The sequence below is a fragment of the Engystomops pustulosus genome, chromosome 8 (assembly GCF_040894005.1).
Source record: "Engystomops pustulosus chromosome 8, aEngPut4.maternal, whole genome shotgun sequence".
Taxonomy (NCBI): Eukaryota; Metazoa; Chordata; class Amphibia; order Anura; family Leptodactylidae; genus Engystomops; species Engystomops pustulosus.
Genome location: NC_092418.1, coordinates 21,652,661 through 21,724,279, shown reverse-complemented (window position 1 = coordinate 21,724,279; position 71,619 = coordinate 21,652,661). Strand labels below are relative to the sequence as shown.

The 71,619-nt window shown below is 44.8% G+C and overlaps 3 protein-coding genes across 5 annotated transcripts; 2 read left to right on the top strand and 1 right to left on the bottom strand.

Annotated features, from left to right (window-relative positions):
• The first annotated feature begins 23,724 nt into the window (after window positions 1–23,724).
• On the top strand, window positions 23,725–36,592 carry CCNF (cyclin F). Of its 2 annotated transcripts, none has more exons than XM_072120209.1 (17): window positions 23,725–23,982; window positions 26,891–27,045; window positions 27,127–27,233; window positions 27,349–27,416; window positions 27,941–28,155; window positions 28,737–28,790; window positions 28,911–29,015; window positions 29,135–29,212; window positions 29,295–29,443; window positions 30,210–30,374; window positions 30,471–30,594; window positions 31,647–31,827; window positions 32,559–32,646; window positions 32,850–32,949; window positions 34,074–34,204; window positions 34,897–35,069; window positions 36,160–36,592. In XM_072120209.1, the coding sequence occupies exons 1-17, from the start codon at window positions 23,970–23,972 to the stop codon at window positions 36,525–36,527; spliced, it is 2,274 nt and encodes a 757-aa protein (XP_071976310.1). In that variant the 5' UTR covers window positions 23,725–23,969; the 3' UTR covers window positions 36,528–36,592. The 2 variants fall into 2 exon arrangements, with proteins under 2 accessions (XP_071976310.1, XP_071976309.1); XM_072120208.1 differs by having other exon boundaries at window positions 34,071–34,204.
• Window positions 36,593–40,581: 3,989 nt separating this feature from the next.
• On the top strand, window positions 40,582–62,303 carry ABCA3 (ATP binding cassette subfamily A member 3). 2 transcript variants are annotated; one of them, XM_072120207.1, is made up of 31 exons: window positions 40,582–40,862; window positions 46,967–47,054; window positions 47,208–47,463; window positions 48,517–48,644; window positions 48,966–49,131; window positions 49,360–49,619; window positions 49,738–49,854; window positions 50,794–50,914; window positions 51,004–51,177; window positions 51,506–51,687; window positions 52,053–52,199; window positions 52,485–52,614; window positions 52,980–53,134; window positions 53,220–53,375; window positions 53,459–53,669; window positions 54,896–55,046; window positions 55,194–55,292; window positions 55,392–55,575; window positions 56,194–56,500; window positions 56,769–57,042; window positions 57,222–57,426; window positions 57,553–57,772; window positions 57,934–58,095; window positions 58,435–58,592; window positions 58,675–58,809; window positions 59,185–59,379; window positions 59,480–59,667; window positions 59,745–59,915; window positions 60,001–60,185; window positions 60,366–60,439; window positions 60,885–62,303. In XM_072120207.1, exons 2-31 carry the CDS (start codon window positions 46,998–47,000, stop codon window positions 61,014–61,016), a joined length of 5,100 nt encoding a protein of 1,699 aa, XP_071976308.1. In that variant the 5' UTR covers window positions 40,582–40,862; window positions 46,967–46,997; the 3' UTR covers window positions 61,017–62,303. The 2 variants fall into 2 exon arrangements, with proteins under 2 accessions (XP_071976308.1, XP_071976307.1); XM_072120206.1 differs by having other exon boundaries at window positions 40,582–40,931.
• A 1,318-nt stretch (window positions 62,304–63,621) lies between these two features.
• On the bottom strand, window positions 63,622–70,799 carry MCRIP2 (MAPK regulated corepressor interacting protein 2). Its single transcript, XM_072120205.1, has 5 exons — window positions 70,643–70,799; window positions 70,308–70,404; window positions 67,992–68,116; window positions 67,099–67,194; window positions 63,622–64,885 (listed from the first exon to the last, which is right to left on the bottom strand). Exons 1-5 carry the CDS (start codon window positions 70,692–70,694, stop codon window positions 64,815–64,817), a joined length of 441 nt encoding a protein of 146 aa, XP_071976306.1. The 5' UTR covers window positions 70,695–70,799; the 3' UTR covers window positions 63,622–64,814.
• Between the last annotated feature and the right edge of the window lie 820 nt (window positions 70,800–71,619).

Here is a 71,619-nt window from a genome sequence, read left to right as displayed (position 1 = left end):
TGAGTAGCACTTCTGCCTTGCAGCGCTGGAGTCCTGGATTCTAGTCCCACCCAGGTCCCACATCTGCAAAGAGTTTGTATGTTCTCTCCATGTTTGTGTGGGTTTCCTCTGGGTACTCCAGTTTCCTCCCACACTCCAAAACATACTGGTAGGTTGTTTAGATGTGAGCCCCATTGGGGACAGGGACCAATTTGTCATGCTTTGCGCAGCGCTGTGTAATCTGTAGGCGCTATATAAATAAAGGAATTATTAAATCTGTGACCATGAGTGAAAGATTCAGGCCTAACCAGCGCCCCACCTAACATCAGTATCCCAATTCCGGGGTCCCAGCCCCTAGATGCTGTAACAAAAACACCTCCCTTACCCTACAATTATTAACCCCATTCCATCCTTGATGGTCACAATCCCCCATCCCTCACTCCTAGCTCCTAGCCCAAAGAAGGGTGGGTGGGGGATGTTCTCCCTCACGGTCCTCATGGGAATTGGCGGTTAGCTGTTTCCCGTGCTCAAAACTTTAACTCCCCGACTCCTCCCCATGCTCCTCCCTTATATAACTCCACCCCTCTATTCCGATCCCCACACGTTATGTCGGCCTCCCCTCAGGCCTACACCCCTTGTACAATTTTTTTCTGGATTTAACAATGTTGACTGTGTGTACAGCGCCAAGGGATATGTTGGCGATATACAAGTGACATAGCATTTATATAGGCTTGTGTTCCGTACCACGCGAGGGAGGGCCCTGCCTGATACGGGTCGGATCAGCGCTATTGTCAGAGCCATTTTACTTCCCACTCACACAATTAGAAGCATTTGGCCTCAGGAGCTGCGAGATTTTTCTGACACATGAAAATGAACTGAAAAAAAAAAAGCAATTTAGACGGAGACCTCCATTTGTCAACCTTATGCGGCGCATGAGTCATTCTTAATCTTACAGCAGATTTGTTCTAAAAGGATAATTAATGACTTAGAAATAAATATCACCTTGAGACTGTGCAGCGTTCACTTAAAGGGAGGATTACATGACATGTGAGGAGGACGCCTCGGAGGGTCCGGCACGTGCCAAGGGGTCGCATACTTCTGCATGGTCCATGGTTTCAGGAAACAGCGCCACCTGCATACACAGGCCGTGTGTGGTATTGCAGCTTGTCTAGTGCAATATGAGGTATAACTGTCTGAAGCCAGCCTTATATTAATACCATACATTTTAGCAACACATTCACATATGGTGTATGGATCTACAAAGTGCATATAGCAATAGTATAAAGTGTCTCATTATTTAGTATTGTACCTTTCACCCACTCCATCGATACAGACTCTTTGCATCGCTTTTTTTAGTGTCGTTTTACCGATTCTGGTGTAGTTAGAAATTTCTCCCCCCAATTTTCAATGTCATTATTTTCTGCTGTCAGATGGGTGGAGACAGTTGTAGAACCAACCATGTGACAGTAGAGAGCCCAACTAGCATATTGGTTATTGGCATATTAAAAATGCTAAGCTAAATTGAGCTCTATATTGTCACCTGGGCGGTCCAATGCCTGGCTCCGCCCATCTGAAAATATTACCACTGATTACTTAAAGGACTTCTTAAAGGATTATAAACCAAGCATAATGACATACAGGTGTGTCTTCTTTTTTTTTTTATTTTTAAAGGCTTTATAAAATTATGCAAAAGAAACCTCAGCGGTTCCAGGCTCCATAGGTCTCAGGCTCAATTGCATAATTTAAAAAAGCCTTTTTTTTTTTAACCAGGGCATAAGAAGCTGAAAGAATAGCAGATCCTACCAGAGGGGGCACACACCTGTATGTCAATATGCTTGGTTTACAATCCTTCATCCTGGTGGTAGATGTCCTTTAAGGATGGTGGGGGCTAGAGAGAAAACTATGTTGGAATCAGTGGAACAATTCCTTAAGAGTTGGGTTGATGAAGATGATAGATGTACTAAATAACAATGCTATAGTACCGCCAAACCATACACTGCGCTACACTATGTCTATGTAACATTGCTCCACATTATAAGTAAATACCGCCATACTTTATACAGGCAAATACCAGTACACTTTAGGGCTTATTCACATGGCCGTCTGCGGGGCAATAACGGGGCGGCGCAGATACGGTGCCACACAGGTGTGGCACTGATCTGGGCCGCACACCGCAAAAAGATAGAGCATGCTCTATCTTTCGGCGTGTGTGCGGCCGTGGCCCACTATTCTCTATGGAGGGAGGAGGGGTCACCTCCTCCTCACCTCCAGCACACGGCGGTATACCACGTGTGAATGTACCCTTATATAGGAAAATACTGCCATACTTTATACATTAAATACCGCTATACTTTATATAGGCAAATACCGCTATACTTTATATAGGCAAATACCACTATACTTTATATAGGCAAATACCGCCATACTTTATATAGTCAAATACCGCTATACTTTATACAGGCAAATACTGCCATACTTTATACATCAAATACCGCCATACATTATATATGCAAATACCACTATACTCTATACAAGGAAATACCGCCATACTTGATATAAATCAAGATTCTTGGAGACCACAAGGGTTAACTGGCAGGCTTTCAGCTGTACCCCCTTCAGTAAGGGTGAACCCCAAAGATGAGATAAATCTGAAGATCGGGTGAGAATTAGTGGCAATGGTCATAGGGTGATAAGATGCTCATGTTCAGTATACACTTGAGTGACGCTGATCTGCAATACCAGATTTCACCAGTAGACAAAATTGGCGCTATTTCTTAAAAGAAATTACCATTTTAGTTATTTACATAGCAAATTTATCCATGTAACAGATAACTATGTCTCTCCTCTTTGCCGGTAACACCTGCATTGGAAGCGTACCAGGGTCATGTGCGCTTCCTCGCTATAATTACCGCCCCGTCGCTTTTGCAGAAGGGGGTCAGCCTTATTCTGCTTCTTGTCATATACATTGCAGAACTGAAAGACATAGGGGGTCGCGATGGTTAGAAGTTTAACCCTAAGGTCACCATTGATTTGCGCAGTTAATACACGCGGAGTGAAAGTCGGCTAAATAAGGGAATTCTCCCAGTCTGCGGTGAGCGTGATAACGTGACAGAAAATGCGGAGGCGTTGTGTTAGCTTTCAGCTTGTGATATTTTCTGCCGATCCAAAAACAAAAGGAGGTCCATGACACCGTGTAAAGGTCTGGACGCGGGGAGGGAAGAACCTGCCAACGCGTCAGCTACCGGGGAAGAGGGTCAGGCTGGCAGAGGAGCTGCCCGTCACTGCGTGTGTGATGGCAGCATATGACACTGCAGATGGCAGAGGCTTCTCCTCTCAGATACTACTGCGTGGGCTACACTCTCCCCCAATCTTAAGTACAGGGGTCTCATAAGAAGACGTCGTATGCGTGGGAGAGAGACGAGAGACTCGCCCAAATATTCTGGCTATTTTTACCCCCTTTTGTTTGGTTTTCTAGGCAACATATTTACGTTACTAGAAATCCATTCACGTGCAGGTCCAATCTGGGGCTTGAGATTTCTGAATTAAAGGGATGAGATTCATTTAGCATCCTCATTTTTTTTTTTTTTTTTTTTTTTTTTAATACTCTAATTTTTACTGATTTCTATAATTGTAAATATACATATACACAGAAGCATATTATATTATTTACATACACATCATATAATCTCCAGATCGTGTTATAGTAGTTCTTTTAGCCAGACCAAAAAGTGGCTACAAAAAGCATCTCTAGCTCTAGAGAAGGTCCATATATTACAAGGACAACCCACTGATTTGGATTATTAGGGTGTAATACTTTACTTCTCAGGTGGTGGCGCTAGAGAGCAGATTACAATGATAATATTTATAGTCCAGGATTGTACATTCTTTAATCGCAGCAGGGGTGTATCCTCACACTGCTGTGCTCAGTGCTCTCGGCAGTGAAGTGCAGGTAGTGTTGAGGCTTGGAGAGATGTGAACTCACACTAGTTAGTAGCTGTCTGGGTACTGGGAAAAATAAATTTAGAATTCATGATTGTACGTTCCCTAAATGCACTGGAGGGGGTGTCCTCACACTGCAGTGTTCTCTGCATCTTAGTTCTCTGCATCAAGCTGCTCCACAGCTACCCCCCATCCACTTTGTGTTAAAGGACATCAATCACCAGATCAAGGATTATTAACCAAACACATTGGCATACTGGTGTATGCCCCCTTTGGCAGGATCTGCTCATCGTTTAGCTTCTTAACATTAAAATTAACATTAACTTCTAAAATTATGCAAATGAGCCTGAGGGGCTCCAGGCTCCATAGGAGTTAAGGGAGCCTGGAGCCCCTCAGACTCATTTGCATAATATTTGAAGACCTTTTTTCTTAAAAAGAAGAGCATAAGAAGCTAAATGAGCAACAGATCGTGGCAGAGGGGCCGCACACCAGTATGTCAATGTGTTTGGTTAACAATTGTTGATCTGGTGTCCTTTAAATGACTACTACAGTATACTGCTACAATTTTTACCTTTAGCAGGGGAGGCAGGATGCGCAGAGAGCGGAGAGCCCAGCAGGGTGAGAAAACACCCTCTGTACAATCCTGGAATATAAAATCAATATTTCACAGCCCTGCTGCTACTAACAACAGGGGGTCTCTAACATCTCTGACACTGCATTGTCACTGATGCTTACTGGTTTCCTTCTGTTTTCAAGTGACTTTGACAACAGTCGGATAAAAGTCAGTAACAAGTTTCACTCTGGGCAGAGGGGAAGGACTGTGTAGCAGCTTAATGAAGAGAGCTCAGAGCACAGCAGTGTGAGGTCTCGCCACCAATACAATGGGAGAAGCTACAATACTGGAATGCATTTTTTCTTAGTCCTGCTACTAAAATCATACACAACGGTGGTAGGTCTGACACCATGATTTTAGTAAAACTATAATTAGTAGAAGAATTTATAGAAAAGACATACGCAATCATTCTATATTTTCATGTCATAGTGTCCAGTAGGTGGCACTGTTCTCTATCATTATATATCCAAAATAAGTCACCAACTTATTGCTAATATGTAGCAATAATTTTTGGAGGTGGTTAACAAACAAGTCTTGATGTAGAGAGGAAAGGGTCGGCGCTATCCCAAATTATAGCGGCAGCATTGTACCAGGAGCCTAGGTCATTATTAATCCTATCCCTGCTGTCGCTGGGTGACACGGTGACAGTGTAATTGCAGAGGATGAGACAGACAATTTCAGACATCAGTAAGGAGGACAGATTATGTTATTATCTCAGCCTGACTCATGCCGCTTATCACCTGCACACATCTCTCCCTATCTCTGCTCTGCTGACCTCCGCTTCTCCTGCATTGTCTCCGGACTCTTCTTCCCCCTCCACTGCTGGAATCGCCATTAGTGCTGTGTTTGCCGTGTTTTCCTCGCACCCCAAGGTCTTCTCTCCATGCTATACAAATCCACTACAAAGAACATGATGTGATACAAATGCCAAGGGCCTCATCTGCTAAACGCTGCCAGAACGCCGTGTTCTGGATTCCAAATCAATTAGCGGATACATGTAACCTCTCCTATTCTACAGGGCCACCCCACACTTCACACTGTGCCGCTTTTGTACGCCGTGAATGGGTTGTCCTTGTCGGATCCGTCTCTAGTTCGTCCTCCGCTTTTTTTCATAATGCACTGATGTACAATAGAGTCTGTCATCTATTTTGTTTAAAAACCTTGGCTTTAAAGGGAAAAAAAAAGTAACAATGATTTATCCAAGGCCAGATGGCCCTGAAGACCAGGCGGTGACGTCATTGTGCTGGCCTGTATTGGAATGAAGACAGAAGAGGCCTTGGCTCGCACTTTCACATACGTCAATACAGATTAGTCCCATGATTTCGGCCGGGTATTGTGTGCCACTCTTCTTCTAGGGTCTTTGCACTTTATTTCACACTGTGACTCCCTTTATACACTTCTGAGTGATCAAACTGGTAGCAGAAAGCCTCCAGCAGGGGGAGCTCAGTGCACAGGAATGAATACAGCTTCCCTGAAACTCCTCCTAGTGGTGGCTACCTTATAAGGCAACAATTAGTGTACAGTCCCCACAGCAGGCGCATAGCCAATTTATATGGTATATGTCACTATATTGCGTATCTCAGAAGTGCACAAGGATCTGGTCAGTGCTCTTGTGCAATGATTAGTCTTGCCGGGAGCCAAGGACTCTTATTTTATGCCCCCTCCCCCAAATCTATGCAAATTGTCCACTTGATATTAGCATTATCTACGGCGCATAGCCGCGTTCTGCAGCAGAGGTTATCATTAGCAATCGTTTCATGCTCTGGCGAGTCTGACCACAGCGTCCTATAATGTAATTAACTTTATCTGAAGCATATATATCCTTTTCTATCTTCTATCCTACAGTCAGTGTAGCGGACAGGCTGTAATTACGTTTACCAGTCTGATGCCGCTGAGACCTGAAATATATATTCCTTATATGTGCAGATGATAACTATTCCGATCAACACCCTTTTTTCCGATGCACACACTCAGCGTAGACTGGGCATGCATATATTTTTCAGTAAGAACACCGAAGGAGTCTAGAATAACTAGGGGTAAATTTATCCTTAATACAATTGCCCCCCAGGATGCCCATAGAGTTTATGGGCTCTGCTATTTGGAGCATACCAGCCCCTGCAAAATCTGTTGTCCGGTGGCTTAGTGTTTAGCATTACAGCCTTGCAGCGCTGGGGACCTGGGCTCAAGTCCCATCCAGGTCAACATCTGCAAAGAGTTTTTATGTTCTCTCCATGTTTGCGTGGGTTTCCTCGGGGTCATCCGTTTTCCTCCCACACTCCAAAAACACACAGGTAGTTTGATTAGATTAGGAGTCCCATTGGGGACAGGGATCAATTTGCCAAAACTCTGTGCAGCGCTGTGTAATCTGTAGGCACTATATAAAGAATTATTACAAATATTCTTTACAATATGTAATGCCGGGAGCTCATTTTATACCCTTCCTGATGTTAACCAGGTTAAAAAGACCAATATATGGGTCTAGAATTCTCAGGCCTCTGAGTTCCTGAAGGGGAGGAAGTTGTTCAGCAGATTGGACTCCTGCTGAGATCCCTTTCAGTCCTCCTCTTCTTGCATTAGTCGTCTATTGTTCTGTAGGTTCCCACAAGATGTATGAAAGGTCTGGAATTAACCGTTTCCACCTTCCTGCAGCCTGACAATTACTAGACTCGCACTACTGTATGTCCCTGGTACATCCTGACCCATAAAAACATGTCACAGGTACCAGGTTTCAAAGGAAACATGAATATTAATTACTATTTGAGTGGTGAAAAGGAAATGTAATTTGCTAAATTCTTTCATTAGAAACCATTTATGACAAGTATTTGATGGATGCGGCTCTCGGGTCGTGTGGCAGCAGCAATAGTGACCTCTACAGGCTGTGTATGAGAATTAGGCTGCTATTCAAGGCGCCTGAAAGTTCAAGGAAATTTGTGAATAATTTTAATTGAGCTTTTATAGTAAAAATATGAACACTTATAGGTCACAGACTCTATACAGCAGAAGAGGGGGCAGCGGTATTCAGTACTCCCTATATAAGTGAATGGTGCATGTGGAGAGTTGTAGTTTTCTATTGGAGACACTTTTAGCATGTGTTGAAGGTTGCTGACCCTTTTAGTATTACATGGATACTTATTATGGACCTCATAGCATAGTTTTGGGCGTCACAGTAACCACAAGTCTTTCTAACTTGGATTGTCTATGGTAATTTAAACATTGTAAATCCTTTCTCCCCCTACTCTGTGAACTGAAATTTATGACACAGGCCTGTGCCCCTACTTTTTATGGGTGTGTTAGAACTCCCCTTTTCACGCCTACCTGTCATGGAGATGGCGTTAAGGGGGAAATAATCACAATTGCTGGCTACTAGTGCACCAGTTTCCTGATGAATCTACAACTGTGTGCCAGTGTTTCTATGTATTATGCCATGAACCATAAATCGCATGCAATATAAGTTTCTTTGTTGGAAATATCACAGGTCCCATCAGCAAGTCAGCATTATCTCAACTTATGTGCTCTAACTTGGATTCTTCCATAGTTTCTGTGGTTTTCAATGGAGAGTAACAGCACCTATCATCCACTGAGGGAATAGAGCCACAACTAATGCAGGAATGATAGGCTTGCGGCATGGGCGTAACTGGGGGGTGCTCAGGGTCCAAGAGGCTTAGGGGGCCCATAAGGTGTCACTTCATAATAATAATTTATTTATTTATATATATAGTGCACACAGATTATGCACAGAGCTTGCCAAATCAGTCCCTCAAACTCTAATCAGCCTACCAGTATGGTTTGGAGTGTGGGAAGAAACTGGAGGAAACACATGCAAATGCGGAGAGAACATACAAACTCTTTGCAGATGTTGACCTGGATGGGACTTGAACCCAAGACCCCAGCGCTGCAAGACTGTAGTGCTAACCACTGAGCCACCGATACTTTCTCATATAAGACGACTATAGACCATAGATGATAGTCGGTGGCCCGGCACAGACTTTGCACTGGAGCCCATCAGCTTCAAGTTATGGCACTGGGTCGAGGTCCATATCCCACTCCCTCCTTGATCAGACGTCTATGAAATATCAGACTGGCATATCATAGAAAGCTGTGGGGCACAATGTCTCATTCTAGATGCTGCTTATCCGAACCAAACCAGCGGAGGCGCTGGGATCTCTGGGGAATACCAATTACCTGACTGAGCAATGCAGCTTGAACTGTGAAAGTGTGAGTGAACTGCATGGATCCCAGGGGAGCTCCCCTGTTATAAGCCATTAGTGTCAGAGTGTGTCATCTGCATCGCCCAGAAGATAACACATTCAGCTTCTGCGCTCTAATATATTCTCCCCGCTCCCTGCAAATGATGTATACAGCAAGTTGGGATTATCAAGCCATTATGTAGAGATTCTGTACAAATTCTGTGTTGCATCAAGTGTCCCCAGCTGTACGGCATGAATACATAAACCGCAGCTTACGTAGAAGCCCGTACCAACACTGCCATATGGAATAATACATCCCCACCGATATTTCATTGTTCTAATGCAACTAAATAAAATACTGTAAATAGGCAGCTTTCCAAAAAATCTTTAAAAGATCTATGTGTCTCGATGGGAACAGTTTACAGACACACAGTCCTTATTGTCTTCTATGTTTCCCCAACTATTAAATAATATTAAAAGAAATCTTCCATTTAAATGAACCCACCCAAAATCAATACTTCATTAAGAAATATATGATTTACAAGCGTTGCTCTTATCCCCAAATTTTTCCATAGCTGCAATGTAAAAAAAAATCAGTTTGTAAGCTTATATGCAACTCACCAGAGGAGTCCAATGAGATTAATGGAGTCCTGCCTTCTTGTTCCTGATTGACAGGTCTCACTGCTTGGACATACTGCTGTATGGAACTATTACTTAGGGACTGTCTGCCAATATATATCTACAGACATATATAACTGTGTTTACTTATTATTAGGGGTAGAAAACACTGGGGCTTATTTACTAAGGGTCCGCTGATCGCATTTCCGTCGGACTTCCCGACATTTTCAGGATTTGCGCCGTTTTTGGGACCGCTTTCATGCGATGGGGGGCGGGCCGTTGGACGATCCGACTGATTCGGACTGAGCGCGGGATTTAACATTCAAATCACATCCAATGCACTTACATGCACCGGGAAGAAGATGGTGAACTCCGGCGGACCTGTTCCGGGAAGCAAAACACGCAGGAAATCGGGCACACGATCTTAGCGAATTGCGTCATAGTGCATTCCAGTTGGACAATGCACTTCGGGTAAACTTTGTCGGCCAGGTAAGAGAGAGTTCTGTTACATCATTGAGCACTTCATGTCATGTGACCAGAGTGATGTCATCTAAGGTGCTTTACCTAGTAACATTAGCAAACATTACCCCATGTATGTATCTGATCACATGAAATCACAGCAGCCTCCATGGAGGATGGGAAGGTAGAAGTTAACCTCCGGTAATGCTATCTAACACTGTGGTGGGGTACAATATAATCATTGGACCGCTTGTAAAGCTGTCCAATGTATTCATGAGGGGGTAGTCCAAGGCACTGTCTCTACCCCAGACCGCCCTGCTCACTCCATAGGCCAGTGGTGACTGCCGTGCATCATGCGGCAGTCACCGCCCCTAACCCCGCCCCCTCATGAATACATCGGACCGCTTTGCAAGCGGTCCGACAATTACACTGTACCCCGCTGCTATCCTTCTAACACTGCGGCGTTTGTTCAAGCACTAGGAGCTGCTTAGTTTAGTAAGCAGCTCCTAGTGCCGATATTTTAGGTGACAGGTCCTCTTTAATCCCTACACTGCACTGATGAGGAGCAATGGCACAGAAAGTGAAGTGTCTGCAGTTTGGAGTCTATTCCTTCTCACAAATACTTACAGTCATGTAGCAAGGATTTTTTTTAATAGTTTTCTTAATATTTTGTGGTTGGAAAACAGGAAACTGTACAATCCTCAGGGTACATTCACACACACGTATGCCCGCCTGGCGACATAAGATGGCGCCCTGATCGCTGCTCACCCCTGCCCATAGCAAACAGCGCAGCACGGCCACACACACGGGGAAAGATAGAGCATGCTCCGTCTTTTCCCCGTGTACAGCATGGAACGCTGCTTCCCACGTGTGGCACCGTACCACTGCTGGGTCGCCATTTCCATCTATGGGCTGCATATATATCCCCCCCAGACGGTCGTGTGAATGGACCCTGAATTTAGTAACCTATTACAATTGGAAAGACCAAAACTTTAAGATAATTATGAGCTTGTCACAGAAGCAGCATGGAATGAAGTTTAGGGCAACCAGTAAGATAGATTGAAAGGTCTAAAGTTTATGGACATCAAAAGATAAGTCTGGATAGTCCGTATTTGTAAGGTCAACAGCATCCGTTAACAATTGGAAACCTACAGATCAAATTGCGTGTCATAGGCATGTGCGCCTTTTTTGGGGATTACACGGCTTGCACATGTATTTAACAAGTGTCTGCGCTGAAATTTTGGCGCACAGAATTTTTTTTTTTTTGCCGTAGCTGCGCCGGCTTCCATGCGACACAAATTGGGGTTGTGCCGTCGGACGATCCGACTGGTCAGGACTGAGCGCGGCATTTAACTTTCAAATTGTGTCGCAAGCTCAACCACCTAGATGCACCACTAAAAAGATGGTGAACTCGATGGTGAGCGGGGAAGCGACACATGCAGGATATCGGGCGCACAATCTTAGTGAATCGCGGCACAGTGCATTATCATCGGACAACGCACTTTCGGACACCCGACACCTATATGTGAAAGGTGGAGGCCTCCGTCTTATCCTGCTAGGCTAGATTGCCTCTTGTTATTTCATGTATACTCCACGTGTAGAAGCTGAAATAGATAAATGAGAGGCGCAGCAATGTGTCATTCCCGCAGAGTCATACGTCGGAGGAGGGCGAGAGAGAAGAGCTGAAGAGTGGAGGAAACAGCAGAGCTTAAGAGAGTAGGTAGCAGGGATCAGACAGATAAAGAATCAGATCAGAAATTAGGAAGTCTGGTAACTTAACCCCTTAACGCTCTGCGCCGTAGCTCTACGGTGCAGAGGTATAAGGGATGTATGACCATCTGACCATCTAGGGTTAATGTACCCTAGATGGTCTAAAAAATAGTGAAAAAAAAAAATAAAAAAAATTCATAAAATATTAAAAGTTCAAATCACCCCCCTTTCCCTAGAACGGATATAAAACATAATAAACAGTAAAAATCACAAACATATTAGGTATCGCCGCGTCCCAAAATGCCCGATATATCAAAATATAAAAACGGTTACGGGCGGCGGTGACCTCCGAGGCGGGAAATGGCGCCCAAATGTCCGAAATGCAACTTTTACACCTTTTTACATAACATAAAAAATGAAATAAAAAAATGATCAAAATGTCGCACAGACCTCAAAATGGTAGCAATGAAAACGTCGCCTCATTTCGCAAAAAATGACCCCTCACACATCTCCGTGCGCCAAAGTATGAAAAAGTTATTAGCGTCAGAAGATGGCAAAATTTTTTTTTCTTTTTTGTACACATTCGTTTAATTTTTGAAAATGTATTAAAACACAATAAAACCTATATAAATTTGGTATCACCGCGATCGCACCGAACCAAAGAATAAAGTAGGCGTGTTATTTGGAGCGAAGACTGAAAGTCATAAAAACTGAGCCCACAAGAATTTCAATTTTTCCACATTTGGAATTTTTTTTCAGCTTCGCAGTACACGGCATGTTAAAATAAATAACATTACGGGAAAGTAAAATTTGTTACGCACAAAATAAGCCCTCACACAGGTCTGTACACGTAAAAATGAAAAAGTTATGGATTTTTGAAGTTGGAGAGTGAGAAATGAGCCGAAAAACCCTGCGTCCTTAAGGGGTTAAAGGAAACCTACCATTTAGAATGGTAGGGGTAAGCTGTAAGTACCGAGCACCAGCTCAGGGTGAGCTGGTGCCGGTACTTACTTTCGTTAGTGTTATAAACCGCGGTATCGCGGTTTTAACACTTTTTAAACTTTAGAGCAGAAGGGGCTTCGGCGCTGCGCGCGACATCTCCGCTATTTCCTATGTGATCGTGCGCACGCAGCGCCGAAGCCTCCTCTGCTCTAAAGTTTAAAAAGTGTTAAAACCGCGATACCACGGTTTATAACACTAACGAAAGTAAGTACCGGCACCAACTCACCCTGAGCTGGTGCCCGGTACTTACAGCTTACACCGACCATTCTAAATGGTAGGTTTCCTTTAAGGGGAGTTTTCCCACTTAACAAGTTATGCCCTATACACAGGATAGGGACTAACTTGCTGATCGGTGGGGGTCTCTATGAACACGTAAACGAGGGGTCCAATGTACCCCAGTCAGACCCCTTGTCGCTCCCTGAGATGAGCGGAGCAGCCATCTGCGCATGGATAGGGCCTAATTTGTTTTGTGGGAAAACCCCTTTAATATTTGCTGGGCTGTTCTAGAATTCTGGTAGATGTTGATTGTGCATCATCTCTTCTCTATAACACAGGCACAGATATGTACTCATGCCCTACAAAAAGTTAAACAAAGCTTTTGGTTCATATAACAATGTAATGGAGTCAGGAACTACCCTAATTGGATGCACTTGACCTCACTTCAGCTCAAATTATGCATCTCAAATTTTGTTCTGTGTTGCTGTCGCATTGCTTTAGACAAAACACAGAGGAGCAGACGGACAGCCGTGGGCAGTATAAATTACCAGAGCAGTGTCACCCAAGCTGCCACCTGCGAGGCTGAGGCCACGTTCACACTTTAAAAAGTTCATGTTTTTACACACAATTCCAAGTGCATCACAGAGAAGTTATTCCAGAACACAGATGCAGCAAAACATGTGTTGCTTGTTCATGAAACGCAACCTTTTACTTTAAACGCATCTGTATTACTTTTTCCCGAAGCGCTTGAATTGTGTTTCAAAACACATTTCAAGAACAATTGCTCACATTTCCTAAAAACAGTACAGTCTGTACTTTGTGCAGTTTGCCTGTGTAGGGGGCGCCAGATTCAGGATTTCTGGTGCAAGTTTTTCATGAATCTGACTACATCCCCCCACCCCCAGCACTGTCCCAACAGAGTGCACCTTTAACATGGGGCATGCGACATAATTGTATCAGACATCGAATGTTCAACGTGGCACACAGCAACGGAACGCCCATTTTGATGAAGAATTTTATGTGGGTATAGGGTGCCACAAATGTGTCTTGAACACTTCTTAAAATGCCTTTGCAAGCAGTTTGCACTGCAAAGAATGTGCAAAGTCAGACAGCGCACTTAGTAAATGTGCCCCAATGTGTGAACACGACCTCAAGGTTTCCCTAAAGTCTGATGAGAGATTGTTTTCCTCCGTGATCAAAAAGAAGTAAAGGGGCACCTAAAAGTGTGCAATTTTCTCAAAAAACGCCACAAATCAAGGAAAACATCTGTAAAGCTACATTAGGAACACTGCAACAGCAACACCCACCAGCAAACTTCTTAAGACCCTGGCTTAGTCGCAAAAATGCAACCAAAAAGTCCCCCCAAAAAAGTCAAAATAAAGATACATGTCCCCCAATGAATGCAGCTTATTATGTGTATACGTTGGAAGTACAGCCATCGATTTTCATGAGCTCAGTCAATGTAAACCTATTAAATGATAGGTGGCACCAGGTGGCATAATCCTGGATGTAACCATCACCTGACAACCTGCTGTACACTAGCTTCACCACTAGAGGTCGCTGTGCAGTTCTGCTGTATCTGTTCCCATAGGTTCCTAATAATCCCTCCACATGTCGCCTTTATACTGCAATGTACGCCCAGGCGGCTCTGCTCCGTAACAAAGCAGCTAAAGAGCCGAGTACTGTGCAATTACCACAAGCAAATCCACCCAGTCCTGAGAGCGTAACGTGCAACCTGAATATTCGGAGAACTCGCACTCGTGCTACAATTATGGTGCTTAAGTAATGAAGAACTAACGAAAGAAGAAGCATCGCAGCGGGGGACCTTCTAGGAGAATTAAAAAAAGGCTTATCAGAGAACAGAAGTGGCAGAAAGAGTTAAATAAACCCAAGCGAAATCCAAAGCCGCATTCACTTGATGTGTCACGTCACGGTTTTTGTTGCCTTTTTGACACATTCCAAAGGCTTGAATCGTGATCACAGGTTGAGGTTACATTGTGTTTTAGCAAATGCAGTGGAAACGCAACGTAACCTTAGCATGCCATCAACGCTGAATCCTTTGGAATGTGTCCGCAAAAAATAAGACGCAACGCATCGTGTGAACGCGCCCTTAAGGATCCTGATCGTAATGAAGGGGTATTTCAGGAGATTTTTTTATTAGTCACCTATCCCTAGAAAATCAATATCAGATGAGTGAGATTCCAATTCTGACACTCTTCTTAACGCGCATATACATTTGCAACACCCCTGCGAATAGGGCCCTCTATCTGTCTTTCCCCAGCAGGTGAGCCTGCCCAACTCACCTAGGGAATAGTGCAGTAAGTCAGAGGTAATTAGCAGCTGTAGACCCTGCCTGGAAAGGCAATGGTTAATTGGGTGTGAGTTATCAGCCAATTGTATTCCACCAAGTACAATGGAGTGCGATTGAAGAGTAAGCCACCACCTGACCAGGATAATAAAACCCGGGAAACTCAGAGCTGCAGCTTCCACAGTTTGGACAGAGCTCCATCCCAGCCTGCATCTACTACCAGGCTGGTGAGCCATTTTGAGGACCACTCTCCATGACCACCTCAGTAATCCAAATCTCCTGTCAGACCCTTCAGGCCTGTTGCCTTCAGTTGTTCTAATAAAGAACCTTGAGTTGATTTGCACAACGTTGCCTCCGTCTGATCCCTGGATACGGCTGTCACCACCACGGGCTTCCCCATCCATTACCCGGGGACTTATCTTACAGACACTCAGGGGTTGCCCCAGGGTGAACCAGTACATCAGCCTCCCCCTCCATATTTCTTGCACACGCCACCTGCTGTATGTAATGAAATAATGGAACTAGAGACAAACTGTAACTTCTACGAGTCTTCTGTTACAAAGGCCGATGACAAGGGGCATCAGGCATCTGCCTTTTCTAATCACGCCTGTGGGTTATAATTCATACTCTGATCTCCAATTCCTCTGGGGCTTAGATCATTCTCTTGCATATGCTAACCAGTAGTGGATTATAATATAGGTGCTTGGGTGGTAGCCCGCGGCCCATGGCCACCCAAACCACCCACCAAATGTTATACTGAAAAAGTCCTTCACCTATAAAATCCTCATAGATCTGTTCCTGCTCTCAATACACATTTACACAAGAGCCATTTCAGGACCTTTGAAGGTCCTCCAACGGTCCTGAAACTGCAGATCCATATTGTGATACATCCGTGTCATCGGGTGTCATGTCCGGATGTCTATGGTCTCGCTCCGGTCCATTTCCCTTATGTCAAGCTGTTGATGGTTCATTCCTGCATTTTAGATCACTACAGTGGGTTACAGTGACAGCTCGGCGAGATGAATCACTGACTGTAAATTTCGGAGGCGTCTGGGTGTCTTTCAGGCTCGCCTGCTGGGTTCACTGTCTGTCGTGATGGAGATTACCTTATTTTGTATGCGCGGCCCTGTCGGTCTTCATTTTTATTTGGAGAATGCATCGCGTCGGTGACTCATCCGGCCTGAAGGAGACACAGAACTTCATTAAAGGACGGGACCCCTACAAGCGGAATATACAGGAAGATTAGCGGATGTCACAGAGAGTTCAAGTAGGATTATTTTATACTCAACTGCTAGTCCAAGAAAAAAAAAAAAGCAAGAATCAGGGGCAAGACTGGGAAGCATCAGAGCATAGAGAGACGTGTAGCAGGGACTTACTACAAAGCATTGCCTTGTAATGGTTCTTATATTCTGCCTATTACTGTGGACAATAACAGTAAATCACATTCTGCCTGCAGATAGGACACTACGCACTATTTACTCAGTTCTTCCTGCTCTATAACATGCTGCCTGCAGATAGGACACTACGCACTATTTACTCAGCTCTTCCTGCTCTATAACATGCTGTCTGCAGATAGCACACTACGCACTATTTACTCAGCTCTTCCTGCTCTATAACATGCTGTCTGCAGATAGGACACTACGCACTATTTACTCAGCTCTTCCTGCTCTATAACATGCTGTCTGCAGATAGCACACTACGCACTATTTACTCAGCTCTTCCTGCTCTATAACGTGTCGCCATGAAGAACACCATGAATTTGTACAGCACCTCTTGCTCAATAACATTTTGCCTGTAGATATTGAGACTATGTACAGTTTGTTCAGCTCCTCCTGCTCTATAAAATGCTGCCTGCAGATAGGACACTACATACTATTTACTAAGCTCCTCCTGCTCTATAAAGTGCTGCCTGCAGATAGATCACTATGTACTATTTACTAATGTTCCCCTGCTCTATAACATGTTTAACCCCTTGCCGCTCTGCGCCGTAGCTGTACTGCGCTGAGTCCCGCGAATAGCGCTCAGCGCAGTACAGCTACTGCGCAGAGACGATGCCGGTTCAGCGCTGTATAGCAGCCGAACCGGCATCGTTAGCCGCGGGATTTCAACGGTAATCTACCGTTGACATCCCCGGCTATCACCCGCGGTCGGAGTGGGCTCCGATCGCGGGTGTTTAACCCGTTAAATGCCGCGGTCAACGCGACCGCGGCATTTAACATGCCTTCTGGGGGTCTTTACCCCACGATCGGCCCCCCCGCACCGTTTTCGGGGGGACCGATCGCTGTTTTGGCACCTCTGGGGTCCGATCGGGACCCCAGAGAAGCCTGGAGGGTTTACCTTTAAGATGGCGTCTGTGACGTCATCTTAAAGGCAAAGTGTCAGCCTATGCATCTGCATAGGCTGGCACTGATAATACCCTGCAATACATTAGTATTGCAGAGTATTATCAAGAACAAGCAATCAGATGATTGCTTGTTCATATCCCATGGTGGATCATGTAAAAAAAAGTAAAAAAAAATGTTTTTCAATAAAAAATTACTTTATAAATCACTAAAAATGCCCATAAGCCCCAAAACATATAAAGAGACATATAACGCTCAAAAAAGTCTAAATCATAACACAAACCCCACATATATAGTATCACCGCGTCCGTAACAATCCATAGAATAAAACTAAATAACTATTGAACCCATATGATGAACGCCGTAAAAAAAAAACGTTAAAAACCCGCCAAAAATTATGATTTTTACCTATTATATCCCACTAAAAATGCAATAAAAAGTGATCAACAAAACATATGTACTCCAGAATGATATTGTTGCAAAGAACAACATGTCCCGCAAAAAAACAAGCCATCGACCAGCTCTGTAGCCAAAAACGTAACAATGTTATGCCACTTGGAAGACAGCGATGCAAAAATGATAGATTTTTCCCCACATTAGGGTTTTATTTGGCAAATTTAGTAAAACATAAGAAAAAATATTCATGTCTGGTATCCCCGTAATCGTATCGACCCATAGAATAAAGATAACAGGATTATTAGGATATACGGTGAACACGAAAAAAAAAAGAAGTAAAAAATCCAGTACAGAATTGATGCTTTTCTACTCATGACCTCAAAAAAAGTTCGAAAATTTTCAACAATAGGTGATACCAACCCCAAAATGGCAACACTGGAAAAAGCATCTCGTCCCGCAAAAAAAATGCCGTCACATGGCCAAAATAACGGAAAACCGAAAATTTTATAGCCTTCAAAAGGGGGCAACCAGAAAACTAAAATCCTGGCAGCTGCAGTGTGCTCCTTCCCTTCTGCGCCTCGCTGTGCCCCCATAATACAAGTAATGTCCACATGTGGGGGGTCGCTGCACTCAGGAGAAATTGTAGAACAAATTTTATGGTGAGTTTTCTCTTTTTATCTTTTGGAAATGTGTAAATTTTAGGGCTAAATGAACGTATAACCGACAAAATTTGACCATTCTAAATTTCACCGCCATTTTGATTCAATTACTATGAAGATCTCAAGGGGTTAACAATCTTTGTAAATGCTGTTTCTGATAGTTTGAGGGGTGCAGATTTGAAAATGGGTTGGTTATATAGGGGGTTTTGATGCTAAATATGTAAAATTTGATTTCAAACAGTATTTATCCCCAAAATAGTCAATTCCGAAAATACGGAAAATCGCTATTCGATTTGTAGGCCGCGTGACGTCAAAATAAATTATCCAAACATTTCAAAAATTATGAAAATGTAAAGTAGACAAATGGGAAATGTTATTCTGCAAGTTATTTAGGTGGTAAATCTATCTGCCTGAAAACGCGGTGATTTAGAATTTCGAAAATGGCAAATTTTTCTAAAAATTCATCATTTTTTTCCTTTTTTTGTAAATAAACGCAAAACTTATCAGCCAAAATTTACCACTAAAATGAAGTACAACATGTGGGGAAAAAACAATCTCAGAATCGCTTTGATAAGTAACAGCGTTCAAAAGTTATTACCACAGGAAGAGACACTGGTCAAATTTCAAAAAAAAGTTGCGAGCATTAACCTGCAAACAGGCTGCGTCCTTAAGGGGTTAATCTGCTCAGCTCCTCCTCCTCTATGCTGCCTGCAGATAGGACACTAGGGCACATTTACAAAGGGCTCTTTGTGCCAGTTTTCTGTCAGACATTGCATGTTCTTTCTAGCAAACTTCTTGCACAGGTATTTAGGAAGTGTCCGCATCACAATTGTGTCGCAGCTGCACTAGACATCATGCGACACAAATTAGGGGGGCATTCCAGAGCTCCGTCAGACCATGCACCAGATTTATCATGCAAAGTCTATCCCACGCCCCATTTAAAGGTGCACCTAAAAAAAAAGTTGGTCAACTCTATCGGGGCAGTGCAGGGGGCGCCAGATTCATGAAGAAAGGGCACCAATTCTGAATCTGGCATTCCCTGCGCTATACACTGGCAAACTTCATTTAGTGCAGTTTGCACTACTCTTAGTAAATGTGCCCCACTATGTAAAATTTACACAGCTCCCCTTGCTCTATAACATGCTGCCTGCAGATAGGACACTATATACAATCTGCTCAGCTCCTCCTGCTCTATAACATGCACAATGCACTTTCGTGAACTCTGAGGGAATGGGTAAGTAAATGTGCCCCATTATGTCCTCGTACAGACCATAATGCATACCTCCCAACCGTCTCGCTTTCGGCTGTGTCCCGCCGCCCCGGGAAGTTAAGACAATGTCACGCTCTGCTCTGCATTGTCCCGGTCCAAGAGACTGAGTCCCGTGTCCTGGTCCCGGGACACACGGACTGCAGAGACGCAGGGGCAGCGCGGAGGCTGTGAAGTCTGAGCTCTCCTTCCCCAGGCCGCCCCTCCTCCTGTGTGAGCTGCCGCATGTGATGAGGAATCATCAGGGGGGTCACCTGGAGAGCGGCTGCTGTGGCTTTACATCCTGAGCTCTGCTCCCTGCATGGCACGGCCCCCCTCCTCCTCCCCATGTGTGAGCTGCAATGTGTGAGGAGGAATCATCAGGGGGGGGGGGGGGTCACCTGGAGAGCGGCTGCTGTGTGACCTGGAGACTCCTCTGCTGCTTCTCCTGAAGCTGTGCAGTGGGAGGGTGGCAGCACAGAGGAGAGATAGCACCTTGTGTGATGTGCTCCCCTCCAGTAGCTGCAGACGTGTATTGGGAGCATCTCCCCAGCAGAGATGAGGTAGGACACAGCCTGACCCTCACATCATACACAGGTACAGGTCAGTGTGTGACAGGACGCATCTATCAGGACTTTGTATAGCAGCTTTGTGACTTACAAGCCCTGAAATAATCGCAATGTCACCGCGCTCTAACACCCACGATCAGAGTCGACTTGCGGGTGTTAACCACTTACACGTCGCGGTCAAGCATGACCGCGGCGTGTAAGGGTGTTTCTGCTATGGATTGGATCCCCCATGCGCTTACCGGGGGATCCGATCCACTTCTGGGCAGCTCCAAGAACTGCCATGTGCCCTGGAGCTGCCCGGTCTCCCTGGCAGTCAGACCCCTTCCGGGTCTGACTGTAAACTGTCTGCACATGCGCCTGCATGCAAGACAGATTATACTGCTCTACAATGAAGAAGTATTGTAGAGCAGTGTATCAGAGCATCGCTGGTTCAAGTTCAAGTATGGAAAAGTAAAAAACATGTAAAAACACTACACATCAGAATAAATAAAAACATAAAAATATAAGCCCCTAAAATGTCACTTTTGCATAAAAACACTTAAGTATAAAACACAAAAAAAACAACATATATTTGCTATTGGCGCGTCCGTAACAATCTGTATAATAAAACAGAATCATTACTGGACCTCCACGGTAAACACCAGGGAAAATAAACACAAAAAACTTTCCGAAACAAGATCATTTTTAATTAATACCTTTAAAAAAAATGCCCTAAAGAGTGATAAAAAAAGTTCTGCACTCTAAAATAAGACACTTCTCGCAAAAAATGAGCTCTAACCAGATTTGTCAGCCGAAAAATAAAAAAGTTATGGATATGAAAAGATGGTGATGCTAAAATGTACAAGATGTTCTCCAAATTAGTTTTTAGTCAGTAAAATTTAATAAAATACACAAAACACCCACATGTTGAAGCTCCAAAGTTATAACCACGTATAGTGACACGGGGCAAATCTGAAAAAACGGCCACGTGAGGAAGGTGAAAAGTGGCTTCTGAGGGTGTATGAATGGGGCTCACGGGCTGAGCCCTCTTCATACAGACATGGGGTTTGCTGCATATTGCAGCAATCACCCATTACTAACAGCTGTGATTGTTGCTGGCACCAATCACAAAAGTTAACCCCTTGATTGGTGCCTGTAGTTAAAAAAAATTATAAAATATAAAAAATTTAAATCACCCCTTTTCCCTAGAACTGATATAAAACAAAATAAACAGTAAAAATCACAAACATGTTAGATTCCAGACACGGTGATACCTATCAAAATATAATAACGGTTATTCACAGAGTTTAAACCCAAAAAAATAACGGAAAATAGCGCCCAAAGTGAAAAATGACACTTTTTTGCGATTTTGCAAAATATAAAACATGTAAAAAAATGGTTTAAGATGCCATACTGTCCTAAAAATGGTAACATTGAAAATGTCATCTGATCTCGCAAAAAATGACACCAAACACAGCTCCGTACACTGAAGTATGAAAAAGTTATTAGCATCAGAAGATGGCAAAATGAAGAGGAGTTTTTAATTTTTGTAAAAGTATAAAAACATTATAAAACCTATAATTTTTGTATCCTTGGGGACAGGAGGAGGAGACTGGAGGAGGCTGGGGGACAGGAGGAGGCAGTGGAACAAGGAGGAGGAGGAGGCTGGAGGACAGGAGGCCACAGAAGGAGCATAGAGGACAGGAGGCTACAGAAGGAGGCAGGAAGACAGGAGGCCACAGGAGCCTGGGGAACAGGAGGACCCAGAATGAGGATGGAGGACAGGGGGCCACAGGAGGGGGATGGAGGACAGGAGGGGGATGGAGGACAGGAGGGGGATGGAGGACAGGAGGGGGATGGAGGACAGGAGGGGGATGGAGGAAAGGAGGCTACAGGAGGAGGTTGGAGAACAGGGGATACAGGAGGAGGTTGGAGGACAGGAGGAGTATGGAGGACAGGAGGCTACAGGAGGAGGATGAAGGACAGGAGGCTACAGGAGGAGGCTGGAGGACAGGAGAAGGCTACAGGAGGAGGATGAAGGACAGGAGGCTACAGGAGGAGGATGAAGGACAGGAGGAGGATGAAGGACAGGAGGAGGATGAAGGACAGGAGGAGGCTGGAGGACAGGAGGAGGATGAAGGACAGGAGGAGGATGAAGGACAGGAGGAGGCTGGAGGAGGCTACAGGAGGAGGCTGGAGGACAGGGACCACACCATGTGAGGAGGTAAAAAAAATAAAAGCTGAAAACCAAATGTAAAGGGAGGATAAAATTAAAGAGGGGTCTTATATGTTTTACATGTTGCAGAGTTGCATTAGGGGATATTATATTGGTCCACGGGAGGGGGGGCCAAATTAAGGGGTGTTGTACCATGTGGGGACCATCAAGTTCGATATTATATTATGCCTGTGGGTGGGATAATGGGCGTGGCTTAGAAAAAGGAGGAGGGGCTTTGTGTCCCTCTTTCCCTTGCCCAAAAGTTGGGAGATATGCATAATGGACTCCTTTAAGACTAATATCTCTTCCAATGTTATTACCTGCTGCGCTCTCCATGGAGAAGTCTTGGGTGGCAGCGGCCATCTTCCAAGGCTACCAATCTGGAAATTTTTGCAGTCACTGTCAGTTTTACAACCCCAAATGGTGAGTGAAAGGCATAAGGGTCCCTTGCTTGTTGCATGACAATCACCATTCCTTTAAGGTTTGCGTATTTGAGAAATTTAAGACAGGCAGACACGCCCATTGCAGGATTTTCCTATTCATCTTAAATTGTGCAATATTCAATGTTAAAACAACCCCGATAAAGTGAATTAAAGGGAAAGTCGGTCACACAAATTTTGTGAAATAAAATGTGAATAAAAACTTTAGGGGAGTGTGCCTGAGTATTCATCCAATGAAATAACCCAAAAAATTGCAGCACTAGCACGATTGCTGGCATCATGGCAACCTGGAACATAGCGGCATCTCTAGGGGGAGGAGCGCTCAATTTAAAGAGCTGGCCCCGCCCCCTGCCCAATCACAGACCCGGCGTGTTTCGAATTCTGCCGGCGCGCCCGCTCAGCCCCCCGCGCGTGCCTGCACATGCCTCGGACCTCAGGTAACCTTAGCGGCTTCCTGCTCCCGCTACGATTGGGTAATACACAGGTGACGTCACCGCCCGGAACGCCCATCCGAGGCAAAGCCAATAGTATCGCTCGCACCTCCGGTTCAAAAAAAAAAAAATGTCTACTACAAGCGGGGGCGGTCACGTGACAGAAAAGCGCGCTTCTTACTGGCCGCTCGTGCTAAGGGCAGCGAATCTGTAAGGTGACGCGATACTAAGGGCAAAGCTGAAAAATAAACGTCTTCACGGAAAAACACAAAATACTTACTAAAAAAATAAATTTAGTTCTAATATTGATGCTTGTATGTAGTGAAAAGCTGAATATTAACTGATGCTACGTGTCATGAGGTACTGCTTGCCTCCATGGTAACCAGTCTCAACGACTATTGGTTGGATTTGATATGGATTCCTGAAAACGTATTGGCTGCTGATGGAGTTGTGTTGGGTGTGGTTATTAGTTCGGTGGGGCGTGGATAATTAGCATGTAGTGGGCGGGGCTGTGTGTGAAATGAATGGAAATGCTCAGGGGGCGTGGTTTTAGGGATGGGGGAAGCGCGGCCCTGCTGGTGACCCACACCGAGGTCTGACTGCTGTGCCTAGCGGCTGCCTGCACCCCCTGCTCGGCCATCTACCTCATTCACCTGCCGGAATGAAGGGAGGCGGTAAGTACATCCTGGTACTCATCTTCATATAGGACTGGGACGTGTGTACTGACCTAGTGCATGGTCCCTGCAGATGCAACCGGTGGCAGCTCTAGGACTACAAGTCCCCGCATCGGTTTATCCTGCCATCACGCATGTCAGTTGATCCTTAGCAGCTATATATATATATATATATATATTTAAAGGAATGTTCCACTTACAGTACTAGTGCACCACATCTGCACTAGTACACTTCCACATTTATAGAAGAATGATGATCCTCTGCAAGGACTGCACCATTATCTCTAACAATCACTGCCAAAAAGTTGATAGACTTTTACCAAAGTTGCAGATTTATGATGATACATTGACTTCTATGTGATCTTGGGCATAACTATAACCATTATAGATGCATATGTGCAGGAATTCCTGCATTTCATGCTATGGCAGTGGCTGATCCCTGCTGTGCTGCCCCCAATGAGCTGCAACTTCCTGCTCTGTGGATTTTAAATCTCCCTCCAAAGTTAGTTGAGAGTTAGGAGGAGGGAGGGGGAGTGCCCCCTCCAGTGTGTGAGATGCCTCCATATATTACATACCTCCAAACTCAACAATATATAGATTTTTTTTTTTACTTTTTATCACACATCTCATCATGTGGAACCATTTTATTTAAAAGTTATGAATTTGTTTCATACTTATTAAAAAAAATATGAATGGATCCTAAATGTAATTAGTCTTGTTGTGTCTGTTATAGTGTAATATTATTGTAAATCTTCCTGTAGTCCATTCATGTGCTTGCTATATACCTATTACTATATACTTGCATGCATAAATATGTAATTAGGCTTGTTGTGTCTTTTATATTGTAATATTATTGTAAATTTTCCTGTAGTCCATTCATGTGGTTACTATATACTTGCATGCATTATGCTTACTGGTATATAATTTATTTTGTGTGTGTATATATATTTTGACAATTGATCAATAATCACAATATGTCTGCCCAGTAATGCTGGAAGCTATCGTTAAACTTCGCCCACCCAGATGTTGCAGTTAGCCCTTGAACATTTGCATTATTATAAATCTAATCTCCATTGCGTTATTGCTTTCTATGAACCCTTACACTCCCCTCACCACTACAGAGTTTCACCGTATTGTCTTGTCCTATACAATGTTTATTGTTTTTGTGGATTTAATCCATGCCATTGCCATTTGAATAGACTTGTGACTTTACACCCAATTATCATGTGTATTTGGTCTGGAGGGGGACTGATTGTCTGTGCGGGTGTTGTGGGACGGGCGGGTGTAAGGGTTTTGAAAATCAACTTCCAGTAGTTGGACATGCCTTTAAGGGGAGGGAGCTTTTCTCATTGATCAGGGCTGATTTCCTGAAAGGGTTAAGATTGGCCCATGGTTGCTCTTGCCTCTTTACATTGCCTTAATATATTTTTATAGAATTGAATGTAGATGATTGCCTTTGAAATGCTGAAAATCCTGTGGGGAGGCTGTACTATAATTTTGTTTCCTTTGGTGTCCTAATACTATACCCATGATTTGCTCATCCATCAGTCCTTAGCTTTAGAATTGTATACATCAAGATTAGAAGAATTATGGCTAATAACTTTGTCACCCAGCTTTCCAAATGTCCTAAATGGCAAAGTTTTCAGTAAAACCAGAGTATAGCACGTTACAATGTTTCATTACACTGTAACTTAACATCCATGGGTTCTAAATGCAACATATAATACAAAAATGTAAAATGTCACTATATCTTCTTCTTTGCTGGGCAACTTGTCATTCAGGATCTTTGGGAAAGCTGGTGACAAGTTTTTTTTTTTTTTACTAGAAGCCATAGGATTGGCCGACTGTTTGGCTCAATCCACAGCACCTGCTTGGAAGTGAAAAGAGAAGGGCATATAGCAAAACTTTTTGAAAAACAAAATTTAATCAGTTGTGGAGGGCAACCCATTTGCAAAAATAGCTAAAAAGTAGTTGGCACCTAAGAGGAACTACTGCATTTTTCAAACTCTTGAATGTGAAATATGCAAAGAGGATGTTCTATCAGGGAATCCCCTTCCACCTACTTATTGTCACATGGAAATGTGCTATAAGATGGCTGAAAATTATGAGCATAGTCACACCATGCATATTACATGACAGTTCCTGTATATGGATGCATATAACTGACAACATATGGCTGGGACAATAGATGCAGATGGCCGCTTTCACTGTCAGCTTCCAGCTGGCTTCTACAGCAATGATCTCTGGCTGTTACCAAACTACAACTCCCAGCATGCCCTGCAACTGTTTGTAATTGGGGTTTGGAGACCCCTGTTCATCTGTTCTCCCTCTACCATCATGGGCTGCCATTACTTTAAGATCTGTGAGCTGGAAGAAAAACTTTTTCTGTCACACTTTGACGCGGCGATGATGTCCTTCTCATATACTAAAAACATGCAATAATCCTGTCAGCATCTATAGTCATGACAACATGGCAGTTTTACAGTCAGGTTATGAGAAACAAAGTCATACATGACGACCATTTGGTTAATCAAATTAAAATGTCATTACTTTGTTGTCCTTTTACCTCAGAAAAATTGGAAAGGCGATGAATGGCCGGGGCATTGTATAGAGGCAGCGAGCGCTGATATATAGTGACAGGGTCACGTTATGGGGCGGCTGTAAGATTTCTGCTAATGGCCTCAAATTACAATGGAGGGAAAAGTACAAAGTAAGAGCCGAGGCTTGTTAGAAGTTATACTTGTATAATCCATATACGGTATTCCCCCTTTGTATTGAAGATTACAACCTAAAATATGGTCATGCCAGGTCCTTAGCACAGTCAATACTTTGTAAATCATGAAAAGTATACAATATATTTGTCTTTTTTTAGTCATGAATAACTTTATTTTTCCTCTCTCCGTTACAGTACTGCATTGCCGCTGCTCCAAATGTTTTGCAGCCCCTCCCAAACGGCGAGTGAAACGCCGTCCACGGCTCCTGACGCTGCTCGGCCTCCCAGAGGACGTCCTTCTCTATATCCTGGAGTGCCTTCCTGCCGTGGACATACAGTCCATGCGAGACGTAAGCGTTTATGATCTGCTGTTATTCAATTTCATATGCACGTCCGGGATTGCGGAATATAACTCACTCTTTCTATTGCAGGTTCATCCTCATCTGAGGTCCTTGGTGGACACTCATAGTAGCGTATGGGCTCGCGCATGCTTCCAAGATGTATGGCCGTCTCCGGAAAACCTGCATCTTTTTGAAAGGTAAACATAATTGTTCTGATTTATCTTTAGGAACTCAACCTTTATGGGCTTGTTGTTTGTATGGGGTAACTTTTCACTTCATAACGGTCTTTACTTTTCTCCATGGTATAATTAGGGCGGCAGAATGTGGAAATTTCGAGGCATGCGTGAAGCTGGGGATTGCCTACTTGTACAATGAAGGCTGTAAGTAACCTATTGTATTTCTTATGAATTTTTTCGTAATTTTGGTTGTGCATCTATAGATCATTGTCTCTGCAACACCTGAAGAAGTTTTAGTGAATAGGGTCATATCGCCTAACTCCCAACCCCCCCCCCCCCCCCTTTTGCATTGAAGACCCCAATACACTCCCAGTGGTGATCTTATACTCAGAGCATTTCTTTGTGTATTTGTTATCTACGTGCGAAAACTCACACTTTCCTCTTTGTCACCAAACTGAAGTGCGACCTGTCGCCTCTGTATGTGCTGCTATGCAGATGTTAAGTACCACTCATGATTACATTAACTACTACTGCTGATACAATTAACTTTTAATCCACAATCATTAGATTCCACATGATTAGTAATATGGGATTTTTATAACAACATAGAAATTTTTCGTAAAACTTGTAGGATGCAGCCTCTAGTATTGATGCCATGTGAACTTCAAAGTATTTTTATTTCTTTCATCTAAAACTTTGAAGTAATGGTTTTTGTCTTCTGGTTTCAGTGTCTATGTCCGATGACGGTCGGGCTGAAGTTAATGGTTTAAAAGCCTCGCGATTCTTTAGTTTGACGGAAAGGTTAAACTCTGGAGGAGGTCCCTTTGTTTGGTTGTTTATTCGCCCCCCTTGGTCTACCTCTGGAAGCTGCTGTAAGGCGGTGGTGTTTGACAGCTTGAAGGAGGAATGCCAGGGTGACTTCAAAGAAGACGTTGCGACAGGGGTGAGTATTGGTCAGATTAAAAGAAAAACTGTTGCCCACATATTAGTAAGGGGCCGGACCTCAAATTTTCGAATATATATTCTGTGTTGTTTTAGAATATGGAGTAAAACTTTCTGACAACTTTAGGTCATGGTGGTATTTTAGTTTGGTTACTCTATAGAAAACCGGTGGCTGTTAGACCCCATTGGAGTCCATCCGGTGTCCATTGTTATGTCCTTTGGGTACATTCAGAGGTCCGCGATTAGGGGACTTGCGCTAGCCGCAAAGATGGCATCTAGCTCACGTTCGCATTGTGCACAGAAACCATGCAATAAGATTTGGAGAGGGGAGGGATGAGCAGCGCTCATTCTTCCCGTCTCCTCCTGGCTTGCGGCTCACAGCTCATTGCTGCTGACGTGTGCATGTAGCCTTAACTTGAATGGAGTCTAATGAAAAGGGATGTATTGTTGCGTGGTAGTCACAGTCCCTTATATTTTGCTTTATTTGGAGATTTTTGGATTTTGTTTATAGAAAATGTAATTTTACATCCTTTTCTACTTACCACTTAGTAATAACTTTTTGTCCTCTCTCCCAATATTAAGGCTCTGCGAGGATCCTTACAGTATTGCTTGGCGAAGGTGTTAAACTTGTTTGAGGTAAGTTTTCACTCCGTACGTGGATGATCTGTCTTATCTTGATTTGAGCTGATTTTGTCTTGCCCCAATTAATTAAAGGTCATTGTAGTAAAACAGCTTTCCCTATATGTTTCCTTGTAGGATGAGGAGAAGAGGAGGGAAGCTCTTGGATTGCTGGAGGCTTCGGCTTCTCACGGCTGTCTGCACAGCGCCTTTCTTATATGGGAATCTAAGCAGAAATCTGCTGTGAGTATAATTGAGTTTCCCATTAAATTATATTACCCTGTCTATGTGTAAGGACACTGGCACCAGTGTCTGTGAGACTTTCAACCAAATAATCTGAATATATACTTTAATTTTGCTAGTCATCTGACCCTGGAAGATACCTGCAGAGCCTTCGGCAGTTGCGGGATTATGCTGCGCGGGGTTGCTGGGATGCCCAGGTAAGCAGCTCTTATGCATTTAGCACAATTTTGGATGTTATTTGCCAAGCCCAAAAAATTAACACATTTTTACTTTTTATAGATTTCACTGGCAAAGTCCTGTGGGCAAAAAAATCAGTTCAGCCAGGAACGGACAACATCTGACCTCGTATCTCACGTCTTTCAATCATCTCTTCCCATCAACAAAGCTAGCATATTCACCAAGCAAAAGGGCATGAATGACACTATGCGGTGAGTATTGGGTGACCTGGGATTTCTGTAACTATTACTTGGTGACTGAAGGGCTGCAGAACTGCACTCACTATTCTGCTGGTGCAGTCACTGCGTACATGCATGACCTTATGATGCTGAGTTACATTATGTAGATCTTTTATTAAAATGTATATAAAACGTAACAGAAACCAAACACAATGTACAGTATATACAAAATATTTCCAATAACTCACCAGCTGGTCCAGCCCCATTCACATCTAGCAAAAACAATAACTTAACATACACATAATGATTAAATCCTAAATACCACAACCCTTACCCAACCGATTATCACATCCTAAACCAAATCAACAATAAAGACAGGCCACACCCGCAAATAAACATAAATTAACAAATGAATACACCGCACACCCTATATTAACAGAGCACCCCACACAGATGATAATACATTCTCCTGGTGCAGTCACTGTGTACATACATGACATTACTTATCCTGTACTGATCCTGAGTTACATCCTGTATTATACTCCAGAGCTGCCCTCACTATTCTGCTGCTGGTGCAGTCACTGTGTACATACATGACATTACTTATCCTGTACTGATCCGGAGTTAGATCCAGTATTATACCCCAGAGCTGCACTCACTATTCTGCCTTTGAATATGAACTTGTCGACAGATAAACTTAGCAGAGCACCCATAATGTAAAGGGTTAGTTCACGTTTAGTTACCAGATCACTATACATTCCTTTATAGTTGATTGAATGCACCTTCTTTTCTCTCCCAGGTATATACTAATAGACTGGCTAGTAGAGGTGGCAACGATGAAGGATTTCTCCAGTCTCTGCTTGCACATGACTGTTGGTCTGGTGGATCGATACTTGAAGCTACGCAGTGTCCCACGTGCACGTCTCCAACTTGTGGGCATTGCGTGTATGGTCATCTGCACACGGTAAGACTTGTGACCTACATGACTTTTCTTCCTACCTGCTACAGCTCTTGTGTGTCTAGTTATGTAATGTAATTATAATGTCATTCCATGTGACAGGTTTATCAGCAAGGAGATCCTGACAATCCGGGAAGCGGTATGGCTTACAGATAACACCTATAAGTATGAGGATCTGGTACGGATGATGGGAGAGATTATATCTGCACTAGAAGGAAAAATTAGGGTAAGTCGTGGGTTCAGATTATTTCACTGTGAGCAGGTTTTAAATAATTTTGGTTTTGCTCGCCTTTGCTGATCCTTTATTGCTCTTGTATACAACTGGACTAAATCTCACTAATATCATTGTGTGCAAAGTGCTGGTTTAGGGTTAACTTGACAATTTAGCTATATATTATGGTTGCATAATATCTTGTATATTTTAACGCCCTGTCCACTGTACAGGACATTAAAATATACAAAATATAATGATATTATACAAGATATTATGCAAGTCAACTGATCGCCTATGCCAGTGATGGCAAACCTTTTAGAGGTCGAGTGCCCAAACTGCAACCCAAAACCCTGCTTATTTTTCGCGAGGTGCCAACCACAAATTAAAGCAGTAACTTATTGCTCCCTGTTCAACAACTCTCAATCATATTGGCCTCCTGAGGACAGCAACACAGTAGAAAGATGGAAAATTTTCATCATTTTAGCTTCTTTCTAGTTTCCCTCTGTACACAGAGAATCATGGGGCCAGCAGGAGGTCCTCCAAAGATAATTCAACCCTGTCTAATTCTTCCTCTTCCTACAGTCCCAAGTAGAGAAGTGAGTATCAAAATATGACTGAAAGCAGCATCTTTTAAGTTTCTTGGAACTGCAGGAAGATTCTTTGAGTCTTGTCTGGTGTGCTGGAGCGATGGCCCGGGTGCCCACAAAAAGGGCTCTGAGTGCCGCCTCTGGCACCCGTGCCATAGGTTTGCCACCACTGGCCTATGCTATAGATACATACTGGATTCTATTCATCTCAATGAAGGTCTGGTGACACCGTCTTCACATGCACTCTTGGCCAAACCAAGCATGCTTTTCCACTGAATTAAGGGTTTTGGGTGAGCAGCTGTGATTTGGTCAGATTGCTGTTATTGATTATCATTCTTTGGTTAATGTCCATGTAGTTTAAGTAGAAGCAGGAAGATGACCTCCCTTCCCCATTCCCCATCCTTGCACATATGTGTTGTGTCCTGTAGGGGTGTATGTATCCAATCTTCTTCAACTTTTCTTTTTTGCACTTCACAGATGCCCACGGTGATCGACTACAGCGACGTCCTTTCTCACATCGTCTCATCGGACCGGGGCACCTTGCACCTTTGCAGCTACATTTCTGAGCTTTCCCTGCTGTACACAGAGCTTTCGGTGTATTCTCCAGCTCGGTTAGCTGCCAGTGCTCTGTTACTAGCGAGGATCCTGCACAAACAAGGTGGGTTCGTGTTCCTTGATGATTCAGACATAGGAAGCATTTCCCAAAAGTTTAGATTCTTAAACCACAAGTCACATAAGTGATCCAGCTTTATGTGACTCAGGGGATGAAGAGAAATGGCAATTTATAGAATAAATTTTTAATTGATGTTACACTAAACTTTCAGTATTCACTCATCGATGAATCATTTATCGCTGTACACTGCTGCACCGATCCATTGCTTGTACTCCATGTCGGATTCTTGCAGTACCACGTTTCACTACCGTTGACTGTGCACTTACTTTACTTAGTTCGACAATGCAATGGCGCCTCAGACTTGGTCTATGATCTGTATACAACCACCTGAAGGCACTAGATTTTTTGTGATAACCTACTGTGATACTATAGATTGCCTTGTATTGTATGCAAAACATATCCATATGTGGTATAACGAGACTTTATATTTTTATTTGTATGAATTAAACACGTTGGTAAACCGAATTCAGTAGTACATGTGATTTTATTAGTGGCGTTTTTTATATACTGAGTGACACACGGTACAACCATAGAACACGTCCCTTTAAGGGGGTATCCAACAGGTTTTGCTACTAGATTTTTTTTGTAACTGTTTTTATTAAAGTTGTGTCAATTTTAGTATTCCGCCTTATTTCTGTATCAAAATATTTGTATTGTATTCATGCACATTCTTGCTTGTGTTTTTGTAACCCTTATTTTTTTTTTCCCCCCTGCAGCACTTCCATGGCCCGCTCAGCTGGTCGAGTGTACGGGCTTCACTTTGGAACAATTAACCCCTTGTGTGCTGCTTTTGCATAAGAAATGGTAAGAGTTCCATGTAAACATCTCTGCAGAATGTTTGGTGACTGAGAGATGAGTCACTTTTTGGCTGGTGTCCCATACACTACACTACTCCGGCTGATCTGTCTGATGACTAATCCATGGGCTGCTGGTGCTGAATACAAACTAGACATTGGTGATTTATACTACATTACCTAATTCTTTTTTTTTGCTTGTGTGTGTTGCAGCTTCCACGATGATGCACCAAAAGATTACCGGCAAGTGTCTCTGACTGCTGTGAAACAGAGGTTTCAGAATGACCTACATGGCAATATTAGTGATGAGAAGGTGAGAAGATTTACAGCTTTGATGAAACATTTCCTGAATGCTAAGCCACTCGTTTCCTTGTCTTGGAGACTGAATACAGCTCCAATGGAGATCTATGTTGGCCTGGTTTTGGATCACAAAAGCAGAAAATTAAAAAATCTGTAGAGGGACTACACACGGTGTGTTGTCTGTTACTATGGAGAGGCATATGTCTGCATAGGAGATATACACTACACTATTATAGGATATTTGGTTTTTTTATGCTTGTTAGAACTGTTTGTATACGTTTGCACACCCATGCATTTGGCAGGTGCTTGTGATCCTGACTATATATTATATATAATTGTGGGGCTATGTAATGCGTTAAAGTTGATCCTTGAACCCAGTAGTCGCACCATGCAATGAATGGTCCCTTGTTTTGTCACTACCAGAACTCTGAAAGGGTTGCAAAAAGAAATAACAGGGGATTGAAAGTCTACATGACTTCCACTCATTTTACTCCTATGGGGCTGTGAACCTGTGCAACTCCATAGAAGTGAATAGAGAGTGGGTCAGGTATGTGCATTGGTGCGTAACAGGGAGAACATTAGGTGGGGAGTTCAATCCTCTTTCTCCTAGGAGGCTCAGGGTGAAGACACACATGGCGTTTTTGGGCCGTTTTTACTAAGTGCGTTTTCAGATTGTTAAAAACGCATGCGTAAAAAAACGCATGCGTTTTTGTCAGTTTTCCGAAATTGCGCAATGAAAAACGGACAAAAATGCATGCGTTTTTAAAAAACAGATGCGTTTTTAACGATCTGAAAACGCACTTAGTAAAAACGGCCTAAAAACGCCATGTGTGTCTTCACCCTCAATGGATAAGTGTTTGGTGGGACATGTCCTTTTAATACTAATGACCAGTTTGGTTTTGAGTAGTAATTGCTGAACCACTAGTCATACAGATTCCTGATCCCAATAGTTTTGTAGGATATTGAATAGCTGTGAGAAACACATTACACCAAGCGTACAAGTATTTTATAGTTGTAGTAAGTTCTGGGCCAGCTGACGGGCTGTGTGTTTAGCAGGTGTTGGATCCCTGGCTGCTGGTCACTCTTCTGGGAGTGGGTGCTTGGCTCAGATAACAATCTGATTGCTGTTCTCAGCAGGTGATGGACTACAGCCAGCTGTGCGCCTTGCTCGGGGTGTCCTTCCAGGATACAGAGAGCCCTGCATCCTCTCCTAGCGTCGCAGACATCCATCCCTTCCTGTGCTCACCTGCTGGGAACAAAACGAAAAGGTAACTATCTTCTTCCTACCTTGTTTAGTCCATCTAATTATGAGCATAATGCACTTATTACAGATCATATAGATGGAGCATAAGTGTTTGGTCCTCACATAAAGGGAAATAAGTGATCACAAAGTCTCCTAAAGTGTTTTAGGAGAGGTGTACAGCCAATCCAGCACTCCATTCACTTCTATGGAAGATTAATAATTGCAATTTCAGGAGTCCCATAGAAGTGAATAAACCTTAGGTTGTAGGTGTACACTCCTTATGAAGAATATCATGTCACCCGTTCTCCTGATCAATAGGGGATTCAGAAATTGGACCCCAATTGATTAGACCTGTCCTTTACCTGATTAATAATCTACGTCATCAAACCCCCTTTTATAGAATATATAAACTCACATGACATAAGGGAGCATCACTATGAACCCAGGTGCAAGTTTAGAACGTAAAGTAAAACGTCCATCCACTGTATAAAACAAAAGAATTGCACTTTATTGGGGAAAAAGAACTATGAGCACAGTTTTTACTGCCGTATGCATCACAGTAACGTTTCAACCCCTCCCCATTCCCGAAAATTCCTCCATTCTTTTCATTTTTTTTTCCTTTAAAATTCTATGCAAGTTATTTTTTTTTTTTTTTTACTTTTCATGTATTCATGTTTTGGCATTGCTCCTGTCTAATGATGATAAAACTGATTTCAGACGCAGAGAAGATGTCTTACAAGAAGATCGGGGCAGCTTTGTGACCACCCCCATCGCTGAGTTGTCCAATCAAGAGGAAGCGCTGCTCGGAGACTTCTTGGACTGGAGTCTGGACACTTCTTGTTCCGGCTATGAAGGTGATCGGGAGAGTGAAGGAGAACGGGAAGGAGATGGTAAGTGTCTTGTCCGCATTGTTGGTTATGTCATGCTTTCTGCTCATCTTTCGGTATACATTATGTGTTAAATGGTATGTCCAAGATAGTCAATTCCCAAGAAAAGTATTCCTGTAAGAATACAACACTGTTCAAACTAGCCTGGTGAAGTGTATATTCATAAAATGTATTCTGTATGGACCCCCAATTTTACACCTACAATTGATGGTGGTTTAGTGACAGGTGTCCTCTTACGGGAGTGGTGGCGAGCCTATGGCCTAAATCCTAGCGGTGACCTCCTGCCGTCCTCAGCAGCCTCGGTTGTGTGGGCTCACATGCCTGGGACTGCAGGAGGAGCCACAAGACGTGGACCGGGCCGAATTATTATTGGAGCTCCAGCTTTGGGCCACATGAATTATCTTGTAAAGAGAAACCTTGGAGGGATGCTACAATGATCTGAATTTCCACTCCTTCTTTCAGCATATCGGTGTCTTCAGGTTGCTTATACAATTTAAAATCTGCGACAGAGCAGTTAAAAATGTTACTGGTTAAATGTGTCGATAACTGGATTTTGGTCATAGTTCAGGCCACTCTCAAAGGTTCACAATCAATGCTTTAGGCTACATTCACATGACCGTGCGGGAGACATATGTAATGGGCACACGGAACTATATGGTGCCGCACACGTGTCCTATCTTTGTCCCATCTCTCCTGTGTGCACGCTGTGCATCTCTATGGGGAGGCAAGTTGTCACCTCTGCTCCTCTCCAGTGCATCAGACGTATGCCTAGGCATAGGTCCATGTGAGTGTAGCCTTAGTGTATGCTCACATGTGTGGAGAGAGAGGTCACGAATTATGGTCATGCAATTTTTAAACTTTTCCTTTTGGGCCCTATTGGTGTGTCATCCCAGGTTTTTGTACACGACAATCCGCGTTGTGTGCACATCGCTTTGAGGTTAAGTGTCTGTGTCAAGCAGAAACAGAACTTCTCTTCATAGAGAGGACAGTCTTGAATATGAGCCCCCCCCCCCCCCTCCCTTGGTGAACGCAGGAGCTGCTAATGAGTTATATGCAATATGCCTAATGACAATCTGTCTCTTGTTTCCTCCAGTCACTGCGCCCAGTGGGATTCTAGATCTCTCCCTCATCCACGCAGAACACGCACACTGCCAGGACTCCAGCGATGAGGACACAACGAATATCCCGGCACTGCCAACATCAAAATTAAACCTCACTATCCCCCCTCTGAAGATGGCAGCAGAGAACAGCTCTGGCTACTCCTCCGTCAGCAGTGGGGGCAGCCCTACCTCATCTCCGAACGGACCTCCCTGCACCCCCACACCAGGACTGTCCAACAGCAAACTGGTCCCCATCCCTTTCCCCCAGCCAAGTCCGACAAATTTCAAAGCTGTCCGAAGACAAGTGAAAAGGAAAAACCAAGCACAGCATAGCAATGAAAATGTGAGCGATGTCTTGTAAATATCTCCTCCTCATCCCTTGTACAAAGAAATATATAAATATATTTTTGTCATTTAAAAGAATAATAGCTGTGGTACGTGTCTTTTCTGTATGTGAGTGTCTGTTTCCAGAAGCTGCGCCAAACCTGTCAGCTTCTAGTGTATTGATGATGAACTGTAGTACCACCAACAACCTGCAGACCAGAGTGGCGCTGTTTACCAAAGAACACAGCCATATGTTTAAGTCAGACAACCCCTGTTATCTATATGTAGATTGAAAAGAAACCTACCAATGCCATCCTAGTACCACAGGACTGCTAATCTCTAAAACAACATGCAATCTATTGATAAGCTCTACAAGAGCTTACATACCCCCACCACATCGTGTTTTTGTTTTTTGAAGGTTGTGAAAGATGATTTTTCCTATCATATATTCCTTGTTTATGTGAGTTTTGTCATCCTGTCCCCTTAAAGGGAATCTCTAAGCAGCTTTGTCCTCACACTGCTGTGTTCTTTGGCAGTGCCCACCTCTTGCAGTCTGAGCTTTTGGGTGAATGCTAGTAGGGGTACTAGAGAAGCTTAATGCAGAGAGCTGAGAGCAAAGCAGTGTGAGGGTATGTCCCTGTGTACCTGGAGAAGCTTTAAGCAAGAAATATAAGTACATATTTAAAGAGAACCCGTCATGCAAAATAACCCCCCTAGACTAAATATATTTTCATAAACTGCCATTAGAGAGCATTGCCTCTATTCCTTCATTGTCCCTCTACATGCCTGTAAACCTAAGCAATGAGGTCCTAAAGCTGTATGCAAATGACCTGTGAAATGCCAATGCATTAGCATATTCAAGCTGTCCACCTTATTCATGAGTGGGAGGCACAGCCACACCCCCAGTGCTTGACTGACAGCCTGTATAATGATGTGAGGCTGTATAATGATGTGCTTCCTGGTGCTGGTGGCCACGCCCCCTGCAGCCTGTGTGTGCATGTGTGTGTATAGGAGAGATACAGCAGCTCCAGACAGCCATGTTACAGCAGAACATGTCAGATTCATGTGTAGCTGATGTCTGTGTCTCTCACCTGTGTATTAGGAGGATGCAGCATGTCAGCAGATGCAGCACACACACTAGCCATGCTTTACTATACACTACACACAGACATGAGCAGGGGGAGGGGAGGGGAGGGTTAACAGGGGTGACATCACTGCCTCTGACCATGTCACCAGCCTCATTTACATAATAAAGAAAAGATGATTTTACAATAATTAATGTATGAAATAACTAGATAAAGGCTGGGATGGGATCCTTGTGAGCTGCTCCAACAGGTAGTGGTGACAGGACTAGTGACAGAGACCTGATGACAGGTGTCCTTTAACAGTCCTGCTGCTACTAACAACACTTACAAGGTATGAGTATGCTTCTGCAATACCTAACACGGTTGCCTCTGCCTCCCTATTAATTGGGATAAGGGGTAGCACTGACTAGACAGCTTGGGGTTAGCAGTTTTCATATGTTTTTGACCCTTTTGTCCCTAAATGTGTATTATTATCTTAAGTGCTACATAAATATGACCCCTTGACAGCCTTGGGGGGGAGGGGGGGGGTATAGTAAAACATTGACCTTTATACCAGGATACTTGTAAAAGCTGTAGCAGAGGTTTATCACTGTGTGGACTCCAAAGTCCATTTCCCTTCTTAAGATCTGAGATAAAGGTGTAAATGTGTGCCCTTTTTAAAAGGGGGTTTCTAGTTTTATGAAGATGGGAGGCAGAGGGCTATAAATGGTTAAAAATGCAAGCTAAGCCAAAAAAAAAATGGCATTAACCGTGGTTTGGTGTGTATTTCTGTAGTGGAGGGACAGTGCAGCAACTTGAGTGCAACAGGGATCCAGACACTGTCAGCATAGTAGAGGTGGGCGGGGGGTTACAGGAAAAATGTAAAGGGTCATTTTAAATCCGTTTAATTTATCTGACATTTTAAAACAATTTAAATAAATAATTTCTCACATATGTAGTCATTTTGTCCCTTAGAAGTGAGATTGTTGTCTGTGTAATGACTCCAGCAGAGGTGATCGTATCCAAAGAAACTGTTTTTGCATACAGTGGGGCTCATTTACTTACCCGGTCCAGTCGCGATCCCGCGGCGCATTCTCCGACAAGGATTCACAATCCGATCACGTGCGCCAAAAACCCATGGCAATTTGGCGCGAAATGGTAAAAGCAGAACGTGTGACCCGCGGCCTTAAAAAAAAAAAAGTAGGGGCAAAATTATTTGTGGAAAAATGAAAGTTTTTAAAAACATAATTATTTTCAGGTATTTCTCTGCTCTCGTAGCGATGCTCCAGGCCGGCAGCCAGATCCTGGATTAACATCTTTATATATACGAGATGAGAAATCTATCGGCCTACTCCCTGGAAAGGAATCTCAGGATAAAGGTGAGTCACTGTGAAGTCAGATTAACTCTTATCGCCGTGGTCCTAAAGCTCAAAAAACAGAATCCTAATCTCAAGGACGGGGAGAATCAGCAGGACGACATCTTTAGATGCATCAAGTTATACTCATAAGTTTTTGTCAGATCTGGTTTATTTATAAGCCACAGCTTTATAGCAAATAAGTTGGCTACTTTTTGTTGTTCCATCTGTTGCTGTTTTTTGTAAAGCGAATGATTTGTGTCTTATTTACATAGCGCTGCACCCTCCCCACTGTCTCATTACAAGGAGGCAAAACTGCAGGTGACAGACATGAAATCCAGTTTTTCATCCAAAAATTCAGTGCAAATTTATTTATACATACATAAGTAAAACTCTATCTGCTTTTAATGACCACAAGGGGGAGCTTGAAAGGAACTATCTCACTAGTCCACAGGGACCCACAAAAAGCATGAAAGTGGAGGTCCCCCCCCCCCCATCCTGTTCATAGATCGCATCTAGTCCTGCAGCTCTTTAAAGGACATCTATCACCAGGATGAAAGATTGTATGTAAATGAGCCTCAGGGGCTCCATGCTCCATTAACACCTCTGGAGCATGGCGCCACTCAATTTCATTTGCATACAGTCCTTCATCCTGGCGGTAAATTACGTAAATAGGATGGAGCTGCAATACCACGCACAACCTGTGGACAGATGTGGCGCTATATGATGAAGAAGGAAACCATCTTTAAAGGGGCATTCTCATCTGGGCTTTCAATTTCATTATTCTGCCATATATATATATATATAACACATACATTTCTTCAATTAGATGTTATTAGTTTTTTTTTTAGAGCTAAAACACATGGCTGTGGTCGGCCTGTAAATCACAGAATATCTTGTCCATCCACACTGCCAGGTGTGGGACTCCTTGCATCATAGTCACAGTCGATAAATGAAGTCCAGTCTCCCCTTGTGTGGACCACAGCCGCTTGTTTCAGCCCTAAAATATTTTTACCAGTTGACAGACTTTGGGATGGAAGCAGGACAGCGGTTTTACCAAATTTCCCAATATCTAATTTATGAAAGAGGGTTGGAGGGTTGTTACGGGCTACTGTATATTATTAAAATTGACAGTTTCCGTCTATGGGGGTCAGATTTTAATTACACAGAGGGGGGGGGCTCTATAAGGGGGTTTTGTATAAAATTTAACGGGGGAGGGGCTGTATATGAGGGTAGGGTTGTATATATTTATTAGTGTGGCACCTTTTATACGCCGCACCCACGGTACGCCTATGAACATGGATGGCCGTATTGCCCATTTGAATGTGGGGCCATATGCTGGCTGTACATACATTCTCTACACGTTCGTGTGCATTACAATGCAAGATCACAGCAGAAAAACGGCAATTTTTTTGACACATTCCCTAAGGAATTAACTTGCAGTTCAGGAGCGGCTTTTGCTGCGGTTTGTAGAGACCAGTTAATGCTGCAGGATGTAAAACTATAACATTTCCGCTTCAGTAAATTCCCCCTAACAAACAAATAGAATTTCTCCCCCTAGCGGCAGATGGAGGGAAGCGCGCTGGTCACGTGATCCTGCGGCGGCGGCGGCGGCGGCGGCTCCCGGGCCGCAGCTGCCTGTAGTGTTTGGCCGGTCACGTGACGCGCTCCGAGTCATGTGACCTAACCCGGAAGCGGCTGGCCGAGGCTGCTGTTTTGCCTTCTGTTTCTGGGGAGGGCGATGACGTCAGCGGCTGTCTGATCTTCCCAGAGAAGAGACACAGAGAGACGGAGCTCCTGCTGCACCTGTGCCCGCCAGGCCATGCCCGCCTCCCTGCCGGCCTGAGCTGCCCAGCCACACCAGCATGCCCCGGGGAAGGAGGGAGCAGCCACAGGACGCCACGACAGCAGCCATTCCCGATGCCTGAGGCCTCATCTGACACAAAGACAGAGGTGAGCGGCCAGCAGACCTCCTCATACCTGCCGGGAGAGGCCATGGTGCCAGGGTGCCAGTCCTGAGAGGTGAGGTGCATGCCCTGACACATTATATACCAATATATATGTATCCCCCCACCGCATTGTAGAGTCATTCCTGCTTTTCTTTAAATTAAAAAAAAATCCTATAATATTTTTCCCCTACAAGAAAAAATTTTGTGACTCCTAACTATACGGAGGAGGGCGTCATTTATACCTATGTGATATGTAGCAGCTATGGGCGCAGGAGCCTTTGTTCTAGTGGATCGGGGGTGGGGGTCTCATGGGATCTCCCCCCTTCTCTAAGGATTTGTTCAGACTTGTCCTGTAAACCGTAAAGAACAAGGCAAGAGACGTATCAGCTATTACTACCATTTTCGGGTACGAAACAGGCAGGTCACAATCAATATTGGGGTCCTCTGCTGTGACCCCCTCAAATCTTTATTCAGATTCTAGGTCCAGTCTCAACACAATCTCTTGGAATACTCAGAATCTTTGTAATGTACATCGTGTTTTCTGCTTGCTGTCAGTGAATGGAAGCAGTCTGTCCCAATCCTGAAGTCTTGAATGTTTTTCACTGCATTGTTTGTTACAATGTGTCAGGGCTCAATGTGTCAGAACTGAAACTCTGTCACTTTTCGCTTATGACAATCAGACGCCCGGGGGTATTTACATGTTATGCAAATCTCTCAGAAATGCAAAGGATGTTTCCCTTGTCCCAAGGGAATATTTTCCTGCTTAGCTGCCGGCACCTGCAGAGGCACAAACTCCGTTTATTGGGTGCAATGTGTCATAGACCCTCAGTGGCGGGCGCCCATACACATTCGATAAATGTCAGACAAACCCACTAACATCCCTGTGACTGATGTGTGATAGAGGATCAGACATGTTGGATAGCAGCATGCCCAATCCTCTTGGAAGATACTCTATACGGGGGGGTGTCTGGATTGTTCCATGTCTTTCGATGTTGCAGGAGGGGAGGGATCTTCTCTTTGTTCTCTTATGAGATAAGTGGTTTCTGGCAGCAGTTTGCCCTCCTCTATATTTAGAAGACATGCATGCTCAGCCATACCCACCATGCATATGTATAGGAGGGGTTCAAAAGAATAGCTGGGTATAAAGGGTAAATAAAATGGAGTCTGAATGTGACCCTCTGTTTGAACATCATGGCCACTTCCGCCACCTTCACCCTCAGCCACTAGTAATATTACAGAGTCAGTTGCGGTTCTGTAGACATTGGCTCGTGTTCCCAAACTTTTGATTCAAACCCCTTTAGAAAAGTAGTTAGGGATCTGGACATTGGAGAGACCCTCCTCATATCCTACTGAGCATAGCACCTTACAGTGTACAGTGGCTGTTCTTGGTATTGCATCTCGGTCCTATTTATAGGACTGCGTCATTGTCAGACCCCCATGGATCTGCAATTTAGAAAAAACAACAACTGAATACCCCTTTAAGACATGTTTCATACTAAAATGATGGCTTCCATGATGCCTATACTGGGTCACTGCTTCCTTATCGGACCGTTATAGACCAACAATAGTGACCAAGTCTTAGATACCTGCAGGATTTTCCTCTACTGTACAGATAATTCCTCCTGCCTAGATGTCACATAACCAGTCGGTAAAACCACCCGGGTCATAGACCTCTGCAGTGTTGTGTGTATATATAACTTTAAGGTTGGAATCCGGTAGATCAAGAAGCTACAGGTCACAGGGCATTGTATATAATATTATGTATGTACAAAGTTATTTGCTTTACAATGTATAAAGTGTGACCTGACTTCTGCTCCCCTGTACATTATGGAGTCGCGCCTGTCGTGCTGTAGCTTTAATTGCTCTTTTTATGACCTGGATGATACAGCAGGGATATGACCTGGATCACCAGCTGCCATGGGCACAATATTGTGAAAATTCACAGGGCAGAAACATGCAATACGATTTCTTAATCTATAGTTCTGCATAGATCTGTAGTGCTGTGTCCATAGCTTCAAGGCGATGTCCATGTTGTAAGATATACCTCCCAATTGCAGTAAAAGTAACAAATCAACCAGTACTTGCTCTGGTTGACCCCTACACTCACGAGTCAACCAAAATCTGTCATCTGTCTGCTGTGTACATCTACCTTTAGCATTGTGATTGTAATACACTCCATTGCATAATATTGGGGAACATCCGATCCTCCACAGTGTTATCTGTGGTTACTGACGGAGCCGGATCTCGGTGTCGTGGTGTAAATGCCTCCAGGCTCAGGTTATATGGACTTATTATTGAGCAATTGTATGATAAGACATCTGTGTACAGCTATAGCCCTGCAGGATTTTCTGTTCTTCCTTAGATTTTACTAGCGCCAGCCTTAAAGGGCCTTCACGCTCCCTTCTGCTATATTCATTCTCGAAAGAACTGCCGTGTACAGCGCTCCGGTACTTCCAGAGCGCCCCATAGAGAATTAGTGGGATTACAGTGTGCACGTCATCCTCTTCCATACATTTAAGGGATAGCATTTACTTGTGACAACCCCTTTAAGGCTCTGTTTCTCCTATGAGCTATGTAATGTATTAGCCAGCTGTTTCCAGGGTCCGGTCGCTCCTGACACCTAGATCTTGTGGTGCCAGTTCACATTCACCTGCAAAATTTAGGTCAACCTGGGCAGGTGTGGTGAAGTGTTTCTCACCTCTGCTACATCCACCCTTATATGGTGGAGTGCAGGAGCCCATCAAAGACCAAAACTAGTCCAACTGGACCAGTGACCTGTGACAGTCCAGCCTGGCAGTCATTTTGAGTTTATTATCATCCAATTTTTCATGCAGGGACATATGATCCAATGTTTGCTCAGCAGCCAAGATAAGAGCTCATAGCCACTGCTCATGTCAGGGCAGTACAGGTCCTTCTGCTCATTGTCGTCTTTTGTGTTTAGCCTTTGTCTTTTGAGGTCCATGAATAAGCTGTTCTGTTCCGGCAGGTAGGGGGATGGGGTGCTATTGATTAGGATGAGCTGGGTGGCAGGTGGCTGGCTGGACAGATGGCGACTCCATAGCATGTGTATGGGCTTTGTGATGGGAGCTTTGAATGTCATAGGATATATAACCTGTCATAGGGTACATAGTCAACTTCTAGTACCCCCAGCCATCTTGACGGGACCACTGCACATGTGTGACACTTACTAGTTTTCCCCGTGGAGCTGTGAGGTCTGAAATCCCACTGTGTAGAATGTAATATACAGATGGTAGAGAAGGACACCCCTCTTTATCTTACCTAATAGAACAGGGGGTGCCCAGGTGTAAATTATGAATTATAGTTCTCCTATAAAATGCAGACACTAGAGGCATCTAATGTGTGGAACCACAAGTCACAGCATGTTCTGTGGATCCCACAAGTCTCAGGGTTGGTTTTTAGTCTGTTGGGGGTTTGAGATTGGATCCTCGCTCCTTCATATCTCTCATGGGATGACGGACGGCAGGATGATCACACGAGTACAATTAGTGGCTGATCCTCCGGCTCAGGGGAAGTTATTATCGCCCGTTGCTTGACAACACTAGTGGCTGCTCAGTAATAAATCTGCAAGGCTGCAAACCTGGGGTAGCGGCTTAGTGTCACCCGTAGGACCAGCAGGTATTCCCAGGGTAGTCATGGACTCTGAGCCATAGTATGTACAATGAGCAGGTCCAGTGCTGGGCACATTACTCTGCTCACAGATGTAGGCCCCCTGATCCTAGATAATTGGCTTCCAGAGGATATGACCATAATTAGAGAATATGTGTATGAGGTATAAGAGGGAAGTGAAGGCACTGGGTATAGGTTATAGAGGAATGGACGTAAGGTGAAGGAGGGAGAGAGAAAGATGAAGGGGACACGGCCAGAGAGAGAGAAAGATGAAGGGGACACGGCCAGAGAGAGAGAAAGATGAAGGGGACACGGCGAGAGAGAGAGATAAAGATGAAGGGGACACGGCGAGAGAGAGAGAGAGAAAGATGAAGGGGACACGGCGAGAGAGAGAGGGAGAAAGATGAAGGGGACACGGCGAGAGAGAGAGAGAAAGATGAAGGGGACACGGCGAGAGAGAGAGAAAGATGAAGGGGACACGGCGAGAGAGAGAGAGAAAGCTGAAGGGGACACGGCGAGAGAGAGAGAGAAAGCTGAAGGGGACACGGCGAGAGAGAGAGAGAAAGCTGAAGGGGACACGGCGAGAGAGAGAGAGAAAGCTGAAGGGGACACGGCGAGAGAGAGAGAGAAAGCTGAAGGGGACACGGCGAGAGAGAGAGAGAAAGCTGAAGGGGACACGGCGAGAGAGAGAGAGAAAGCTGAAGGGGACACGGCGAGAGAGAGAGAGAAAGCTGAAGGGGACACGGCGAGAGAGAGAGAGAAAGCTGAAGGGGACACGGCGAGAGAGAGAGAGAAAGCTGAAGGGGACACGGCGAGAGAGAGAGAGAAAGCTGAAGGGGACACGGCGAGAGAGAGAGAGAAAGCTGAAGGGGACACGGCGAGAGAGAGAGAGAAAGCTGAAGGGGACACGGCGAGAGAGAGAGAGAAAGCTGAAGGGGACCCGGCGAGAGAGAGAGAGAAAGCTGAAGGGGACACGGCGAGAGAGAGAGAGAAAGCTGAAGGGGACACGGCGAGAGAGAGAGAGAAAGCTGAAGGGGACACGGCGAGAGAGAGAGAGAAAGCTGAAGGGGACACGGCGAGAGAGAGAGAGAGAAAGATGAAGGGGACACGGCGAGAGAGAGAGAGAGAAAGATGAAGGGGACACGGCGAGAGAGAGAGAGAGAAAGATGAAGGGGACACGGCGAGAGAGAGAGAGAGAAAGATGAAGGGGACACGGCGAGAGAGAGAGAGAGAAAGATGAAGGGGACACGGCGAGAGAGAGAGAGAGAAAGATGAAGGGGACACGGCGAGAGAGAGAGAGAGAAAGATGAAGGGGACACGGCGAGAGAGAGAGAGAGAAAGATGAAGGGGACACGGCGAGAGAGAGAGAGAGAAAGATGAAGGGGACACGGCGAGAGAGAGTGATGTATCCCGGATCTCTGTACCTCTAGACTTGGATACAATGTTGCACGTGAGATGTAGATAGAAACAGATGGATGTTCAGTATCTGGAGAAAACACTTTCTCTATAACAAGTTGTTTCTATCTTTCACTGTTCTCCAAAAAATCAAAATCTCCTCTTTGGCCTCATAAAAAAAAAAAAAAGGAGAAGCGAGCGGATGACACAGCTGTGCACACACAAATAAAAGAAGTGGCGCCTGCTGACCGCGACATTGGAAGGGGATGGGACGCTGCCAGTAGTAAGTCTTATTACCGGACAGTGTTTGAGCATGGAGATCAGCCGCCATTGCAGAACCTTGCAATTCATCAGTTACACAGCCCTGCAGAGCATCTCCCCAGCACTAGACACGGGATCTGCAGAGCATCTCCCCAGCACTAGACACGGGATCTGCAGAGCATCTCCCCAGCACTAGACACGGGATCTGCAGAGCATCTCCCCAGCACTAGACACGGGATCTGCAGAGCATCTCCCCTTCCTCTACTAGATGCAGGATCTGCAGAGCATCTCCCCTTCCTCTACTAGACGCTGGATCTGCAGAGCATCTCCCCAGCACTAGATACGGGATCTGCAGAGCATCTCCCCAGCACTAGACACGGGATCTGCAGAGCATCTCCCCTTCCTAAACTAGACGCGGGATCTGCAGAGTTCTCCTTCTGGAATGCGCCATCAAAGTGCTCAACTTGAGGTGTGCAAACTTTACCCAGCATTGCACCACGGCATGTCAGTGTCGCAACGCTGTACGTCATGGATCGCTCCCCTCCCCCCGCAGAAGTATCCCGCGCTCCCTAATAGCGAGGAATCTAGGCCACTTGAGTGCGACAAGTGCTACGTGTTCATAGAGCATCTGTAGAGGAAGGGTCCCATCAAGTACCTTACACAATCCATGGAGAACACTTGTGGGGTTTGTAGGTTTGATAGGTGTATATCCACCGGAGAAGTCACTGAGGTGTCACATACTGTGGGATAAAGAAGTATCGGAGACTCTGACCCATAACTCGGATTAGGATTGGGCTTTGCTCACCCTCTGTTCTATCCCTGCAGATACTGAGTGACGTTGCTGCAGGAGTGACCCATGATGGCTGTATTCCGGCAGCTGCGGCTCCTTCTGTGGAAGAATTACATCTTACAGGTGAGATATATAAACATTTCGGGCATGGTATAAAAAGACAGGGGTGGATTTACCCATAAAGTACACCAAGCAATTGCCTGGGGCCCCAGAGATCAAAGGGGCCCCTCACTGATGCTGATACAGTCCTTCTAACTCTCTGCCTTGTCCCTACAGAAACGTCAGGTCCTGGTGACGGTGATCGAGTTGTTACTGCCCCTCCTGTTTTCGGTGATCCTCATTGCATTGCGGCATAGAGTTGACTCCGAAAACCATCCCAATGCTACCACATACCCAAAAGTGGGCTTTCTCAACTTGCCAAGTTTCTTTTACTATACGGGACCCTGGGAGCTGGCGTATATCCCCTCAAATAGCGATGTTGTGCGGGATATTGTGGGAAGAGTGGAGAAGAAGCTGGCTATCGATATCAGAGGTAAGGCTCCTGCTTATCCCAGTTCTTTATCATCAGATCTTACCCTATTAACTACCACCCCCTCAGGAAATGTCCTTTGTAGACTCTCCTATGTGAATTCTCAATCACTTACGTATACTATATAAGTCTGTGTAAATTTGACTCTGAGAAGACAAGTCAGATTTTGCCTAAGATGAGTCAAATTTAGATGCTTCAGCAGGGAAAAGTCACTTTAGATGTACCAATCTCCGTCTCTACCTAAGACATGCTTTTGTAGACACATTAAAGATATGAATCTCTTCTTTCAGATCCCATCAAGCTTGTGGTTCTGTGATCTTCAGGCATAATACAGGCAGTAAAAGACATAGGCGGAAACTGGATCTTTATCTGCGTCTCACATTTTCAACTATGTCTTTATCTGCTTGATATGAAAGAGATTCCTATCTTTAATATGACATTAGCAGCATGTTTTGGGTGCTATAGAACTGATAGATGAGTCTGAAGTGACTCTCCCCCTGGAGCTTCTAAACTTGACTCATCTCAGCTAAATATGACTCTTCTCTGCTTATTTTCACATGACTATGGAGGAGATTTTTTTTCGTCTCAGCAGATGAGAGGAAGTCTATAAACATTTCTTCCATACTAGGGGCTAGTTAAATGGGGTAAAGTCAGGTGACGGCTTCCCTTTAAACATGTCCACAAGTTCTCTGCTCTGGATTTCTTGGGCTTTCAAGGAAGATGTTTCCAGTAGATTTTAATAGCTTCAAATTTTGAAAAAGTCCTGCAACCTTGCAAAAAACCTTGATCAATATTTTTTGTGTATACAGCTCACAAAAGACCTATTTGTTCTCCTTCTCCCCTCTGCTTCTGGGCAATCGAAGATAGGGATGAAGAAAACATAAGCACATAATAAGACTAGTTTTTTGTAGTCTGTAACCATGGAGACACAAAGTTCTGCATAGGAGCTGTGTGCATTAAATTATTCATTACTGTTTATTATACTGCCCTAGGCAACCCTTTAATTTTCTAAGTTGTGTCCATCCTTTTTACCGGTATTGCCATTTATGTCCACAGCCCGAGGATTTCCCACAGAAGAGGATTTTGAGAAGTTCATAAGACACAACAACCAGTCGGGCAACGTACTGGCAGCCATAGTCTTTGAACATACATTTAATAACAGCGATGACCCTTTACCTCTGCAGGTAATGAAGAAAGGTCCATTCTAGAAAATTAGTATCTTCTTCTACATCTCAGATACACGAGGTCTGGTGTATGCAGCAACACGTTAAAGGGGTTGGCCAGGAATGACTATCGATGGCCTATTTCAGACTAGACTATTCCTTGTTGACACCCAGCCCCTGCACTAAACCGCTGATCTGTAAAGTGTATAGGCCTTCACTAATCCCTGGACAACCCCTTTAAATAACAATACAGACTGAAATGCCATATCAAGTGATAACTTATAAATGCTGTGTAAAGATTAACTTGGATAAAATCCGTCTTCCCTGTATTATTTGGCGCAGGTCCACTACAAATTACGTTTTAAGTACAGCCCCCGTAACGCTCCAATGAATGAGCAGACCGGACTCAACCCCAATGTGGATCGGAACTGGCACACAAGATACTTGTATCCACTCTTCCAGCTTCCAGGACCTCGTGAGCAAGGGGATAGGACTGGAGGAACACCAGGTGAGGGGGACTGCTATGTGCACAGGGAAAACTTAGACCAGTATTAAGCCTGGGGAGTGTTTGCCTGAAATCTGTATGTGGCCGCTGAGGCCAGTGAATAACTGAGCTGTCATGTGAGCTATGACTTCTACATTGTAGCTGCTGGTACTGTAATACGCTGGGATATCACCAGAGGCACATGTTCTCAAGACTCTTTCTAGGTATTTATAAAGGATTTTCTGCTTCCAGGATACTATAGAGAGTGTTTCCTGGCAGTACAGCACCATGTGGACCGGGCCATCATGTACCACCATGCCAACGAAAGCGGGCGGGACCTCCTGGATAATATTGATGTCTCTCTTCAGCGCTTTCCCTTCCCACCGTACGTCAATGACCTCTTCATCCTGGCGATCCAGAACCAGCTTCCTCTGCTGCTTATGCTCAGCTTCACCTACACCTCCCTGAGCATTGTGCGGGCCCTGGTGCTGGAGAAGGAGCGGAAGCTGAAGGTGAGGGCACCGATGACACGGAGGGCTCTTCTCCTTCTCATCTGGCCATGTAGTAGACTGTATTAATGTCTTATATGTTACAGCTAAATGATTGACATATATGTGACCTATCTTCCAGGAGTACATGCGTGTGATGGGCCTGAAGTCCTGGCTTCACTCTACTGCCTGGTTCATCCATTTCTTTATACTACTCTTTGTCTCCATCTTTTTCGTCACGTTACTTCTGTGCGTCCAGGTCAGTAGAACCTCCTTCCTTAAAGATACAGTTCTACAAGATTTATGGTTTACTGCTTCAAGGGGTCTAAATGCAGAAGATGAAACAACTTTGGAAATCATCTTTGGAACCTGTCATCAGGATCACACATTTTAACCTAATGACTGGGTCCCATAGACTTTTTTTAAATTAAATTTTATACAAAAGTTTACCTGGTTTCCTGCCAGCAAACTGCTTCAAGTCATGGAGACGTGTGTTACAAGGCTGCAATCGTCATAATTATCTCCTCCTAACTATGCTCCCTCCTATCTCTTCCTGCCCCCTCCCACATGCTGCCTTTTGCAGACCCTGTGCTCTCAGTTGATCTCTGTCTGCTCAGGTCTGCAGGCGGGAGGAAGAGGGAGAGGGCTAGCAGAGCAGAGAGGAGATAATGATGATGACACCAGGGACTCAAACTCCACCGTAACTCAATACAAGTAACTTTTATCTAAGTTTAAGTGAGTGGAACCATTGATGTGAATTATAAAAGCGAATTGGGAAATAGAATTGAAAAGGCTATTGGGATCCTGTCATTAAATAAAAATGTGTGTCCTGATGACAGGTTCCCTTTAAATCTATTTTTTTTTTTTTATGTATACACCCCCGATCCAGTGTTATATGTTTCCCCAGTAACAGACTAACAAACCAGCCCTGCATTCATTTTTTACTCTCTCTTCTCCAGAGAAGATGTGAATTACAATCAGATAGAAGGGAGTTACATGTTACTGTACGGATCAGTCTAGACAAGAAAGTTTTTTATGAAATTTGCTTTTTTTTGCTTTTATGAATCAAATGAGTGATAAAAACTTTATTGCAAACTTGTTAATCAACTTTTTTTTCTCTGAAAGAGACTTTCTGAGCATGACCTTATATTTCTGGTGTTGCATGAATTAACCTGTTCCGTATCCCTTTTCCTTTCAGACCAGTGACAAGGGGGCGGTACTGACCCGAAGTGACCCCACTGTGGTTTTCGCCTATCTCCTGGTCTTTGCGGTGTGCACCATCTCCTTCAGTTTTATGATCAGCAGCTTTTTCTCACGAGGTATTAGACCGTTCTCTCTCCTCCTATGTGACATTAGTGATGATGCAGGAGGTGACGGTGACATCATACACTTACTCTTATTCTTACAGCGAATGTGGCAGCTGCCGCCGGTGGTTTCCTGTACTTCTTCTCCTACATACCCTACTTTTTCATCTCCCCCCGCTACGACATGATAACCCACAGCGAGAAGCTGGCGTCTTGTCTTATTTCCAATGTGGGCATGGCCATGGGCGCCCAACTGATCGGAATGTTTGAGGGCAAAGGTCAGTATTAGGGCATCACGGTGGCTCAGTGGTTAGCGTTACAGCCTTGCAGCGCTGGGGACCTGGGTTCAAGTCCCATCCAGGTCCACATCTGCAAATAGTTTGTATGTTCTCTCCGTGTTGGCGTGGGTTTCCTCCGGGTTCTCCGATTTCCTCCCACACTCTGAAACATACTGGTAGGTTGATTAGATTGTGATCCCCCATGGGGACAGAGACTGTAAAGGAATTATTATCTGTATTACCCGATGAATCTTCATCCTATATTGTATAACTCCCTTTCTCCACAAGCAGTGAATGTCACTAAGTTGTATGTCATTGGTTTCCCTAGGCACCGGGGCTCAGTGGTCAAACTTGCTGACCCCGGTCAGTGTGGATGACAACTTCACTCTGGGTCAGGTCATGGGGATGCTGCTGTTTGACTCTGTATTGTACTCCATCATCGGGTGGTACGTGGAGTCTATCATGCCAGGAGACTATGGCGTCCCCCAGCCTTGGTACTTCTGCTTTCTGGTAAGAACCACACACTCAGCACTTCTGCATCATAGCGACTTGTCAGCAGTTTTGATTGATGTTCCTGCGACTCCTATTAATCCAAAAACAAGTACTTTGCCTCTGCTTGGCCTTACACTGCTAATCCTTCTGATCAAGGCCCAAACGCTACACCACTAGGCCATTGCAGAGATCATTGACCCAAACTGATCAGGCGTCTAACATGTCAGATATATATATAATATGAAATATCAATTACACGTTGACCCTTGTAGTGTAACTTAAGACTCATGAAGCAAAATTGACAATACACTAGAAATACATTGTGTAAACTGATTCTTGTTCAGCTATTATAACCTACCTAACACTTGCGGGTATCGTTGCAGCCTTCGTATTGGTGCGGGACGGCCAGAGATGCCGAATTCCTAGAGAAAGAAGATGATGAAGATCCTGAAAAGGCCTTGAGAGGAGAATACCTGGAAGAAGAACCTGCAGACCTGATACCAGGCATTCGTATTAAACATTTAACAAAGGTGAAGTTCTTGCACATGCCCACTAGATGTCACCCTGGTGCTCCTCATTGTGGATGGGATATTTTTTAGCCAATATTCCTAGTTTTCCATAATTTACAGGCTTCTATATATCTTCATCTTTACATAAGTTTGTTTAAGTATCTCCAGCTCTAGCCAAGTTTAAATTCACGTCACCCATCTAAGTAGCGGGGCCCAGTTATTAAATTTGGGGTCACTGGTAAACAAATTTTCAACATGTATATCTTATGCTAAATCCCCATTTTCCCTTTCTTTTCTGTTCCCTAGGCATTCCGTGTGAACGGTAAGAGGCGCGTTGCTGTGAAGGATCTCACCCTCAACATGTATGAAGGACAAATCACCGTGTTATTGGGACATAATGGAGCTGGCAAGAGCACAACTTTATCTATGCTGACAGGTATGTTGTATGATTCATGGATCTTGTCAGCCGGTAGTAGAGGGATTTATATGTCCTCTTAATGACCTACTAATAGCATAGGTCATCAATATCAGAATGTTAGAGGTCCTGGTACAGAGACAGCAGTACAGCTCCATTGTCTGTGTAGTGGCCATGAGGCCGCTGATCCGTGTGTCAGTCCCCCATTCATCTGATATTGATGACTTATCCTGTAAATAGATCATCCGTATTTAGAATTAGAAACAATTTTAACCCCTTGGCTCACCATGGCATAAACTGTATGACGTCAAAGTCCTATTGTTCATACACTTTGCATAACACATCCACTAGATAATGTGCTTTTTCATCAAAAATGTCTCTTTCAGGCCTTTTCCCCCCATCCGCTGGGGAATGTTACATTGGAGGGTATGAGATCTCTCGAGACACCTCTCTCATCAGACGCAATCTGGGGCTGTGCCCTCAACACGACGTCTTATTCCAGGGTCTTACTGTGCAGGAGCACCTACATTTTTATGCAGCTGTAAGTATCATATAACGTTATATTCGAGTAGTGTCACTTTGCATTAAGACTTTATGCCTAAAGCTCATTGTTCTTTTATCTACAGCTGAAAGGGTGTCCCCGATGGCGCTGTCAAGAAGAGGTTGACAAAATTTTGCAAATCTTGAGAATTGAGGAGAAACGCAACGCTTTGAGCACTCAGTTGTCAGGGGGAACCTGCCGGAAGCTGTCCATTGGGATTGCATTGATAGGAGGGTCCAAGGTAATGCCTGTATCCATTATACACAGCAGTACGTAGACTATAGTGTAACGTATCCTGTCTCACTACATTGTGATCTGCTGCAGGTTGTTATGTTGGATGAACCTACCTCTGGTATGGACCCAGCCTCTCGTAGGGACACGTGGGAGCTTTTACAGCAGCACAAACACGATCGCACACTCCTCCTCACCACACATTTCATGGACGAAGCTGATATTCTAGGAGATCGCGTTGCCATCTTAGCTCAGGGACAGCTGCAATGTTGTGGTTCACCTCTGTTCCTCAAAAGCAAATATGGTGAGGGTCTTGTGTGTTATGTAGATGTCCACTTATGCTGTGCATTGTAATCCTAGACGGTAACTGTGTACAAAAATACTTTCTCTAATAAAAGATGATATGTAGGGTAAGATATGTACTTTAAAGGGGGGTTTCCTCACCTTGTAAATAATCACGAGCTGTCCTTACACATAAGATTGACATTGGCCAACTCTGTCAATAGCAGTGGGATTGGCTGACTACCATTTGTGTTTATGAGGGTGTCTTAACAGGGTTGTCTGGCGATACAAGTTAGACCCTGGGGATAGGGCCTAACTTGCTAATCTGTGGGGTCTCGGTGATGGGCCCCACCCCATAGATCATGAGTACAAGGGTCTGTTGTACACCCATTGCAGCGCTCGGCTATCTCTGTCAGCGCCATAGAGTTGAATGGAGAAGACGGTACATTTCTGACTGGCTGTCCTGGTTATCTTGAGTGCAATGGGGGTACAATGGACCCCTGTACTCATGATCTGAGGGGGGGGCCCCATCACTGAGACCCCACAGATTAGCAAGTTAGGCCCTATCCCAAGGACAGGGCCGGACTTGCTATCACTGGACATTCCTTTTAAGACACCCTTTTAGAAGGGATGCAAACAGACCCCTGTCCTCGTGATCCGTGGGGGTTCCCTCACTGAGGCTCTCACCGATCAGCAATTTAGGCCTGTGGACAGGGCCTAACGTGCTATCACCGGAGGACAAGCCATTTAACTATGCTGGCTACAGAAGTCAGGAACATAGGATCAAGGTAATTTTCTATTTGGTGTATGGCCACCTTAGGGGACATCTACCACCAGGATACAAGATTGTAAACCATGCACAATGACATACTGGTATGTGCCCCCGCTGGCAGGATCCGCTCTTCTTTTAGCTTCTTATCCCCTTGTTTTTTCCAAAAAAGACTTTAATTATTATGCAAGTTACCTTGTAGATGTTAATTGAGCATGGAGCCCCTCAGGCTCATTTGTATAAAAACAAATAATAAGCTAAAAGAAGAGCAGATCCATCCAGAGGGGGCACACACCAGTATGTCAGTGTGCTTGGTGTACAATCCTTCATCCTAGGGTTTACAGTAGCGAAACCCCTGTCCTATTCTGTACACAGCAGTCAAGGATGGATATCACTATGACTATTACCCCCTGTGTGAGATGTGATTGGACTCTAGGAAAACTTTGCACATCATATTTTCTCTTCTTGTTGTTGGGCAGGTGCTGGGTACCATATGGTGATGGTGAAGCAGCCACATTGCCAAGTGGAAGAAATCACAGACCTCATTACCAGCTACGTCCCACATGCCACTATGGAGAGTAACGCAGGGGCAGAGCTTTCTTACATCTTGCCTAAGGAGAGCACCCACAGGTAAGGCCCAAGATTATGGACACTTATGTGCCAATACTATGATCGGCTGTGGGAGGAAATAGGAGGACCCAGCCAGACTCTGATGTTCCATTTTTAGTAGGATTATACATGGAGTCATTAACCCTCCGATCACCCCTTCTTCCTTAGGTTTGAGCCTCTGTTCTCTGAGCTGGAGCTCCGTCGTGATGAGTTGGGTATTGCCAGTTACGGAGCGTCCGTCACCACTATGGAGGAAGTATTTCTAAGGTGAGGGGGGTTTAACATCTCTGCATCCTGTGGTTCTTATGGATATGGTTCTGGATGTGGTTCTTGGAGATATCTAATGCAATTTATTCTGTGTTGTAGGGTGGGTAAGTTAGTAGACACTAGTCTGGACATACAAGCTATACAGCTTCCTGCTCTCCAGTATCAGCACGAGCGGAGAGCTAATGACTGGTCTGCGGAGGAATCCTGCTCCATGAGCGACTGCACTGAGGACAGCGGCACCCTGATCACCGAGGACTGCTCCAACATCAAGCTCAACGGAGGGGTGAGCATTAGTAAACTGCACACCAGAATATGTCTCCATCTCACAACGGTCTGTGCACTATGGAGTCCAGTAGGCGGTCCTATTCTGTGATTGATACCTGTCTCCATCTACTCACTATATGAGAGAGATTGCCAACAGATTACCCCCCCAAACCCGGATGGAGCAGATCAAAACATGACGAGTTATACAAAATCTTTTCCCACAAAACTATGTATAAATCGTATCTACTCCTCTTGCTCTATAACATGCTGCCTGCAGATAAAACACTGTACAATCTGCTCAGCTCCTCCTGCTGTATAACATGCTGCATGCAGATAGGACACAATGTACAATCTGCTCAGCTCCTCCTGCTCTATAACATGCTGCCTGCAGATAGGACACTATCTACAATCTGCTCAGCTCCTCCTGCTCTATAACATGCTGCCTGTAGATAGGACACCATGTACAATCTGCTCAGCTCCTCCTGCTCTATAACATGCTGCCTGCAGATAGAACACTATGTACAGGGCTCCATAGTAGGGCAGAAAATATTTCTTTATCTAGACTAATAATACTATACATAAATTGTTGCATGTTTTTTCATCCCACACATGACACTTTTCCCTGGTTTCCCGGCAGTGCGCCCTCTGGTGCCAGCAGTTCTATGCCCTTTTCGTGAAGCGGGCGTCTTATAGCTGGAGAAACTGGAAGATTGTTGTGGGGCAGTTCCTGGTTCCCTTGGTGTTCACCACATTGGCTCTGGTTGTCGGAAAAACATTCCCCGGACCTCAAGACTCTCCTGCGCTGGAGCTGAGCTTGGCACCTTATGGGCACACAGCAGTGCCATACTCGCTGCCACCTAATGCCTCACTCTTCCTGCAAACCCTGGCCGAGAACTTCAGAGGCCAACTGGATGAGACGAACGCTGACCCCCAGGAAGTCATAGGTACAGCCCTGCCCTGTGTGATGGGCTTCCATAACTCCATGCTTCTTATATTTTTTACATTACTACTTTGTACCACTGGGTGGCGACACTTCCATATATGTGGGTGCAATAGATGGACTCAGTAGCACCATTTCTGCGATATCTGCTTTTCAGGGGTGTTCTAGATGTTTGGAAAGTTTTAATTCCGGAAAAATGTTACTATATCCCCTTGGATACTACGTAGCGCTGCCGCAGGACCTCAGTGCCTTATATATTTCCTTGTCGTTAGGTGACCTGAATGAATATCTCCTGGCTAAGGCAGCGGAGGAAGGCGCCCTGTTTGCTGAACATTGCCTGTGTGCCGCAGAGATCAACCGCGTTGGCTCGCGCTACATCATCAATGCCCGCTTCAACAACCAGGCCTTCCACGCAGTGGCGGCTGCGCTGGCGCTGGCAGATAACACGCTGTTCAGATTGGTGGCCGGTGATAATGCCTCTCTTACAGTAACAAACTACCCTCAACCACGAAACACTACAGAGACTGCCCGGGATCAGATCCTTGAGTAAGGAAACTGTTCTTCTACTTTAAGAAGTTACTATTTTTAGGCTTTATGTATCTGTATGCAGTGAGCTCCCCCTAGTGGGGGCATATATGCATTATTACTTCATTGTGCCCTATGGGTTTGTTTTTAGCAAATAAATCGCACATGATGACAGATTGTTCTTTCTTTGTCTTCCGCAGGGGTCAGACCGGTTTTGCCATTGCCATTAACCTTCTGTATGGGATGGCCTCCTTGGCGAGCACCTTCTCCCTATTGCTTGTTGGTGAGCGGGCAGTGAAGTCTAAACACGTGCAATTTGTGAGCGGAGCGTCGTCCTTCAGCTATTGGCTGTCTGCTCTAACCTGGGATCTGCTAAACTTCCTGATCCCCTGTACGCTCATGCTAGTAAGTGACCCACGTATCGCCATATATGTCATATTTGTTCAATCGATGTGACTATATGAGCACTTGTTTTTTGCAGGATGTGTTATCTTTTTTTTTTTTAATCCTCCACCCTCTGCCCTGTTACAGGTGGTATTCCAGGCCTTTGGCGTGCGTGCATATACGGATGACCACCACCTCGTGGATGTGATGCTGATGCTACTCCTGTACGGCTGGGCCGTCATCCCTCTCATGTACCTGTTCAGCTTTCTCTTCACCTCCACCGCCACCGCTTACACCCGGCTCACCATCTTCAACATCCTGTCGGGCACCGCCAGCTTCCTATCAGTCACTATCATGAGCATTCCCGGTAAGAGCTTAGACATCCCATAATAACACGGACATCCCATAGAGGGGTCATTAGATGGATGTATGACTTGCCTTCTATCGCAGTCAGCCCTGGAGTGACTTACCTTTGGGAAGGGGTTAATACTTTAGTCCATTCTCACCGTTTCCCATCTCTTATGGCAGCGCTGGGTTTGGTTGACCTCTCTCGCACCCTGGACCTGGTGTTTTTGGTGCTCCCCAATTATTGCCTGGGAAGATCATTCAGCGATTTCTACCAGAACTACCACTTTATAGAATTCTGCACCTCATATTTACCATTTTCAGAAGTTATCTGCAAGAAACTGAGTAAGTAAAGGGCGGTTCTCAGCAGTCAAGGGTAATCGGCTTTACAAGCCAGAAACGGCACATGTGGACAGGGGGGGGGGGGGCTACTTAACATTCACCCCCCTCCCACGGATCAATATACATATTAGGTTATTAACCTTTGTATCATTCCTGCTGATATTAAAAGGGGGATAATATGTCATGGTGCGTCCACACATGGCAGTAATGCATGAGAGGTAAGGTCCCTCCTATACCCTGGCCTATCTCAAAATAATCGCCTATTATAAGAATAGATGGTGAAATGTAACAATTCCTTCTAAATAATTGCTCTTTATAATTTATCTTTAATGTTCTTTTCAGATATCAGCTATCAAACCAACTACTACTCCTTCACCTCGCCGGGTGTGGGCCGCTACTTGACGGCTATGGCTGCTCAGGGCTTGACCTTCCTTTGCCTTCTCTTCATTATCGAGAGCCAAGTCTTCTGCCAGCTTTGCCGATTCAGGCGCCGATGCCGGGTATGGATTTTGGGAAGGGTCAGGGTCAATGTCATAGGGTCATGTCCCTTGTATATGACCTTTGCTGTATTCATCGTTACAGACTACTGTTCTTGAATCTCCGGTGACCCCCACAGAGGACCGGGATGTGGCGGATGAGAGGAAGAAGGTGTTGGAGTCGCCAGTGGAACAGCTCTCGGCACTTAGTAGCCCACTGGTTATCCGAGAGCTCAGCAAGGTCAGTCATAGAGGCTAAACCTTACACAGTTCATAAGGATATAATAGGCCAGGGTCCTGCCTCAAGATCCCCGATGTTACTAAAATTCTTAATTCTAGTTTATGATTCAAATGATTTGATTCCTGCCGGTGTAGTGTTTCTGGTAGGGTACTGCCATCTTATTAGATAAGGACAGGTGTATGTGTTATAGGATCGGACATCATCGACCAAAAGGCTTTTAGTTGTCAGTGTTAAAAACCTCTTTAACCATGGGGTAAGTGATAATTTTTATATGTGGAGAGGATAACGGTCACTAGATGATCACAGCGGAGGCGATGTTTGTTGTAGTTGGGCAGGAAGCTGGAATACCCCTTTAATTCTACTTTACTTCTGAAGGTGTATGGCCGCCGCGCTCTACTTCTCGCCGTAGACCGCATATCTCTGGCTGTGGGTCGGGGTGAATGCTTTGGACTGCTGGGTTTCAATGGCGCTGGGAAGACGACCACCTTCCGGATGCTGACTGGAGATGAAACTGTCAGCTCCGGGGACGCCTACATCGATGGGTACAGCATCCTAAACAACACTAAGAAGGTAACGGGGAGTTGAAGGGGCATCAACCGATATTCTTCTATATAAGGTGTCCGCTGTCATTCCTTAATGTATATCTCACTATTACTCCTTGTCTTATAAGGCCCAGCAGCGGATTGGCTACTGTCCACAATTTGATCCCTTACTGGAACACATGACTGGCCGGGAGACCCTGTGCTTGTACGCCCGACTACGGGGGGTCCCTGAGATGTACATAAGTAGCTGTGTAGAGAACATGCTGCGGGGCCTTCTCCTGGAACCTCATGCTAATAAACTAGTGCGGGCGTACAGGTGAGTTGGGGGACACAGGGGCATCTCTGGTTCCTCCTGTGATGGACATAGTGATTTATCTTCTCTCTATTCCCTAGTGGTGGAAACAAGAGGAAGCTCAGTGCTGGAATTGCTCTGATCGGTGGTCCACCAGTCATCTTCATGGATGAGCCGTCTACTGGAATGGACCCCGTGGCCCGGAGACTACTGTGGGACGCTGTGACGAGGACACGGGAGAACGGGAAGGCTGTGATCATCACCTCACATAGGTGAGACTCCATAGTGATCAGGTGTGCGGAACCTGGAGGTATATGGGTGAATCTCAGGTGTCTCTAACCACCTCGTATCTTCCAGCATGGAGGAGTGTGAAGCTCTTTGCACGCGGCTCGCCATCATGGTGAACGGTCAGCTCAAGTGCCTCGGTAGTCCACAGCACCTGAAATGCAAGTTCGGTAGTGGATACACGCTATTAGCCAAGACGTCTAGAGGCGGAGATGATCTGGTCGCCTTTAAGGAGTTTGTGGAGACCGTCTTCCCAGGTAAAATTCTTAATATTTGAATGCGGCAATAGCCTCATGAATACTTATATTGCAAGCCCCCCTGTAACACCTACCCCTTTCTCCAATGTGCTGGCAGGGGGCGCCTCTGAGTACCCCTGTTCCTCCATGAGACTAGATTATATTCTAACCAGTGATTGTATGGTTTGTCGTCACTTACAGGCAGTCAGCTGAAGCACGAGCACCAGGGTATGGTCCATTACCATATAACAAACCAGGACATGAGCTGGGCACAGGTAAGAGGGGCCTGGAGGACAGGCTAACACGGAATGTGCCATTCACCTACCACTGCCCCCTGCACCTCTCAAGGGTAGCATGAGGCAGAATGCAGCCTTGGATATCATCCTCTTCATCCTGTTTGTGTTGGATCCCAGGCACCACCTGCTAAACAGTGGATGTTTGGGGAAACTGATTTGTATACTGGACGGGTCCGTAGCTGAGTGGGATTGTTGTGGCTCTGACACCTGAACTCTGTACTATTCAGCTGACACACCTGCCTCTGGTATCTAGAAGCTATAGATAGGGCACCATGTCTCAGCTTCTATCCCCTAAGAACAGATTGCTCCAGGGACCAATAAAACCCCTTTAAGCAGCAGTTTCCATCTTCCCTGACTCGTTCCCTTTTTATATATTCTTCTACCACCACATTCCCGGATTGCTGATGATTTTCTTCTTCCTCAGGTGTTTGGAACATTAGAAAAAGCCAAAGAGAAGTTCGATCTTGAGGATTACTGCGTGAGCCAGATCTCGCTGGAGCAAGTCTTCCTGAGCTTCAGCCACTTCCAGCAGCCGCCCGAGGTGGTCGTGGTATGAAAGAACTTGGATGCGCTCCAGAAGAACCACACAGTTTGCTACTAAATCTCTCCATGGACCACGGACACTGCCTATGGTGCGGATGGACTGTACCTACACAACAGTGACCATCTTTGTCCTACGATGTCCCCTGTATGTCCCTACACACGGTTTGCAGTTCTGACCAATTTCTTTTGACCATGGACTCTACTCTGATTTTTAACCAGGACGAGAAAACCCCCTGTCTGTCTAACCATGGATCATTGTAGAAGAACTGATGACTACATCTGTCTAACTATCTTTCATGGTAGAAGAACCCATTACCATCTCTGTACATTCCTTAGTAGAACAACCAGTGTCCACATTGGGCTGACCATCCTTCATGATAGAAGAACTCATGTCCCTGTCTGTGTGCACATCCTCTACAGTGGAGGATCAATACCAGACCGTCCTACCTAGAAGAACCACCGTCCGTCTAATCATTTCAGTTTTAGAATTATCCGTCCACAATAACCACGATCTTGCTCCGTCCATTGCTGGGTGTAAGATCCAGCTTCTCCTGTGCAGATGAGCAATGTCTTTCATGGACTTGGATGTCCCGTCCTATCTTCTTAGCCCCTGGTGTTACTCCTATCACAAGGAGTGACTGCACTGAGATCTACCACTGACACCGCACACTAAACCTCTGAGGAGGCCCTGACCATTCTACTACAGGAGGATTGTTCCGTCTCCCTTGTTGTTTTTACTGCTGCAATGGAATTGAGCACTATATATATATATATATATATATATTGATTTTAAACAATGCAATTTGTGTTTTTTGTTTTGTCGTTTTTTTAATAATTGGACACTTAAGCTTAAAGGGATCTCTCAATAGAAGGGAATTTTGAGTACTAAACATTGGACATGTCATTGCAACTGCTGTGTCCCCATTACAAGGACTGGTCACCCTACTCCCGCAGTGCCTTCTAGCTCTGACCAGCGCCCACACAGAGGTGCCAGGAGCTTTAAGGAACGTCCGCTTTAACTTCGGGAGTAAGATTCTAACGTTTTAGCCTTCGGCCTCGGAGGAGTGAGGCTGGAGTGAATGTATTTTCTCTGTATGGACAGCTGTGCATGGTCGGCACTGATATGACCTTTGTTGCAAAACTAACCCCAAAGCTTGTGTTATTGTGTGAATGGCCTGGGAACAACGTGTGTGACGCACTTGTCAGGCCCCTTTTGTCCTTGGAACACATTTTGACTGCTCCAAGCAGACGTCTGATTGTAAAAACTCAATAAATCTTATTTATGCTGCTCTTTTAAAAGTTGCCGACTTTGTGTCATTTATTCTATGGAAAAATATGACTGATATGATGTCCCTGAAACCAAGGGCGGGAGGGATAAGTCTCCTCTAAGACTGGGAACACCCCTGCTACAGATCCCATAGCATTGTCTGACTACAAACAATTCATACGTTGTCAGATGTGGAGGGAGGCTCTGACTGCATCTGGGTCTATTTGCAGTCTAACCATGGTGACTTATAACTGTAGCCTGTGTGCATAAAACAAATGTTTAAAATTTGCTTAAGAAGCTTAACACCTCAAACGCCAGAAGTATCAAACACTGATATGCATCCAACCAGAAAAGAAGCCCGAGAAACAAATGATACCTGTGCCCCATGAATATCTTTTTGAACAGATTTATCGTAGTGGCTCAAACTGTTTGATAAATGTGGTACAATAACGTCTACAAGTTTTTCACACACCAGGAGACTGGAGCGGATCTGTCTAGTACAGCTAGATTCTCATAAGTCTGGAGGAAGTTGTATGAAGTGAAAATTGGAGTGGTTTTGGAAAAAGTCAAATTTGTCGCAATTGGGCAGATGTGACTATCAGGATACTGGATGTAACTCAGGGTCAGTACAGGATAAGTAATGTCATGTATGTACACAGTGACTGCACCAGCAGCAGAATAGTGAGTGCAGCTCTGGGGTATAATACAGGATGTAACTCAGGATCAGTACAGGATAAGTAATGTCATGTATGTACACAGTGACTGCACCAGCAACAGAATAGTGAGTGCAGCTCTGAGGTATAATACAGGATGTAACTCAGGATCAGTACAGGATAAGTAATGTCATGTATGTACACAGTGACTGCACCAGCAGCAGAATAGTGAGTGCAGCTCTCGAGTATAATACAGGATGTAACTCAGGATCAGTACAGGATAAGTAATGTCATGTATGTACACAGTGACTGCACCAGCAGCAGAATAGTGAGTGCAGCTCTGGGGTATAATACAGGATGTAACTCAGGATCAGTACAGGATAAGTAATGTCATGTATGTACACAGTGACTGCACCAGCAGCAGAACAGTGAGTGCAGTTAAGATACAAATAATTACATTTTCAGCAAGATGCCCTGTCAGACTTGTAGTCACCTCTGGCTACACTCCTGGGATACATGATCGCCGCTGGCTTATATGTAACGCTTAAACTTTATGGCTTAGTGACCCTTATTGTAAGAACCAGAAGAATGTTCCCTACTGTAGACGGGTATTGCCTTTTTGGGGGGGGGGGGGGGGGGCATAATCTTTAAAGAGGTTTTTGGATTTTTTTTTCTCCTTTTAATAGCACCAATTTACATTCAGGCAAAACACACTTTTTATTTAGAAAAATAGACATTTCCCGCTCTGTACAGATCCCTCGAATACAAAAAAGTAGGACAAGACATGAGGGAGACCAGTGGTGGGCATCACACAGGTTTAAAGCAGTTTAAAGGGAACCTGTCATGAGGATTTAGACCCACAGACCTCTACCAACCTGTTATCCAGGACAGTGGCAGGATCACAATGATGTCCTCCTATATTCTGGGAGACACTGCTTTATACAGAAATGTATCTATTGATGCTGTATTCAATTGATTGAGGAGTCATGGGGGCGGAGAAGAGCCACGCTGGTGTCTCTTCCTGGATTTATTGAGGTCCCATAGTCCAGATACGTGATCCTAATTCTTAGTGTCATTTTGTGAAGGTAGTTTATTAAGATGTACCAGTCCTATGATCTCAATCAAGCCAGGAGGGGTCAGGCAGCATGACTCTTCTCCACCCCCATGACTCTCTATGCATAAAGCTACATCTTCCAGAATATAGAAGGACATAATTATGATCCTGACACTATCCTGGATGACAAGACACTGACAGTTTATGGGCCTAAATACTCATTATAGGTTCCCCTTTAAAGAGCCTCAGTACCATACGGACGCTGACAAGAGAACAAGGGGAAATGATCTGCTCCCCACAAGCCGACAAAGAGTTAACAGGGGGGATCAATGTGCGTGTCAGACCATTAAGGTTCAGGCTGAGCATCAACATCACTCAATGTCAAGTTTTTACAATTATTGCCCCTTCCATAATGTAGAATGCAGTGACAAGCAGGTAGCGATTGGTGTGGAACTACAACCCCCATTATCCCCCTGGTGCTTGCTGGGAGTTGAAGAGAGCCACAGGTCACTGCTGTAGTGCATAGTACCACCTTTGTGGTGTTCCCTTCCCCTCTGGTGATGGTTTTACCATCTATGTCCAGTATTGCTCCCCTCCCATAATGTAGCATGAAGCCCGGAGGACGGTATCCGGTACCTAATCCTTCAGTGCTTCCGGGTTATATCCGTGTAGAGCGCACAAAGCAGTCACAGGGAAGGCACACAGTCAGCACAGCGCCTCGCTGCGTCCATCACACAGGACCCAGAGCTTCATTACATGGATGGATTCACGGACACTTCTGCCAGGGACGAGGATGTGCATGCCAACAAAGATCTGGAGACGTCCAAGGGGGGTTCTTCAAGCACAGTTCTCAATGTTGGCCAGAAAGCGTTCAGCCCACCAGTCCTCAAGGTCAATGGGGACAAAATCTGTAAATGGGGCAGGGAAGGAAAGGGTTAACACAGAATGCACCATCTCACACCCTGGACATCATCAAGCTTCATCAGCCTCTGATCATTCAATTCTTAGTACAAAGGTCAAAAGCTAAACAATGAAATTCTGCTGCCTGCTGTGACCACTAGAGGGAGCTTAAGTGCTTACTGCATACTGTGCCTCCCCCTAGTGGTAGCTGCAGACAGAATATATTAGTTGTATATGAAGAGGAAAGCTTTTGTTTTTAAACATCTGACCCCTCATGCAAATTGACAACCCCTTTAAATTTTATTCATGCAGAAAATTTTAAACTATTTGAAGTCAATTTAGCTCCAAGATCAGGAACCCAAACAAGATAGGCCATGTATTAACTCGGCTTGTAAAGGTTCTTGCAGTCTTTTTAAAGGGTTGGGGGTCATTATAGACACTTAAAGGAAATCTACCATCAAAATCCATCCTGATAAACCAGGGACATTACTCCTAGATCCAGGCACCGCGACTGTGATAATCTTCTATTTGTTACCCATGGCCTTCTTTCTTATAAAATCTATTTTTAAAATTATGCTAATGAGCCAGTAGGGCTCTGTGGCATTACCAGAGAAAAATCAGTGTTGCAGATTCACAGGCTGTTACAATGAGCAAGCCTCACCCTGCTCTGCCCCATAGAAGGGGAGCACATTAGGGTCAGACTCCCAGCAATCAGACACTAACCTCCCAGTGGGGGATGGGTTTCTCTAGTGGCACAGCACCTTTAAGATAAATCTGGTGATGGACTTTGCCAGGGGGCGGGGGTAGATGTATTTCTGAGCGCTCACACCACCTCTCCCTAATAAATGTTTATAGGTTCGGTTTAATGAACAATAAGTGTTACATGTTAACGAGCCAAAGCAGCGGATGGGCTGTAACGTCACGTTCCAGAGAGCGCGGGGGTCCGCCATAACCCACCACCACCCCGGAGGACCCTCCATGCCCTCCATGTTCCCAGAGCTGTGGTTTAGGCCTCATTACAGTTCCCGGTCACTTGGGCAAAATATCAGATTCATTCACGTGTCAGGGAGGAGACCACATGAGACCCCGCTACTGTGTGCTCGGCCCCCCTCAGACACCAAGATCCTAACAGAGACTACACCCCCCCTATGGCTAAGCCCCGGGATTAAGCCCTGGATAACCTACACACAGCCACACCAAGCAGCATTGTAGGATATCAATGTATAGATTAGTCTACAGCGGCCATTTTTTCCTTAGGTTGTCATGGTTACTAAGATGTGAGCACAATGGTGACCACAGAAGTCAGAGGGTCTTGGCGCTTATGGGAGACAGGATCCGGGTGACTGAGCCACTTTTCCAGATTAGGCGGCCGGTTTACAGGAGGTTCCTACATCACAGGACTAATCTGCTTACACGGTCAAAGCCAAATACATCCAGCGCCCCTGATATAGATGGATACATGGAAATGTGCGAAGGCTCCAATATGAGGCCTGCGACATTCAACTGCAGCAATGAAGGGGGCCACACACTGTCACCATCTGTAAATGGAAAGTATTGGGACCCCTTTAAATAAAACAAATATATATATATCTTCTATTAATGCTCCCTCCTTACTCACAACTGAATTCCAACTTGCTAACCCAGACAGAAGGGGAAAGGGTTGTCCATATTCAGAAAATAATGGAGGTTGTTCGGGTTCAATCAATTCTATAGGAAACTTAATTGTTGACTTCCTGCATGTAAAAACCAGCCCCTGGTTATGGGATGTCACACAGGTCCACGGCTCCTGTGTGACATCACACGACCAGGGATATGACGAGCAGGGCACCTGTGTGACATCACATGATCAGGGATATATAACGAGCCTTGCACCTGTGTGACATCACATGACCAGGGACCCGTTTTTATCCACAGAAAGCATACATTTTCTTTGCACAATCATTTTCTGAATGTGGACAATCCCTTTAAAGTATGTATAGTGATCTATGGAGAGGGGAGAGGGAAAGTGAGTCACAGCAGCTAGGTCTCCACCCGCTATATGCAGAGGATTGCACATTTACAGACAAGACTGTAGATGGAAGATTACAAGTCACACAATGGCCAGTAGCAGTGTTACCCCTGATGTACACAGACTGGACTGGGGAATTTGCTAGAAGCCCAAATTATAATTAAGGCCGTAAAGCTGCACAATATAGAAGAAACGTTCATGATGGGCACTTACTCTTAAGAGACGGGTCTGGCGTCTGATCCTGGTATTGCTGGGGTCTACATCCGTTGAGTTCTGGCTTTTCCAGCTGATGCTGCACCTCTTGCCAGGCTGATGGAGATATATAAGAAAGATTATTTGACCCATCTCATCTCAATATCCTTAAAGGGAACTTGTCATCAGAAATTGACCTAATAGACCACTACCAGTATGTTATTGAGCAGATGAACAGCTTCTAGATTATGACCCAGCTTGGTGACATCATCCAGCAAATCAGCTTTGAAGTGAGATGCAAGTTAGATGTATAAAGTCCGGGGGGGGGGGGGGGGGGGCGGGCGGAGTGTTAAACACTGAAGTCAAGCTCTCCCGGCCTTTGAACACCCTCTTCCCATGTAGTTGATATCATTCACCGGACTTCAGGAGATCTGATCAATGATATGCCTGGACACAGGGCCATCAATTACAGTAAAGGGGGCGTTCTAAGGCAGGGAGAGCTTGACTTCAGTGTTAAAATCTCCACCTCCTTGACTTCATAAAACCAATTTATATCTCACTTCAAAGTAGATTTTCCAGATGAGGTCACCACATGAGACCAAGAAAGAAACATGATATAGAAGCTGCTCAGCTGCTTGACAAAAGACTTGTAGATGTTTATTAGGCCAATTTCTGATGACAGGTTCCCTTTAAAGTGCTTGTTATTAGTGACTAAAGCCACATGGTTATGATGAGGATCCCTTTCCTTTCCATGAATCATGACTGATGTCTTCCTGTGTTGTCAGATTAGGACATGACGACCCATATTTAGGCTGATGGAGTCTAAGAAAGGCTACACGCAGACGAGAAGCCAAAGGAGAGGTCCTACAGGAGGATAATCTAGTGGCTCTTAATGGAATTGTAATTAGTCTTACCCTGGTATACAAAGCGGACGTTCTCCTCGTGTGCTGGCGTGTAGACTTCCTCTTCTGAAGTGGGGCTGAGGGATGCGCTGCGCTTGCCGTTCACTCGATTGAAAACCAACTTTGGGGTAGAAGGACTGTAAGGAAAAACAAAAAACAAAAACAAACAGCAATTATATATATATTAGGCATACACCATTTGTTAATCAGTTCTTGCCACCTTCAGTCACCACTAGAGGGAGCACACATTAGTCTTTATTAACAGGATGCAGTGAGCTCCCTCTAGTGGTGACTGTAGTTCACAATAAATCTAATATATAGAAATGTGCAATCAGATCTTTGTGGAAGTTGTTAGTTGTGGTAGAACTGAACCACCAGTACAATCCTGGAATATAAATCCACATTGCTACAGCTATTTACACAGCGGTATGATTACACATCTCTCCACGGACAATATCCAACACTGCCTGCAGTCTAAGCTCACACCTGCTGATAGATCCCTTTAAGTCTATCAACAAAAGTATAAACTAGCACCATCATATGGAGGCAGGACCTGTAACACCTGCATCCTTCCCATATAGGACTGGATGAGAGACTATCCATAGCATACTGTGGTCATGTCTAATATTCCATTCATTCCAGAAGTTTCTGTAGCTGCACTGCTGTCAATCATCAGGTGGGTCTCCGGCCAATGAATGATTATGTATTTCTATGCAGAGCTGAGGGTCTGTCACTTTGTGCGATCCAATCCTTCATCACACCACTGATATCTAACATTTGCATCACTCACATATAGAAAGGGAGATCTAGAGAATCAGAAAATTACTAAAATAGCAATTCCCCTGTAGTATGGGTAAACATTACACAGGGTCAAACCGGAGGGACGGGACTTGGCAGACTAGTTTTTCGGGAGGTCATGTCCTCATTAGTCATCCGAGTGACAATACCACGTAGATAGGAGCAATAGCACAGACATATAGGTAAACACCCAGCTTTCCTAGAAGCAGAAATTACCAAAGGGTAAGGAGTCTACAACTATGGTTTTATGATCAGTCTCCAGGACTACAGGTTTCTGATAAGAAATGATCAGTTTGTAAGGTTAAAAACAAATTCTCAAGAGCTGAACTCGGACCGCAGCTGATGTCACATACACACAGTGACCAATCACTGACAAATAACCCGTCAGTGCAAGGTCACAGTAGCCATAAATGGTTGGCCTACAGTAAGTCCTACCTATAACCTACCTCTGAGACAAGGCACTAGTCGGAGTATTTCTAGGGCATTACATGATCAGAGGCACTAAATAATGTACCAGCTCCGAGCAGCGAAACTTGAGCCCAGTCACAACTGGTCTATAATTTCCCATCTTGCTGCTGCCCCCACACTGCAGTCCTTGTGCCCCACTAAAGTAGTGACTGCCCCATTGTGCCCACCCTAATAGGCCCCTTCTTTTTCTGACCCTTTAAGCACCATAGTAAATCATCTTTACACCATCTGCTACATAGTAGATTTCATTGTGTCGTGCCCACTCTGCCCGTCCTTGAGCTCCTTTATCCGCCGTGCCCATCTATGGCTTATTTGGGTGAAGGAAGTAGCAGCCTAGGGTTTGAGGGAACATCGGCATCACCATTTTGATGGTGCCCCCATAAAAAATGGGAAGGGACGGTCTCCGCTGCCTTCCATATGACATGAGTAGGACTCTGTGGGGGGCAAAGGGAACCTCAGTGTTAGGGTCCGGATACTAAACGCTGCATTAATAACTACAGCTCGCAAGCCGACACTAGGAAGAAGGTCAGAAACATTTCCCCTCCACATTTCCAAAAAAAATGTATTTAATCAAACAGTTACAAATGCGGTATTACCCTAAAATGTTAAGAATTATTAGTTCCCTGGTTTCAATGGATTGTCTGGTAACGGATATGGAGCCAGGATCCTCATAGATTGTATTCTGTAACCACATGTGACCCTGCACTGTATGCAGACACCGAAGGGTTAAAAGGGAATCCATCCCCCTGTCGCTCCCACCCTCCAAGCCACGCCCTCCCTGTACAACCATGTGACAATGACACCGTGCGCGTGGTAACCTCTGCACAAGGTCACGCAGCGCCGGTGCCTTTCACCCCCTACGTAAAGGGAACCCGGTGCCAACGTCCTTCCGCATTGTGGGAACTGAGGGGTTAATGGGTGAAAAAAAAATCCTAAAAATTTTTTTTAATTTATTTTCCCCATGAATGCACTATTAACCCTTTCCTTTCCCAGCACAGGGGTTAACACATCTCAGATCACAACTACATCGCAACGTCCCAAAGCCCCTCTGGAGGCACTGACCTTGGCAGGGGGTCCCAGCCGTTGCTCAGGGTGGGGATGACCAGCTGCTGCTTGCTCTTCAATTCCTGGAGTTTGGTGTCAATCTGCTGCTTGGGACCTGGAATAAAAAGTAAATTATGAATATTTTACAAGGAGACGAAAACGTAAGAGCGCAACGTTGTAGCAAGACATCTCAGATACGTGTGACTGCACATACGTGTCATCAGCTGCAGGGTGAGCGGTCTCCGGGGGGCTACGACGCTGCAGCCAGCATCAGAATAACAGTATAACAGGCACATGCATGCCGAGCAGCTGGAAGGTCAGCACATGCACACACATACGCAGGCAGGGGTTACCTGTTCTCCTCTGTGTGGTTAGCTTGCTGGGTCCTCGGGTGATGGTGTACATGACGGGGAAGGGGAGCACTGGTAGAGTGTGATGCCCCCTGGTACCTGTAGGATGAGGCTGCCTGTGACTTTTGACTGCAGACTCTGGCTCTTTAAGAAGGCATGTGCTCTAGGCCACGCCCCCTGGGCATTCTTAAAGGAACAGCACAGCTCGCTGCTTATCTAACACGTTGTGCAATACTGATTACACGCAGTTCACTGTTTATATGGGTCAGGCTTACTATACCAGCCGCGTGCTGGGACTTGCAGTTCTATCGCTATCTATTGCTTATTCCGGAGGACAAAATATATTACATTTATATCAGATATTAAAACTGCAATATAATAGTCACCAGTTACAGCCAAACAAGTCCTCCCGTCCCACCTATACACATGCACACCCTGCTCATATACATTTATTGGGGGGGTCCCTCGTCCCATTTACCAAATGACTCCTGCCAATATGAAGCCCCCATAGTATATTACTCACTTATCTCCTTATTGGCCCCCATAAAAAGCAATGCCCCCCAGGGTACGATGTAGCGCATGCCCTCCTGTCTGTGCCATCTCATTGACCTCATTGCGCCACGTCTGACTGCGCCAAGCTCATGGTTTATTGCTCCACTGCATTCAACTCCATCTGTGGCCTGAGGATGCCAAAAAGAAACAGAATCAGAACCAACAGGGGTCTGCCCCATTTTTCCTATAGAACCAAAACTCCTGATTAAGTTGGTAAAATCCCACATGCCGTGCCCCAAAAATGTGTGATTTATGTATAAATACCCCAATGTGTCTATTTTAGTGTCTAAATGTCCCAATTTGGGGGATTTAAATATTGGACCGAGTGTGCATGTACTCTCAATATGCAGAAGGGAGTAGCTGAAGGTTCAGGCATGGTGAAATCCTGCAGGCTGATCCTGTTCTTGTTACCATGATGGGAAAGTGGT

What these genes read in the sequence shown, in the direction of transcription:
- CCNF (XM_072120208.1), top strand. An exon ending in AGGTGTTAAACTTGTTTGAG is followed by an intron (nt 28,791 to 28,910) that starts GTAAGTTTTCAC and finishes GTTTCCTTGTAG; the next exon opens with GATGAGGAGAAGAGGAGGGA. An exon ending in GCTGGGAACAAAACGAAAAG is followed by an intron (nt 34,205 to 34,896) that starts GTAACTATCTTC and finishes AACTGATTTCAG; the next exon opens with ACGCAGAGAAGATGTCTTAC.
- ABCA3 (XM_072120207.1), top strand. Translation starts at nt 46,998, where the DNA reads ATGATGGCTGTATTCCGGCAGCTGCGGCTCCTTCTGTGGAAGAATTAC. An exon ending in CAGCAGCTTTTTCTCACGAG is followed by an intron (nt 50,915 to 51,003) that starts GTATTAGACCGT and finishes TTATTCTTACAG; the next exon opens with CGAATGTGGCAGCTGCCGCC. An exon ending in AACTTTATCTATGCTGACAG is followed by an intron (nt 52,615 to 52,979) that starts GTATGTTGTATG and finishes TGTCTCTTTCAG; the next exon opens with GCCTTTTCCCCCCATCCGCT.
- MCRIP2 (XM_072120205.1), bottom strand. Translation starts at nt 70,694, where the DNA reads ATGTACACCATCACCCGAGGACCCAGCAAGCTAACCACACAGAGGAGA. An exon ending in AACCACACAGAGGAGAACAG is followed by an intron (nt 70,405 to 70,642) that starts GTAACCCCTGCC and finishes TTTTTATTCCAG; the next exon opens with GTCCCAAGCAGCAGATTGAC. An exon ending in GCCAGACCCGTCTCTTAAGA is followed by an intron (nt 64,886 to 67,098) that starts GTAAGTGCCCAT and finishes CCCCATTTACAG; the next exon opens with ATTTTGTCCCCATTGACCTT.